General features: G+C 39.7%; 3 protein-coding genes across 3 annotated transcripts in view; 2 read left to right on the top strand and 1 right to left on the bottom strand.

Moving 5' to 3' along the window:
• The first annotated feature begins 2,795 nt into the window (after positions 1–2,795).
• On the top strand, positions 2,796–45,816 carry tmc3 (transmembrane channel like 3). The gene is made up of 22 exons (XM_088413307.1): positions 2,796–2,922; positions 8,409–8,552; positions 15,979–16,054; positions 17,212–17,293; positions 17,797–17,903; positions 24,641–24,739; positions 24,954–25,096; positions 28,557–28,704; positions 28,808–28,851; positions 29,097–29,244; positions 29,725–29,834; positions 30,184–30,262; positions 32,783–33,037; positions 35,079–35,207; positions 35,752–35,819; positions 36,087–36,215; positions 38,581–38,691; positions 39,055–39,180; positions 39,272–39,350; positions 40,868–40,910; positions 41,010–41,277; positions 44,746–45,816. Exons 1-22 carry the CDS (start codon positions 2,903–2,905, stop codon positions 45,695–45,697), a joined length of 3,360 nt encoding a protein of 1,119 aa, XP_088269433.1. The 5' UTR covers positions 2,796–2,902; the 3' UTR covers positions 45,698–45,816.
• An 8,079-nt stretch (positions 45,817–53,895) lies between these two features.
• Positions 53,896–56,929, bottom strand: tlnrd1 (talin rod domain containing 1). The gene has a single exon (XM_088412185.1). The coding sequence runs from the start codon at positions 55,518–55,520 to the stop codon at positions 54,456–54,458; it is 1,065 nt and encodes a 354-aa protein (XP_088268311.1). The 5' UTR covers positions 55,521–56,929; the 3' UTR covers positions 53,896–54,455.
• A 5,624-nt stretch (positions 56,930–62,553) lies between these two features.
• mesd (mesoderm development LRP chaperone) overlaps positions 62,554–63,539 on the top strand; it is a 2,537-nt gene continuing 1,551 nt past the window's right edge. The window contains exon 1 of the mRNA XM_088413335.1: positions 62,554–62,782. Within this exon, the coding sequence (XP_088269461.1) occupies positions 62,627–62,782 (156 nt within the window). The 5' untranslated portion in view covers positions 62,554–62,626. The remainder of the gene's footprint in view (positions 62,783–63,539) is intronic.

Genomic DNA, 63,539 nt, shown 5'->3' with positions numbered 1-63,539 from the left:
ATATTGACCAACAGAAGATCAGTAGTTTGCCTAACACGCTGTAAGGCGTAAAAGTTTTCATTTTCTCGTCATGATTCTCCGTCTTAAAGGAATCAAAGACAACTTCTGCCGCTGTGCCAACTTCCGTATTTCATTTCGTTCATATTCAATCAAGAGTAAAGAAATAAAACGTTGTTCTTTTTATATTAAACTGCGATTTGTAATTTTGACTTCATAAAATTTAGCGGATATTTATTTCAAATGATCTTTTTTTTTTTAAGTTTTGACAGCATCACGTATAATGACAAGTTTTAATGACTGATGAGGGTTTATTGGTGTTTAAAAGCTCTGGAAAATAGCCCAGTAGTGCGTACGTGTGCGCATGGGGGCTATTTATTCGAGAGTCTGACATCACAGAAGGCGTACGTGTGAAAGTCACGGCCCGCCACTGCATTTGAGTCACACTGCACTCAAACCATTTCTTTTTTTTATATTTTTGTACGTAGACACAAAGTTAACTTTTTCTGTAACTCAACTCTTATACTGCACTTGAAACACAAAATAGTAACATACGTAAGCGTAACATTAAAACAAAGTCAACTAGGGCTTTTAACCCTATGCAATAATACACCATCTGCTGCTGATCAAACTGCATTCAGGATTAGAATGCAATTGACAATCACGTCCACTAGATAATGTCGCTGTAATGCTGGATGTCGGCTCTTAATTGTAAACAAGTGTAGAACAATTATAGATGACGGTTTTCATTCAAATTTGTCTACATTTCATATGTCAACTACATGTAAAACAAAGTATTGCTGATTTAGAATTTAATAAAAAACAACGTCTTTAATGAGTGATTAAAAAACTTCAATCTCACATCTCCTGGCAAAGAGCCAGTCAGAGAAATAATGCAAATTTGTTCTGCACCTTTTGTCCATTGAGTAGGCCTATAGACTGCAGTTTGTACTGTAAAAATGCAATGATATAGCAGATAAATATGCAAGTCAGTTGGTTTATTTTCAGCAGGCAAAAAGAGGCGTGGTGGGCTGACGGACATCTGGCGTAATGTCTATCCCGATGATTACTAGGACAAATGCAAATTGCACTTCCTACATTTTTAACCCGCCGTTTTTTGAGCATTCCTGTCATTTGTTGGTACATCGACAAAACAGGCATCCTTCAGCAACAGACTGACGGAGTCCGTCAGTGCTGACGAAGTGCCCAACTCTGCATATCACAAAGTTCATTTCACACTCGTAACACTCCGAGAGTTTTATTTTGCTTCATTGATGCATTTCGAAGAATTCCTTGCTTATTCTGCGCTCTCAGCGCCACCCACCCGAGCAGAGCAGGTAAGCGATACTTGCGAGAAGCATTCTAATGATAGAAAGCCCTTGCACTGCCTTTACACTGCCCCGTACTGCCCGTGCAAGAGCAAATACTCGCCCACCTTATCCGGTGGGCCTGTCACACTTTTACTTTCGTTTTCATTGCGGAGTTAGAGAGGAAAGATTTTGCACCCAGTTTGCCAACTAAATAACATTTCATTTATTAGTTACAAAGCCTTCGTGCAGAAAATGTCCAATGTGTGTTTGGGGGCGCACGTTTATAGTAAATAATTCATCCACAAGCGTAACTGTTGTTATGAGTAGTGGTTTTCTGATGGTACCAATTCGAAATGAGGAATGGGCGTTAGTGTGCGCTCTCTTGATACATCTTTTTCTTTGTTGGCAGCTCCAGTTCATTTCAATGTCAGTACAACACCTGTTTTTGTCTTCTTCATTCATTCCGCCTCTGACTCCCATCACTGATCACTACAACGTTAGCTTTTTGGTTGTTGTTTTATGACGGTAGGCTTTAAAATGTCATTATCTAGGGGGCCTGGCAGCCACACGATGAGAGCCGGGGTTTCAGTGAACAAACAGTTTCACTTCCTGGTTAGAAATGCAACAACTTAAAGTAATTTCAATCCGCCAAAGGTAAGATGCCATCATTTGCATGTATATATTTAGTGCAATAATATTTTTGCAATATGTGACAGGGATTAAATATTTGTTCAGCCCAGGTAAAAATATGTATGTGCATTAAAAAAAAAAAAACATAGAAAGATGGAGAAAAAAAATCTCCAAGGGCATCAAATTACCAATGGGACACGTCCTAAAAAGTACGATTTTTGTCCCGATCATTTACACTTTCAAAATAACAGAAACCAAATTATTGGTGTCTGCAAAAGTTGGGGTACTCTGCAGTTCCTTGCATGGACATTCATTCCGCTTTAGAAAGTTGGGACTTGACACTGTCATTAGTTTGTGACAATCATTATCATCATTCTAGGGCGGCTATGGTGTTATATTTGTGCCACAATTACGAGCGCGCAAAAAAAAGTTTTGAGCGTAGAAATTAAAACTGAGCGAGCGAAAACAGATTTTGAGCGCAAAAAAAAACATATTGAAAAGAACTTTCTCCCTCAAAATTCCCTTTTGCTCACTCGCGATAGCACTCTCTGGCTCAATATCTCGCTCTCGCTCGCGATACTCCTCCCTCTCTCGCTCAACTTCTCGCTCTCGCTCGCGATACTCTTCCCTCCCTCTCTCAACATCGCGTTTGCTCAACATGGAGCTCTCGCTGGCTCAAGGTGTCCTCTGCTCAGTGGCCCAGTGACGAGCACGTCTGCCTCACAGTTCAAAATTCCCGGTTTAAATCCACCTGGCTCCAGCCTTCCTGTGTGGAGTTTGCATTATTAGGATTAGTGTCATTACAGTATTGTGAAATGATCTTCTCGAGTATGTACTGTGAGCTACTTCTATTTGTGGCACGGAGATCCTCATTACTTTTCAAAGTGCATTTCTATTTTTAAAAAACTACCTCCAGTATTTTTACTGCATTTTTGATGTAGTTGGTGTACCTAAAAACAATCGAGATGATGGATGGATACTCCAGGTGAGGACTTTTAAATTAGGTGACTATTCTACCTTTATGCCAACCCAGGTAAAACTGTCTAGAACGGACACTGCTACAGCATAAAGCATTTTAGCAGACCTTCATAACTATTTAGGTATCCTATACTAAAGAAAATGCAATGCACGCAACATTTCATGACCATTGTTTTAGGCAGTACCAAAATATGTTTTATTATCCTCGCCAGGCTGATATTTGTCTTCTTGTCTGAGTGCTTTAGTGACATATTGATTCACTGGAGTGATGCAAAATGAAGTTACATAGGAATAACTATGTTTTAGAAAAATTACCATTATCCATCATTCTTACGTCCTATTCTATGTTTAGCACACTAAAAGCCAGAAACAAATAATGTGGAGCTCAAATTTATTTTTGACTGGAGTGTTCTCTCATAGAGATTTGTGGGGGGAAAAAAGCCGAACAACTAGAACTGTCAGTTTGCAAACTGTAAACAACCCCTTACATTTGACTATTTCTACACAATATGGTTTGATTGTAAGTGTCATAAAATATATACCCACTGTGTGCAAACTGTCCTTTGTGTGAAAACAGCATAGACATATACTGTGCACATGGGAGGGAGCACACATTTGCACATCTCTCAAGTGTTTGAGGCACACTTTTGCCGCAAATCACTTGCATACGCAGTGACTTGTACTTGAACACAGAATTAATTGTTATTTTTAAGGTTGTATTCTCTAATGCGGTTTTTTATTCTGTGGTCTATGCACATGGGCAGTTTTTTAATCCTTAGTTTTACATCATCACTGTCGTCAGCGTCAGAAGTGCTCCACTGAGTACAATCATCCAGTCAACAATTAAATAAAGGACATCTGTTCAGCCTCCACTGTCTCCTTTCAGTGCCATCCTTCTTCCTCCCATTATAAAAATGTTACCGGAAACAAAGGCTCATAAAACATTTAACACCACTTGGGAAACACAATGACAATGTAGACATAAACACTTGAACACTTCATCACGTGCATCTGGAAAACTGTCATCCATTTAGCAACTTTAAAATTAAGAAACAAGTATACACTAGTTTTGACTGATACTGTCTGAATGATTTAACAATTCATTGCATATTCCGCTGCAATCTCAAAGTTACTTCCTCATTTGGCTCTTTGGGTTATTGACTGTTCTAGTTAAGACATAGTACGCCATTGCACATTAAGAGCCAACTATAAAACAATGAGTAGCATAAAATAATATTGGACAGAGAATAACATTGGACAGAGGTCCATAGGTGGGAATACATGTTTTGGCACACCCCTATATATATATATATATATATATATATATATATATATATATATATATATATATATATATATATATATATATATATATATATATATATATATATATATATATATATATATATGTGTGTGTGTGTGTGTGTGTGTGTGTGTGTGTGTGTGTATTGTGGCATCACGGTGCATGTCAGCCCCAGAGTTTGCGTTGCATGTTCTCCCTGTGCCTGAATGGCCATTCCGGCGTCCTGCTACATTTTAAAAACATGCATGGTGCGTACATTGGACACTCTAAATTTTCCATAGGTGTGGTTGGGAGTGTGAATAGTTGTTTGTCTCTGTGTGCCCTGTGATTGGTTTGCAACTGGTTCTATTTGCGAAATTAATTGCGTCCAGAAGTCATTTCATAACGTGAATTTTCATACGTTGAGACACTATTTACATAGCTTAATCTGTTCCAAGCCCCCAAAATCTCCTTAACGCTTTCAAATGACAATATTAATTTTAGCATTTGACAATATGAATTCAGTTCATTTGTCTGCTTTGGGATGCCACTGGTGGTGGGCAAGAGAACTTTGTTAAGGTGGTTTTATTTGCATATTTTTATTTTACATTTCCAGTGAACGAGGCATCATTTACAAGTCCACAGAGAAAAAACAATGTTTATTTTTGGATAATTATGAGCAAGTAAGTTAAGTTTAGTTTAAGGTCATACAACATCCATCTTGAGTTACAGTATGTTGTTCACAGCAGAACAAAGTGATATGTAGGTGTGTTATGTGACTATGCGCAATGTTAGCAGTAGCTAATTTCAATTTTATGTTTGTTAGTTCCATGTAGAGAACTGTCGGTGGAAAGTCTGGATGAAGCGTGTAGATGAAAAGTGCAAGACCACAGTGAACATCAGTGCAAAGAACTTGTGTCCCTTGTGTGTGGACAAGCGGGCGTATTCATAATAGAAATGTATCAAAAACTGTAACAAATACATATTACAATTACCGACTCCAGCGAGGGCTGGTGTCTCGTGTCTCATTACTATACACCGACAATTGACAATACTTTCGTATCATGAATTTTTATTTAGAAAGAGACAATATTTCCCTCCACAAAAATCAGCTTTAATCTGATTTGTTGCTCACGCAACCCAAGGCTGAGATGGGACTGGCCCTTTAAGTCAGAATGTCACTGATTGGACTGATGTTTAAGTGCGTTTACGTTCTTCTGCTAGAGCACTGATGCTTCTGTTTGGGGGTCAGATCAGTAGCTTCACCACAGACGCACACACGCCCTGAGAAGAGACAACATGAGCACAGTTTCAGAATCTTTGGTTAGAAGTAGCAGATCCCTGCATGCAGCAAAAAGACACAAGACTGTCAGGAATAATTCCAGAAGGATTTATTCAGCCTATCAGGATCACGATCAGGGGTGAGTGAACATCTAATACTCCTCCGACCGATGAGAATCCAATTGGATATATTACACAGCTAGTCACAAAGACCTACCAAAAGTCATTCCCCTGTACTATATAAATGTATGTTCTAATTTTTCACCATTAGAAGAGCCTCCTTCTCTGATCCATCAATACAAATAATTGGCAGGACATAACAAATAATGACTAAAAATAGTGGACACTTATATTTGGATTTGGCTCATGTGTACATTACAGTAGCCTATCATCTTGCTGCAACATGTTTGAAGCAAATAATTATTTTAACAGGATACAATTCTGTTTGTAAAATTTGTGGGTCATGATGATCAAATTTTGAAGGATGTTTAAAAAAATTGACGTACATAAATACTTAACTATAAGTAAAACCCACTCGTAATTATTGTGAAATGTCTCGTGGAACTTTGAGCTGTGCATCGAACATGTTTGGTTTGTTTTTGCTTCTCAAGGTTCTTAAAAAAACAGCAACAACACTTGGACATGCTGGATCTGTGACATGCACATATGAAAAGTATATATATATATATATATATATATATATATATATATATATATATATATATATATATATATATATATATATATATATATATATGTATATATATATATATATATATATATATATATATATATATATATATATATATATATATAGAGAGAGAGAGAGAGAGAGAGAGAGAGAGAGAGAGAGAGAGAGTGAGAGAGAGAGGCGGTCACTTATCCCTTCAGTGACTTAGTATGATTGGAATAAAAACATTTCATAAAAGCATGATTTATGACACCATGGCTGGAGAAATCATATACAGAAGCAAACAGGTATTACCGGGTGGTGCATCACCTTAATCGTGTACAACACAGGCTATTTTTTTAGAGCATTTAAACATCAATATGATACTGTCAAAACTTAAAAACAAAAGGCAATTTAAAACTTTTTGTACACCAAGCTTAAACAAGATAGTACGCAAAATAACAAATCACAGTTTAATATAAGGTAAACAAGACGGTCATGAAATCAACTATTTATTCAATATAGAAGTAAACAAATCTTTTTCAATTTTTCTTGAGAATAGGCCTACTGGCGACAGCAACTCAAGTTTCTTTGAGTACTTCCATACAATCACACAGCAACATTATTTACACAGTGCAGAAGAGTGAATGAATGTGTTTTTCATTATTTGTAAAGTTGTCATTTTATTTATTTATCATTAATTAAAGGTGAACGAAACAATATTACAAATACATGTTCAATATGAAAATAAAAATAAATAAAATTCTTGCACACAGCAAAAGGCTGTCTTCCAAACATTTATTTCAACACAAAATCCATTCTTCTTTCTTTCCTCAAGAAGACTTCTTGTCTGTCCCAGAAAAAACAAACGATATCGCCTCACACCGACTTGGGCAGGAGGTGGACTTACATATCATTAAAGTGCAAATACTAACAAGGTAGTTCTATCAAATGAAACAATACAGTAATAAGAATCTTAAAAATAATGCCCATACGTTGTTTCCAAAGAAGTCCTCCTCCTTCCACCCAAGTCCGCGTTGGCGCGATCTCGTTTGCTCCCCCCGGGTGAACACAACAAGCGATCTAATCGGAGACCAAGCAGTCAATCAATGTACTTTTACTAGCTCTGGTGGCCTGGCCTTGTGGCACATCAAGCAATGAGAAATTTGGAGCAAGCAAAAAGTTTTTTCTGTGCTCAAAATCCATTGTTGCTCGCTCAAACTCTTAGTCCGACATAGTCCGACACCACGGCTGGAGAAATCACATGTACGCATTACTGGGTGTTGCATCACCTCAATCATGTACTACACGGGCTATTTTCCGGAGCATTTAAACATCAATAAACCCGCATCAGCAATGAAAACTTATCACTACACGTAATACGTGATATACATTAATTCAATGTGAACAAAATAAAATTCAAAAACACATTGGAAATTAAAAAAAATAAATTAAATGCTTGCAATCACAGTAACGGATGTCCCCAAAACATTTATTTAAATGCATAAAAAGTTGGTTGCCTTTTTCCTCAACACATTGTGGGTTAAAAAAGTGAGTAAGTATTTTTAATTTTTCTGCTAAAGGTCCCCAGCTCTGGCTCTGGTGTTTTTTTCACTGCTAGTGCAGATCGACCAAGCGACACCATGTATCTTGGTTGCTCTGATAGCGCTGCCTCCCATCCAATCCATCCAAACACAGGGCGCGTAAATGTAATGTTCAACGTAAGGCCTTCTAGCTGGCCTTACAGCCACCAATCTAATGGCAACTGCCTATTAATGCCTGCACCATACATGCACACACACACACACACTGCAATTGGCTGGCAACCAGTTCGGGGCCTGCCCCCATTGTAAGGATAAACCGCAAAAAATAAAAAAGGTATTTGGGATAAGCGGCTCTAAAAATAGATGGATATATACAAAATACAATATAAATGACATCTCTTACAGGAATGTAACAGTCAAGCAAATGATCATGCACAACATGAAAAGAACTGTCTATTGTACAAAAAAAGCTAAAGTAATTGCAAGCTACTATCTGTTAACTGTTAAATAATAGAATTATTAAAATATGGCAGTTTATACTGTATCCCACTTATGCCTTTTTGTTGACCTTAATCTGAACACTGAATTGTATTCAAGATTTTCTCAATTATTTACGCTGACTCTCTTAAAGCCTCAAAGTGATGCTTTAATGGATTACGGACAGACTATAAACAAGGATGCTAATGGGCATAATTCCACTCCATCTGACTCCACAGTTCCTCTCATGAAGAAGACAACGATGAACGGGTGGACAGCGATGATCCTGAGGAGATGTTCCAGAACATTCAGTACCAGAAGGAGATCATCGCCAACATTCGGACAAGACCCTGGCCAATGAGACGCAAGCTCAAAGTCTTGAAGTAAATAAAGATTTTACTGTAAGGTTAAGAACGTTTTGTAATGCCATTGATTTGATGCACGGGTAGATTATTTAAATTTAAATTATGATTATGATTATGATTATCGGTCAATCGAGAAAACAAAGAAGACATGTTGATCAAAGTGGATTGTAGGTGATTGTGAATTTGATTTCAAGACATCACAATCGAAACCGTACATTTGTGAATAATTGCATATTTATCATTAAAACAAGATTATGCACTAGTGTGCTATTTTAATATTTTAATAACGTTCTCGATTGTTTGGGAAGACAAAAATATTTCGAGGTCAACTTTATTTCAACGCTCATGCACAATGTGATTCAAAAATACAAACAAAAATTAAAATGTGTACAGGCAGAAGCCGAGCTTATTAAACTAACTGTCGTTATCATTATTGATTGATTTTTCAATATCACCCCATACAGATTCCATTATCAGCAAATACAGTTCAAACACCACCTCTTTTGGAGTATTAAATACTAAGGCACATTTACTTGGATGTGGTCAGGCACTGCTTTAAAAATATTTTATGAAACTGAGGAGAAAAATGATGAGTGAACCAAGTAGACCTTTATTATGGTCTACCTGGTGTGAGTGATTGAATCTGAGAGTTTTTGCTCTTAAAGGCCAAAGGAATGCAATTTGCATGTGATTCCAACCTGCACTTTCTACAACGTACAACGTTGTTGCTGTGATTGCCCTAAAATATTATTGGAGGTACTCCAATTACTCTAGGACTAGTTTCGGTCCTTAAACCTTCTATTTTCCTTGAGCCCTGAAAAGCTGATATCTCACGTTGGTCACAATGATGAGGAGTAGATTACACTGCAGGGGTCCCTTACCTTTGGATCACCACGGACCGGTCAATGCTTGTGATTGTTATTGTGGACCGGTGGGAGGAAGCCACACCGTCCGTCCTCACTACAAAATGTAATATCAAAAACGGCCAGAGGCGGCGCCAAAAAACAAAGAACAAGCCAAACGAAGCAAAAATGAATGAAATGTTAAAGAATCAACTAAATCAGGTCTGACACATCATTATATCGGGTGCGGTCTATGTGGCTCGGTACCACTTGATCCATGGACTGGTACCGGGCTGCTGACTGATGGTTAGGGACCTCTGCTTTACAGAGCACAATAATTTTGGTAAGTTTGTTTGACATTTTGCTGCATCGCTGTTCTCTTCCCACTGGAGCCTACTTTGAAATGAACTCACCAGGGTTTGTTCCTGCTGTCCACCCACATTCCTTGTGCTTGTAGCCTCTTGATGTTCGTCCACATCCTTTTCCCTCAAATCTTCTAAAATGTTTGATGTGTTGAATAGGGCCATGTCAACTCCATCGCTCACAATTTTTGCAGTGCAAATTTTGCATATTGCAATTGTACCGTAGAATTGTAATTTTATGCTTGAATGCTTGCAAATTGTTGATATTTTTTTCATTGAGAAATGATAGTTTGTTTTCTGCAACATGAAAAAGCTGCCCCGGTTTTGGTTAAGAGGGTTCCGCTTAGGGCCAACAAGATACAATGGCCCCCGGGGTTCCAGCGTCCCTGTCTTACATTTTTTTCATGTTGCGATGTGGAATGCTGAGTTTTTTTTATCCCCTCTTTACGGTATTTTCCCCACTTTGCGACAAAAACAACGGTCATGACCCTAGGGGGTTGGTTGAATTTGTGTTGTTTTGTCTCCATCTGCAGGCCTTTTTAGGTAATTGCACTTATTTTCAGTTGCCATCAATGCCTCCATGCAAGGCATCACTACAATACTGGTCTGCTATTGGTATAGCATAAACCTCATATATATATATATATATATATATATATATATATATATATATATATATATATATATATATATATATATATATATATATATATATATATACAGTATATATGTATAGATATATATACACTCACACACACATACAGTGGACCACTGTGTTACAGCGTCCCTGGCTTACTTTTTTTTCGTGTTGCGACGTTGAATTTTTTCGTCGTTGAGTTGAGTTGAGTTGAGTTTTTTTCGTCCCCTCTTAACGGTATTTTTACGGCTTCCCGACATATAAAACTGTCATGACCCTAGGGGGCTGGCTGTATTTGTGTTGTTTTGTTTCCATCTGCAGGTGTTTTTAGGGATTTGTACTTATTTTCTGTTCTGACGCCTAACTGCCTCCATGCAACGCATCACTACAATGCTGGTCTGCTATTGGTGGGCCTCACTCGTTTTGAAATGGCGGAAATGGTAAAGCTTTGTTCTATCGCGAGTGGTTACAAAACCGTATTTGTCGTGCATTTTACTGCTTAATTCAAACTTGAATGGGTTAGCCATGGCTCCCAAGATTGCTAGTGATGTTAAAGACAGAAATAAGAAGATGATTTATATGGAAGCGAAGCTGGAGATAACAAGGGGGACTCAAAACTAAATAAATCCTTTCTATATTTTTTATTTATGATGTTTTCTGATTGTATACATGTATATTATATATACGTAGCACTCACTATACTATTATGGTACCAATTTTTAATATGTCTGTACAATTTTGTTTTTACCTAGGGTTCTAAACGCATTTTCTATTTAACATATGTTTGGATTGCCCACCGTACGGTGAATTCGCCTTATGAGCCCAACCGCGGAACAGACTAATCTCGTAACACGAGGGCCCACTATATTTTGGCTCGACCTGACACACAAGATGCTGTGTTCATGTTCCATATTAAAAATATAAAATATAAAATATAAAAATATAAAATGTCAGTTTGTCAGCTAGTTATTTATTGATAATCACTGACGCCGATACCACTATTTTATCGGGGCCTCTTTTCACACCAGTATTGGTAGTGTTATTATTATTATTATTATTATTATCATTATTATTGTTTCCAAATATAATCATCTTATTGAAGACCCAAACATACACAAAAACTATAGAATTTGGCACACTTATCAGGGCTGGTGAATAAATTCATATTTTGTAGATGCCATGAACGATGAAAACGAAATGGCTGTCACACCACCTATACTCAAAATTACTCATATCGACCTATGAAATCACTAAGATGTAGAAACACTGCAGCCATATGGTAGTACTGTATGTGCGGAATATGAGCTATGAATTTTTGAATGACCATTTTTGGATTCTTTTTGAATATTCACAGGTTTCATATTTTTGCCTCCTTTTGCTGACCTATATGGTTCACCTGATCTACCGAAAATTTAGACTGTACCATCTCAACTCATGGGACAACAACTACAATAAAAATCTTGACGTTTTGAAATACTGTACAATGTGCCAACAAAAAAATAGTAATTTGTGGACACATGAAATGGACCTTGTCTTCATTTCGCAAACCACAACAACTAGCAGATCAATTCCATCATTCTGGTATGAATTAAATCAGGGGTTCTCATAGACCCTGTTTAAAAAGCAAATTTTCCATGGACCCCCTTTGCAAATGTTTGCGTAAAAAAAAAAAAAAAAAAATCATATAAGCCAAACATAAGTGCCCTTTTTATTCACCAACAGATTCAATTTGACAACAGGTATATTTCTTACTTTTCAACTATACGGAAGTTTAGAAAACAAAAATTGCAAATTGCACGCCTCCTCATAACAAACCGAGTCAGTTTCCCTCCAAAAGGTTGCTGCCAGTTATTTAGCTAAAAACAGTAGTAGAAAATAAAATGCAGCTTTAGCTTTACTGTCATCATCACCTTGTTAGCAAGCAATCGTACACACAAAACGCATTTTGACAAATTTAAGAATGCATTGAACTGGTTGAATTGATTGTTTTTTTGTTTTTTTTTTTGTAGAGTAGTTCCCGCGTGGGTTCCCTCCGGGCACTCCGGCTTCCTCCCACACTCCAAAGACATGCATGGCAAGTGAATTGGACATACAAAATTGTCCTTAGGTTAATTTGGGTGCCTGAATGGATCTTTGTCTCCGTGTGCCCTGCAATTGGCTGGCAACCAGTTCAGGGTGTCTCAGGCCTACTGCCTGAAGCCAGCTGGGACAGGCAAGCCTGCGACCCTTGTGAGGGAAAGTGGTAATAAAAAATGAATGGAGGAAGAGGAAGAAATTGACTAAATATACTCAATTTGCATAGATTAAATCAATCATGTAACTGAATTACAAATGATATTTCGTTCGACACAAAACCTTAATTAGATGCAAACAAGTATGCTATGCTAACATTTACCAAAACCGAATACCTAGCACAAACAAAAATGCTAAAGAGTTAAACACATACAAGGCAACGCCATATAATATGCAGAAAATAAAAACTAACATTAGCTAGCATGTTATCTACAGTCACAAGGTGGACCAGCAAAGGACTAATTTGGGGCATATTAGCATAAATGACAACATTCGAACGAAGAAAACACAACTCACTGACACTCGTGAGCCAAATCTCACAAAGATAAGGAACAACGGGTGTGCACCAACAGCAACCGCTCCCAACAGAAGCCACACCGTCCTTCCCCACCACTAAGTGCACAATCAACAGCGGCCAGAGTCGGTGCCAAAAAAAGACTAAGCCAAACAAAGCACAAATCTGTAACTGTTAAAAGATAAACTAAATCAGTTCCAAAACACCCAAATTATTTCACAGACAGTCCACGGACACCACTTCAAGAACCGCTGACTTAAAGCATTGGCTTAGCCTCTAAAATTCTTCTTTTTAATATTATTAGTAGTAGGATTATTTTACAGTATTGTATTGTAATTGAAAATTATGCAATTTAACCTAATTTAAACTGTTATAGTGTGTGTATGATTTTGCCCAACCAAGCAATTATGTCTGTCAGATTGATGAATCCTGAATCATAGTAATTAAAACAAGTATTTTATAGATGCTTTAGACAAACGTGAAAACAGATTAACTGTCAAATTTCACCAAATGTGAGCTGGAAACTAATACACAGTATCTACTAGAGAGAGAGAGAGAGAGAGAGAGAGAGAGAGAGAGCTTAATAAGATAGAACACTTCTCATGTGCTGAGTATGTGCCATTGATAGGAGTTTTTTTTTTTTTATGGGCAGTTTGTTATTACTGCAGAGGTTTATTGCCCTCATCAAGGAGGGGGAAGCAGTTCTGCATTTTTACATCCACTTTAATCTCAGGCTGACTGTGTGGGATCACTTTCACTGCAATAACAGCTCAAATACAGTATTATTCCACAAGTCCCTTTTTAAAACACATTTCCTCCAAAAATGCACTAAACATTGACCTGCAACTCTCACATAATGCCCTGCAGTTCTGTGGTTAAAAAGTCATTTTGTTATCCAGCTCAGCTCTCTGTCATTACTGGATGCAGTAAATTAATATGTGTGTTTGTGTGTGTGCGTGTGCGGGGGTGCATGTGTGTGTGTGTGTGTGTGTGTGTGTGTAGGTGAGCGTGCGTGTGTATGCATGCGCACGTGCATTCATGTAAGTTCGTGCACGTGTGGGCATGTGTATATTTTGTGTTGTTTTCACAAAACCAGCCCCCCCCCCCGCTTCTACCCGAGGACCACGGTCTCAGATTTGGAGGTGCTCATCCCAACCGCTTCACACTCTGCTTAGAACCGCTCCAGTGAGAGTTGGAGGCCTGACGAAGCCAACAGCACCACATCATCCCCAAATAGCAGCGATACGATGCTGTGAACCCAAAACCGAACCCCATCAATGTTTAGGCTGTGCCGTAAAGATAATGAAAAGAATCGGTGACAAAGGGTAGCCTTGGCGGAGTTCAAACCACACCAGTAACGAATTCGACGTACTGCTGGAAATGCGAACCAAACTCTGACATTGGTCATACAGGGACCAAACTGCCCGTATTAAGGCCGTCCGGTACCCAGCATCCTCGAAGCCACGCCCACAGAGTTCCCCGAGTCCACAAAGCACACGTAGGCTGGTTGGGCAAAGGAGTTCTTCAAAGTATTCTACCCACCACCTCACAATGTCCTGAGTTGAGGTCAGCAGAGCTCCATCTCCACCGTACCCAGTGTTAATAGTGCTCTGCTTCCTCCTCCTGAGGCATTGGATGGTGGAACAGAATTTTCTTGAAGCCAACCGGAAGTCGTTTTCCAGTGCCTCACCAAACTCCCTCAACACCCGTGTTTTTGCCTCTGCGATCACCAAAGCCTCACTCTGCTTGGCCAGTCAGCTGCCTCCAGTGTCCAACAGAACTTCTTCTTCAGCTTGACAGCATCCCTTACCACTGGTATCCATCAGCGTATTGTGGGATTGCTATGAAGAAGTTCCCAGCAGAACCTTATGATATGTTTGGGTCTGGCATCCTCCCACACTATGAGAGCCAACACACCACCAGGTGATCGCGTGACAGCTGCGCCCCTCTAAGTCATGTGAATTATTGTAATTATTGCAAATTGAGTTGGCATTCCACTGGGAGTGCTTGGAACAGTACAAAAACATGAAAGAATGAACATTTTTACAAGTTCCATCCTTGAGCTGAAATCTGAAGGGAGTGTTGTTGACCATTTTATATATTTCTGTACATTGTCCTGACCTCGGCCATTGTTCCTCAACTATATTTGGACCCCCCCCCCCTTGCTTCCATGCAAGGCGTCACTACAATGCTGGTCTGCTATTGGTATAGCGTAAACCTCATACCCCCCCCCTCCCCCCCCAGGAAATAGAAAAATCTTTGTGCCTCCCCATCGACAGGCTGACTATAAATAAGATTATTATCTATAGAAAATTGTATAACTATGCCTAAACCTGTAACCTTTTGAACATTAACGAAAGAAAAAAAGCAATCTAAATCAACTTTCAGTAACTCTTAAATGTTTTTACAGCATTTATATGGGTTACAGCTTAGTCTAAAACTGAAAAAATAAACCAAGTGCATCAAAGTGCCTGAAACAAAAAAAAACCCGAGACAAAACAAAACAAAACAAAAAAACTTAAATACTTCTTTATTGCAAATACACTTGACATGACAAAAACTTCATTTGCGCCCCTCCTGGCACTACCCCAGGGGCCCCCCTGACCTAAGCCAATAAATGTTGTAATTGAATGGAAACAACTGTTGTGCTTTTATGCTTTGAAAATCATCTATTGTCACCACCAAATATTCCATTTTCCGGTTAAGTTTAAAAGCTTTCCCTATTTGTTAACGATGATAACATTGAATTTAGAAATTTGACCTGAAAACTGACATCAACTCGATTAGGGATGTGTTTGGTTGTTCGAGGAAAGCAATCACGTCACTGGCCCCAAGTCCCATTTTATGTTCCACTTTTATTTACTTGAAACATTGTTGCATTTTTACATAAATACAGTACATAAAAAAAGACAGCAATTAAAAATACAGAATCTAGTGATTATTTCTACTTTTGTTAGCAAACGTTACATGTTGATTTTTGAAATTGCTTCATGGCCATTATGTTGTTTCTTTCCAGACATGCCAGAGAGATAGTACTGAAGTATGAGGGACGTCTGACAAGAACTAGAGGCTATCAAACTGCAGGAGCTGATGTATGTATGCATGCAATTATGCTGTCACACAAATATCACAACCATTTTGATTAGAGGTGTCTTTGCTGATTTGGGATTATGAAAAAAGACAATTTGTTGTTGGTGATTGTTGATTTATGAATCATAAACTATCTTCGCGCTTAGTTCCAAGCTCCCAAAGGCATGCTTAAATTCCCACTTAGGGAGAACGGATAAAATAATGATATTAATTGTATTAACTCTGAAGTTTCTTCATAATATAGGCCCTATGTATTTACCAAGGCAAAAATGGGGGATTTAAGCAACAATTATACCTTGTATTATTTATGTCACGTACATATTTAATTTCTGATAGTCGCCATCCGCCATCAATTTAATCTGAAAGTGTCTGGGAAGAGAAGTTCAAGTAAAATTATGCCATGCACAGCAGCAGAATGTTTGCTGAGAGAGGCTCTTTTTCGGTAATTTTCGCTCGACTGTAATATACAACCTGATGGTCACAGCAATAGAGAGTAAAAGATTACCTTTGGACAGGTTTCAGAATTTTCTTGATATACTTTATCTGTTTCTGTTTTACTGAGATAAATTCAAGTATCAGGAAGCAATATTGTGCACTGCAGTCATAGTAAATTTACGACCTATTGTTATTGCGCCGTTTAATTACAGTTACGGCTGCGCGGGCTCCATTAGCATAAATTTTCTTAAACCATACAGTCCAATGATGAATAATTAATTTTACTTTGGGCTCCGGTTGATTGAAAACTCAGCATTTCGATGTGACCTTCAATTATAATTTTCTTTTGGTGCAATCAATGTGTGGACTGCAGTCTTGCATAAAGTCACACACAAATGCCTAAAATAAAAAAAAAACACAGCTGGCCAGGAACCAAAAAAAAAAAAAAACCCCATGAAAAAAAAAATCATCTTTGGCATTTTAGCTTAGAACAGCTCACACGCATGTATGTTTATGCAGTGTTCCTTCATGGACCCATCACTACTACTAATATGACTACAAATATCATTACCACCATTAAAACTACTACCACTACCATCACCTCTACTACGATTACCACACCCACTACCACCACCACCACTATAACTGAATATACATATAGATGAATATTTATTTATGATAAGGAAGAGGTTGGTTTCTCGAACCACATTTTTTCATTCTGCAGATGCTGAAGAAAATGTCCCGAGTGCTTTATAACATTGTGGTTGTCTTCATTCCTTGGGAAGTGAGGATTAAGAAAATTGAAAGTAAGTGTCTTTGTTCTGTGTATTGTTAAAAAAAAAAAAATGTCACCTGTCATCAGCCTGTTCCAGCCCCAGTGCCTCCTCCAATCAGCTTCCCCCACCTCTCGTTCGTCTCCAGCTGCTTCGAGTTTGTGTAATTATTGTCCTGCTTATTTAAGCCCCATTTTAGTTACAGTTGGTTATTGGGTCATAGTCTAATGTCTAGGTTTAACGTCGCTGTTTTTGCCGTCCGCAGTAGGTGTTCCAGTTCTGCGAATTCCCTATCTCCCTCTTTTTGTCCTCCCCAAGATTTTGGTTTTGGTTTTTACTTCTGTTGTTACTTTCGATGCTGTGTTTTTTCGTGTTTCGCCCAGCGAGCAATAAAACCTTTTTGTTGTGGTCATCTCATCCTGCCTCCCTGCATTTTGGATCCACCTTCCCACACCTGTTACCATCCCACGTGCAAAATGAAAATTGATCTAAGTTCCATAAAATTGTCATAATAATGTTTTCTTCTCTGTTGTGAGGTCATTTTGGGTCGGGCGTTGCCTCGTACTTTATATTCCTTCGCTGGCTATTTGGGATCAACATTGTCCTCACCATTATGACTGGAGCATTCATAGTGTTACCAGAGGTCAGTATTGTGCGCTATGCATGCATGAATATTTTTCGTAAATAATTTTTTGGTTTCTATGACTGTTTAATATGTTAGATCTGAAGATATTTCAACTGTACTCTGTAGTTTGAATAATATTGTCTCACATTGATATGAATTGATGCACTTTTTTCTGTTTTAAACTAAGCTGTAAGCAGTATAAATGCCGTAAAAAAATAACAGTTGTTGAAAGTTTATTTATATTGCTTTTTTCTTGTGTTTCTGTTTAAAAGGATACATGTTCATACTTCTATGATTTTCATAGATAATCTTATTCATAGTCAGTGCTTGGAGTGGGCGGGGAGGAAAATTTTTCTTTTTCCTTGGGCAGGGGTCAGCAACCCAAAATGTTGAAAGAGCCATACTGGACCAAAAAAAACAAAAAACAAATATGTCTGGAGCAGCAAAAAAATAAAAGCCTTGTAATGAAGGCAACACATGCTGTATGTATCTATAATAGCTGTAATAGCCTACTATCAAAATGATTAACTACGAATACATAATGAGGCTTCATGATTAAATGTTTATTTTTCCTGCAGTGCATCCTGACACACCACATGACTACTCTGTTGTGCGGTGCCGCCTCAAGTTTAACTAAATTACAATATTAATGAATTATGTTTCATTGCTTTGATTAAATTAAATAAAGCAGATTTTAGAAGATTTTATTCATGAGGATTCGAAAAAAAACAAAATGGAACGTGCATAAGGTGGCCCTTAGCTAGGCAATAGAGTCCAATAAAACGTAGCCTGCATCCATAAAAATAACACATCAGCCACATACTGTACCTGCATAAACACGCAGTCTGTTCAATATCGATCACATCACTGGTAATTGAGTATGCTGGCGCTGAATTAATGTCCTTGATTTGTTGATCGGTGTTGCCTGCCATTTTAATCGTTCTTTCCTTCACTGTCTTGGCGGAGCGAGGTGTGTCTTTTTTTTTTTTTGTATTATCCCGGTTTTGTTTATGAAGTCCTTAAACTGGTGTTCTGATATGTTGATGAATGACTCCATGTAGTCACCAACTGTAAACGGTTTGCCACGTTTTATTGTCTCCCGGGTTGCAACGAAACTTGCAGCAGTCGTGGACTTGGAGATGCAATCCACTTCTTAAATATATTTTTGCATTCCTCTCATTTCTGCAGATGTAATGCAATCGCACTTTTTCTCTCATTGCCAACTGGGCACTCGACTATAAATGTAGAACGCCTTCCCTGAAAATGTCGTTCCACATTGCTATTTTTGTTATTTGACAACTTCTCGCTACAGAGCAAACATTCAGGCAATCCTTCTGCACTGGCAACGAATGCAAATGAGAAATGTTAAATCGTCTGTTCTCCAAAGTTATTTTTCTCTTTTCCCCTTTGGGATCCATGGCTCATGGCCGCCGATTTGTTTACGACGGCCACTTGCCTAGCATCCCGCCCTGCTAACAGAAACGCGTGCCTCAGGCTATGACGTAATTCTTCGTTGACAGAAATGTTAAAATGTAATATTTATTTTACACATTTTTACAGCATTGGAACATGTTAAGAATGTTTTTGTCATGTTTGTCCCCCTACAGAAACCACATTAAAACGAAAAAAAAAAAATTCTCCCCCATCTTTTTCCATTTTCAAACATTTTTGAAAAAGCTCCAGGGAGCCACTAGGACACCGCTAAAGAGCAGCATGTGGCTCGAGAGCCATGGTTTGCCGACCCCTGTGCTGAGGGGTGCTTGACAAAATATCATTGAGAAGCACTGCTCTGCAGTAAGATGGGGATAGAGAACAGTGCACATAAAAATAGCTATAATATCTCATACAGTCTATTATAAGAAAAGAGAAAGGAGTGAATAAATACAGTTGACAGCATATCGTAGTAATGGTAAAGCCACATGCTTCCCAGCATGCGTTAAACCCTTGTGTTACGTTCATATTGTTGTTACTCAGCAAGTGTTTGTGGGTCTGATGGACCCGTTGCATTTTGTGGCTTTTAATACCTTAAGTCAAACACTTTTATGTTAAAATACTGAACAGATGTTTACCATATCCCAATTACCAAAAATGAAAATGGGTCCCACAGATCCAAACACAATTCAAGGGTTAAGGGTTGCGTATTGTTGTATTAAGTCAAAAGCTGCAGTTGTGCAAGTATGTGATGTTTTTGAGATGGAAGAGCAATGAAACACAGGATCAAAAGACCATTGCAGCTGAAAGGACCGAGGAGTGCCATACAAGCTTGAAAGTTTGCTTAAGTGAGGAGTCAGCTTATTGAGTGACTGGGTGTAAACTGTGGCTGATAACACCTCCTAGAAAAATGTGCATCCTTTTACTGCTTGAAAGAATAAAGAAAAGGAAGAGCATCTGCAACTATGTCGCCCTGTAAACATTCATCCATTTTATACCCGTCATCCAGGGTCAGGTCGTGGGCAGTAACTTCAGCAAGGAAGCCCAGACTTCCCTCACCCCAGCCACTTTGTCCTGCTCTCCCGGTTGAATGCCCTGGAGTTCTCAGGCCAGCTGAGAGTCATAGTCTCTGTAGCGTGTACTGGGTCATACCTGGTGACTCCTGTCGGTGGAACATGCCCGAAACACCTTACCAGGGAGGCGTCCAGGAGACATCTTAACCAGATGCCTGAGCCACCTTCAACTGGCTTCTCTCGACGTGACTTGAGTTTGAGCCTCTACTGTAGGAGCGAGCTTTTCACCCTATCTCTAAGTGAGAGTCTGGACACCCTGTGGAGGAACCTCAATTTTGCTGCTTGTGTCCGAAATCTCGTTCTTTTGGTCATGGGTGAGGGTAGGGTTACATTGACCCGTAAATCAAGAGCTTTGCCTTCGAGCTCACCTCCTTCTCAACCACGGCAGACCACTAGAGTCTACATCACATCAGTCGCTGCACTGATCCACCCAGGGAGCTCCCACTTCATCCTGCCCTCACTGGCCAACGAGACCACGAGAAACTTAAATGCCTCCACATTGGGCACTCCATCCTTTTCCGACTGAGGCATACTCTACACCACAGGTGTCAAACTCAAGGCCCGCTGGCTAATTCAGGCCCGTCATGTCATTTTATATGGCCTACAAAAACAATTAAACTCAATTCCAAAATTGTAACTTTAACTTCTTGGTTTAACTAAAATGAGAGTTCGCAATATTTTGGAGTTTGTTTTGTTCCAGTAAATTCTACAATAAATCAACAAACTCTTATGCTTTACTTTTAAGTTTCAAAACAACTCAGCCAGCAATTTGTTATGTACACTACTAATGCTATGAGACCATTTAAAAGTGACTTGGGTTCCTCATTATATCGGTCCAGCGAGGGAAGTTGTAGCTACAAAATGGCCCTCAACAAAAATCAGTTTGACACTCCTGGTCTACACATAGCCTTGCCCTATCTGCTATATGTGTCAAGGCTTTTTTTTTCATCAAAACTGAAGGTTTCAAAAAGTCCGACCAAAGTGGAGATTTGCCAAACCCTCTGGCTCTGCGTTTACATCTAGCAAGCATAAATCGGAGATTTAAGTCATCACTCTACTCTGTTTCCTGCCGAAGACGCCGACGACGTTAAGAGACGGAAATTCCTTCTGCTAGCAAAGAATTGAATGAAACCATTGCCACTTGTAGCTCAGCATGCTTGTAAAGAAATAAAACCACACTATGCGGATTTGTGTAGCAATGATTTTTTTTTTTTTTTTTTAATAAACAAAGCCATGTGGAGGGAATTTTTTTACATAAGAGCGGGAGGGTGTATGTGGGTTTAGATACTGTCGTCCTGATTAACATGTAGACAAGGCCCCAAAAATATAGCTTTATTGGTGTATCGTTTCATTGCATATATTTTAACCATGTTTTAAAATGACACCGAAAGCCTAATTGCGCCTAATGCTTCGTCATCATTAGGTAAATGACTAGTTAGTCTAAAGCACTTTGAGTACCCAAGGTAGAAAAGCGCTATATGAGTGAAAGTCCATTTACCTTTTACCAATGTATGCTGGTGTTGTGTTGGCTCCAAATGATGGTGAGTAGGATGCTGGTTTTGGTTGTGATGGTATGAGGAAGATGGAGTTCCGGTCTGGCAGACCGAAATATATCGTAAGCGTGTGCTAGGAATGTCTGTCACAGTCGCTTGTGAGGAGTTTCTCAGACAAAGACAAAGCCGCATTTTAAGATCAAGCCAGAAATTGCAAGCAAATCTAAGCATATCTGATCTTTTAATTTTAAGGCTCAGTTGTGATTGGGCATGTAGCACTGGGGTGCTCTATCACTGATCATGGCCGTACTTCCTCCAGATTTGATTGAAGACGCAGTCTATGATGAGTGAAATGAGCTTTCACGTTACACTGGCAGCACTGAATTGGAGCTCACCATGGATTGACACCAGCGCAGCCCTGCCCAATATTAGTGCCTAGACCGTGTAGTTGCACTCCATTTTTGGTGTATTTCTAAATGGCACATTTCATCAAGGCTCTGATTTTCTGAACAGCCAAATTGAAGCAGTGTGTGCTTGGACTGTTTTTCAACAGTGCTGCCTTTTGAAAGGAAAATTTCTCGCTTGAAATCGCTTGATTTCCCCTTCAACTAAGTGATAAACCATTACGGGTCAATTTTCATTGACTGAAATACAAGTGATATTTTTATCATAAAAAATGATATATAGCTTTTGAAAAGGAGATCTTCCTTTGTTCATCCTCTTAATTTTCTCACAGTTGAATTTAACGAAAGTAGATACATTCATCGATACTGAATATACTGTATATTGTTGTCAAGCTTTATGAATCTGTTTTAAAGCTCAATAGGAATTCATTGTTGGTAGTTTCAAATGTAGTCTATTGGATGAGAAGACTCTTTCGAACAAAAGGCAATGAAAATTTATGATCACTGACAGAGACACAAGCAATTTCTCCACTTGAGTAATCTTATCTGTGATTTCCCAGTGCCACAGATTTGCTGCTCCATTGGCTAGGACAAAATGTCCTCTATGTCCATACCCTTGTATGAGCTCTGCATTGAGTCGTAACATAAAACATCAAACATCATGAAGTGCGATGTCACTTTATCATCGTCGCCCTCTTTTTTTGAAAAAATAAAAAAATGCAGCCAAGGAGAGAAGTTCCAGATATGTCAATTGGTCTCAAACGACTATGATTGTGACAAAATGCTGAGGGTAAATATGATTCTTGAAACACTCTAAATTATGCTGTGTTATTGAAGTTTTAATCCTTGCCATTCCAGAGTACCCAAAATGCAATAAACATCCGTCAATATAGGAACTTACACAGTTTATTTTTCTTCGCAGAGATATTTCAACAGCACCAGATTCATTCCCTTCACAATGAATGCAGATGTTTCAGACTTTTCATGGTCAATGTTGCCCGTGATAGACTGGGGATCACTCTCCTGTAATGTGATTAACCTCCAGTGTTGCCATGTACTCTTAAAGTACCAGGAACACACTGAAAAAAGTTTTAATATTAATTTTCCAATTGTGGCTGACAACTGAACACAAATCCCTTAAAATCCAATATTCATTCGCATTAAAAGATGGGCAGTATGGTGACCTAGTGGTTCATGAGAATGTCTGCCTCACAGTTCCTCACAGTTCGGTTTGAGGTTTGGATTTCGACACAGGCCTCACTGTGTGGCGTTTGCTATCTGTGAGCTTGCGTGTTTTGTTTTTCTGCAAATACAATCCTTCTCCCTCATCCCCAATAATATAGGAAAAAAACAGTACATTTGTGTGATTGTGAGTGGTGTTTTTGGTCATATTATCATATAGCTGGTGATCAATCCAATATGTGCCTTGTATATGCCCCAAAGTAAGCTAAACCCAATAAAGACAAACAGTACATAAAATGCATGAATGCCATCCATCCATTTTCTACCACTTATTCAGGGTCAGGTTTTAGGGGCAGCAGCTTTAGCAGGGACGCTCAGACTGTCCTCTCCTTTTCTACTTCTTTTGTCTGTTCTGGGAGAATACCAAGGTGTAGACACAGACATAGTCTAGGACAGGGGTCACCAACTCTGATCCTCGAGGGCACCTACCCAACATTTTTCTCAGTGTAACCCTCCTACGTTGCACTTGATTCAAAGGATCATGATCATTATTGTGCTCCTGCAGGGCTTCCTGATGAGCTCATCATATGAATCAGGTGCAGCAGAGGAGGGTTACACTGAGAAAATGCTGGATAGGTGCCCCCAAGGACCGGATTTGGTAACCCCTGGTCTAGGACATACCCAGAACGCCCCATCGTGGAGGCATCCAGGAGGCATCTGGACCTGATGTCCAAGCCTCTGCTCTGGTTCCTCTCAACGTGGATGAGAAAGTGGCTCTACACTAAGTACCTCCCAGAATAAGAGCTTCTCACCTAATCTCTAAAGGAGAGCCTGGGTACCCTGCGGAGCAAACTCATTTCGGCTGCTCGTAAATAGGGATCTTGTCATGGGTGGGAACATTGGTTGACCAATAAACTGTGATCTTGGCCTTTCGGCTGAGCTACTAAAGAGCCTGCGGCAGATGCTGCACCGATCTGCTAGTCCATTTAGGGAAAAAAAAAATTATAATGTTATTATAAATCAGAAATTGTACAAAATTGTTGTTGATTTAAGCTTGATTGTGATGCAACTGGGTGCCAAACCTAAAATTGTTGAAACCACAATTCATTCTACATTCATTCTTTGTGTTATCCTGACAATTGATTGAATATGTGTTTATTTCTCTGTTCAAGCTGCTTGCTGGAGCCCCATTTGGAACCACGAGAAGTAAAACTATTCCCAAGGAGCACCTGGCTTCTGCCCAAGACCTGGACACCATCTGGTCCCTTGGGGCAAGCTTCACTCTGCTCTTATATTTAATCAATAGCTCAATAGCACATTACATACAGACAAAATGCAGTTAGTAAACCATTATTTGGCGTGTGATTTACCCACCCTTGTAATTCTATTTCTATATGACAATTTTTACTGTCAAATCTTGTGTGTGTGTGTGCGTGTGCGTGTAAGCATGTGTGCGTGCATGCTTGTGTATTTAATCATCTACAGGGTTATCTACAGTACTCCGTGTTATTTTATGGCTATTACGGACGAGTGAGGAAAATCGGCAGCGCAGGATACAGGTTGCCACTTGCCTACTTCTTGGTTGGGATGGCTGTCTTTGCCTACAGTTTCATCATTCTGTTAAGAAAGTAATGAATATTCAATGTCCTTTAAACAGATGTTCTAATAGCTCTTTGCAATTGGAATCATGAGGAGTCATGATTACAATTGGATCAATTCAAATGGAATGGTTTTTTTGTAATCATGATTTAAAATTGTTCCTCTTTTTGTGAAACTTGTCAGCTATAAAAAAGACAATTTTATGTCCAGTGATGGCTGTAGTGATAGTCAAGCCTTGAAATGACACCAAAACTGCTCTTTGGTCCAAATACAGCAGCTTGAGCCTTAGCTTAAGAAGGTAAACAAACATGTTAAACAAAACTAAACTGGAAATGTCAGCGTATATATAAATAAAGCTGCAGTGTTTAAGTGTTTTGAACAGAACCTTCAAAGTCGAATGCCCCAAATCTTGTAGAGTTTGACTTTTTCTGTCAAAAAATTTTCACCATGGAAGCCGGGACTTCCCAATTTCCAGGAACTTCTTGCAGCTCTTTGGGGGGGCGGTGTGGTACAGAGGCGCGTAGTTTTTTCCGGTACAGAATTACTCGTAATATCTGCTTCTATGCCATTTAAACCATGCAGTAGCGAGCAACTAGCATCAGGGCAAGAGCTAACCAACGGAAAAGAAGGCCAACAGAAATGCGTTACCATTTGGCGGCGCACTAATTTTTCAAGTTTTTGTAACTCAAATTTTCTGTCAATTTGTGGCCACAACAATTCATTATTTGAATTATGGCCGTTCTTCCCTCTCATAGACCAGACAGCAAGATATTTGAACTCCTCCACTAGGGGCATGATATTCTCCCTCTCCTGGAGCGATCACTCAATCCTTTTATGACCGACGACCATGGTCTGAGATTTGGAGGTGATCATTTTTAACCCCACCCAAACTGCTCGGCTGTGAACTGCTGCACCGACAGATGAAGATTGCAGCTTGATGAAGCCTAAAGAACCATACCATATGCAAAAATTACAAATTCAGTACTGTGGGCATCAAACCGGACTGCCTCAAACCCTGGACTGTATCTAGAAATTATGTCCATCAAGTGTATGAATCAAATCTAAGACAAAGAGCAGGTATGTGCCTCACTAGAAAAAAATTCTGGCTTAATGCCAACAATGTGGGCCAAACTCTGACACCGGTTGTTCAGGGACAGAACAGCCCTAATCGTGGTTTCCTCCAGTTCTAAGCACAAAGCACCCCTTTCAGACCTCTTCAAGGAAGACAGGTGAATTCTCTCTCTAAGTCCATGGAACATAACGCAAAAGCAAGGGATGAGGGATATACTTCTGTCCGTCAACCCACAGAAAACAGTTGGACCTGATGGCACCCCAAGGTGTACATCGAAAGACTGTGCCTTTGATACGGCTGGTGTCCTCGTCAGGATTTTTAACATCAATGTTCCAGTTCACTGTTCCATCCTGCTTTAAATCCTCCATCGTATTTCCTCTCTGCAAACAAACAGAAAACCAATTGCCTAAATGACTACAGACCTATAGCATTGACACCTGTGATAATAAAGCACTTTGAGAAGTTCATCAGACAACAAATCATGAACTTCACCCCCCCTTGTTTGATACACACTAGTTTGCCTACAGAGCTAATTGGTCAACAGGGGGCACCATAACCACTACTCTCCATGCTGTCCTGTTCCACCTTGAAACATAGCGGAGCTATGCACTGACGCTCCTTGTAGACTTCAGCTCTGCTTTTAACACCATCCTCCCCCACAGCCGGGTGAGCAAGCTGTTGGACATTGGCACACACCCTGACTCTGGATTAAGGACTCCTGACCAAACATACCCACCTACCAGCCAACCCCAGAAGTGGCTAATTGCAGCGCAGTGTGCTGAACCCCCTGCTCGAAACCCTTTACACCTATGGCTAAGCAAACTACAACATCACCATCATGAAGTTCTTGGACGACACTACAAATGAGCCCCACCATCATTTCAGGGGAGGATGAGTCTGTCTATAGAAAGGAGGTGGAGCGGCTATCGGCATGATGCTTTGTCAACAATCTGCTTCTGAACACCAGTAAGACTAAGGAGCTGGTTTGGACAAAAACAAACAAACATTTAACATAAATGGGGTCTGTGTGGAGAGGCTCTTAGGCTTTTGCTTCCTAGAAATTAACATCAGTGAGGACTTGACAGACTGTACAAAGTAGATAAAGAAGGCCCAGAAGATGTCAGGTTCGAGTCTAGCCAGGGAAGCAGAGGAAGGTAGTGGACCCCAAAAAATGCAGAAAGGCTGGGGGTTGTGGCTCAAAAAAAATGAAGATTTAATAACAAACTGAGAAATGGAACAACTGGAACAAATCAATACAAAGTACAACCAAAACTCGAAACTGAAATTAACTAACGGAAATCAGCAAGGGTAGACAGGGGATACTCGGGGAGGGGTCGTTCCCCACTGTCACCCTGAATTCCTCTGATGCCAGAGTTTTTGCATCAGTGACCACTAAAGCTACATTCTCTTTGAAAATCTTTAAAATGAACTCTACATGTATATATTGTTTGTTGTTTTTCTTCTTCTAAATATTAGGTCTCTCAAGGGTTTAATATTTGCAGTTTACTCAGGTTTTATTCAAAATATTAAGTTTTATTTGACAGTGTTTATAGCTTCATTTATACTGTTCATGTATGACAGCTTCTCTAAACTAAATTTCTACTCACTGCTACTACTACTACGTGTACTGCTACTATTACTACTAATAAAAAATATTGTTTTCAAACTTAATATGATTATTTTCTAATTCACTGTGACTCTTAACAAACTATTACAATTCTCAGTTGCGTTTTCAAGGTTTATGCATATGTGATCAGACTCCCCATAGGATTGAGAAAGAAGATGCTCTTTTACTGTATATTAAAATTTGGCATGCAGGAGGTCTAGTTTCATTTGCTCTTGTCATTTCATATTGTGTGATGTTGTTATTCAATAATAGAAACCTGGTGGAATTTCCACTGGTCAGTGTGAGCTAGCTGAGATGTTGAAATGGTAATCTTATGATCACAGTCACTCATGGTGGCTGGACTGCCAGCTGTGGATAACAACTACAGTTTTCTCAGTTTTGAAATTCAAACAACCTGGAAGTCGACCACTGCCACAGAATAAAGCACCGTATTTTCCGCACTATAAGCCGCACCGACAAGCCTTATTTTTATTAAAAAGCTGATGGTGCGCCTTATAATCCGGTGCGCCTTATAGTGGGGAAAATACAGTAGTTTTGTGGTATGGTAATGCAAAGTGTACTTTTTGTTTATAAATGAATTGCGTTTGACTTTGGAGGTTCTGTCGCATCTCAGAGAAACCCTTTTTATATTTCACACCTGCTACTTAGAGTCCTTTGTCCTTTGTAAGTCAGCCCATCAAATGGACTGCATTCTCTAGCCTAACAATGATGTGAAAAAGAAATTCAGAAAAAAACAGCGTTTTTACATGACCTGTTTGCGATCCTTTCAACTGTCATAATATTTATTTAGAATGGCCAAGAATTCCCGAGTAAGTCTAGCCAGTGCTTCTGATGAAAACTTCACATTCTGCTGGAGGGTATTTTGTGCTTGGGACTACTTGATTGGAAATCCAGAGGCTGCAGAGAGCAAAGGGGCAGCTATCGTCAACAACATCAGGGTGAGACGCAGTCATTGTTCTCAATGTATACAGTAATGGATCATTATAGTATAAAATGTTGTATTTTATACTTTGTCCTTCACAGTCAATGTTTTCTTTATAGGAAGCCATTGTTGAAGAACAGGAAAAGAAGAAAGATACCAGTTTGTAAGCTTCTGCATGTATCGATGAATGTTTGGTCTTTCTTAGTTAATCGATCTCGCATGAGTTTTACACTTGCTGGTTTCAATACACTTTGATGCAACAATGAATATTTAGAACTGCAGTACAGTAATTCTATATACACAATTGTACTACATGAATCTCTATTTAGATTTGTAGCTCTCTCAGAACCAAAATGATGGCTTATGAAATTGTTTCTCAAAACTATTTGTTTCCTTGTGTTTCTCCAGAGCAGTTCTGATCAGTCTGCGTTTGTTAGCCAACATCCTGGTGCTGATGTCGCTAGCTGGCAGCATCTACATCATCTACTTTGTGGTGGACCGTTCTCAGAAATTGGAACAAGAGAAACTGGAGCTGACACTGTGGGAAAAGAATGAGGTACACAAAAGATCATCAGAGCAGGCATCATGGTCATTAGATTCGATTATTCAATTCAGTTTCAAGGATCAGTGAAAGCGGAGACCCGCCAATAGATGAGGGAACTAATCAAGTAGCTGATTATCATTTAATATAATTCTCGCTGACCAGTTGTCACTGTTCTCTAAAAGCACAAATACATGACCATTTATACTTGTTTAAAGCGATGGATATGTTCGTAGAGAAGGCTGTTTCGGAGGACACATTCCAGGCCCACCTGATAGATGGACCATATTTATTTGCATTTTTTTTATCCTACCTCTTCCATATGCATTCCAAACTTTAAAACACTTTTCAGAAAGTTACTTGGTGCATTGATTCTCCACCTTTTTTCAACTGTGTGTCAGAAGGTTGCGGTGCTTATTGTGTGTAGCTTCAGACACACCGGTATATTTTTGGAAAATTATGTCTAACTAACATGCATCCTCTCCCTTTATTGAGGTGAGTGTTGTGGTTTCTCTCATCACCATGATTGCTCCATCTGCCTTTGAACTGGTGGCTCAGTTGGAGATGTATCATCCAAGAACATCGCTGCGTTTCCAGTTGGCCAGGTATTCAAACTGAAGCAAGAATAGCTCTCTCTCTCTCTGTATATATATATATATATATATATATATATATATATATATATATATATATATATATATATATATATATATACAGAGACACACACACACACACACACACAGACATGATCCATCCTAAACATTTGTATTTCTCTCTACGAAGTTCTAGTGTGCTCAGAAGAGAACATCCTGGCTCATGCTTGGGTGGGATGTAATTGAGTTTGTTGTCTTGCAGAGAGAGAAAATGGAGAATGCAACTAAGCAAATGAATAAAACATGGTTTGGGAAGGATGGATGGAGACTGCATGTTAACAATATGAATATGTGTTCACAGGGTGCTTGTTTTATATCTTGGGAATCTCTACAGTCTTATAATCGCCCTCCTCGACAAAGTCAACAGTATGAGCTCTGAAGTAAGTGTCTAAACCAGGGATCACCAACCCTTTTGAAATTAGAGTGACTTCTTTGGTACTTAGTAATACAAGGGCAGCTAGTTTTATTCACACTTCTGAAATGACTCATTTTCTAAAAGTATCTGTCATAATGTTATGGTTAATTAATGTTATACATATCCTTTTATGTGAAGGCACCATTCGTGTTAATGATTTCTCACAATAATTTAAAACATCTATAATAATTCAAGTGTCTAATGTTATTTAAATATCATATATGTATGATTGTTTGTAAAATTCCTTAAAAATCTCAATGCTTTATCACGTATAAACTACTTGGAGAACAGAGCTGCAGGGTACTCATGCGATTATTGAAGGATACTGAGTCCTCTTGGGACCCCTGATATAAACCATATGTTATATTGATATTTTTCCACTACCAGGAACTTATTGAAATTATTAAAATATCAGTGACATTTCTTCAAAACATTTCCACAGGTCTTGATTCGGGCAAAAGCATGAATTGTATTTGCAAAATAATCTGGATTTTAAAAAGCACGATTTTGTAATCACAGGCCGCAGTTTCAATGGTCATTACTTCAGAAGGCATAAAGCAAAGAGAGTGAGAAGGAAATGAGTGACATTTTGCATCATGCCGTTTTCTGTATGTCTTAATTTCAATCAGTGTAACGACCGCATTTGCTAAAGCATTCCAACTGCAATTTCTCAAAGGTTTAAGAAACCAGAATTTGGACATTATGCTGACCATAGCCCAATAGTCAACAACTGTGTTAACATGCAGTAAATAACCCTTTTGAATATGGCAATATTACATTTTTAAATGCCATGCAATCATGCAGAATAATCCGAATTAAGATCATATTCACTTTTTTAAAAATCCAAGTAATACCCATGAATTTCACCTTTTGTAATCTGAATATGTGGTCATGTACTATGTATGCTTTACTGGTTGCCTTAGCGTGCCCAGCAGTCCAGCTTTTACATTGACAATCCTGATTGTAAGATTTTAAGTCAAATAAAAAATCATTTATTTTACAAATCTGTCTGACACAATGTAAAAAATTAATTACCTGTTGAACCTAACAGTGAGATGTTAATGCAGCTTTGACTAGCATGAATTGCACAATTGAGATCACACAACAGTGTCTGAATTCTTTTTATTTCTGGACATTGACTTGGCCGTTCCATAAACTTAATGTTGTTCTTTTTGAGCCATTCTGACGTGGATTTGCTGTGCTGCATGGCCAAAGAGCACTTGATGACACAATCTTTCAGGATTTTCTGGTAAATAGCAGAATTCATCGATCACAGCAAGTTGTTCTGGTCCTGAGGAAGCAAAGCAGCCCCATATCATCACACTGTATCACCATGTTTTACTTTTGGGATCATGTTCTCTATATCAAATGCTGTGCCATTTTTAGGTCAAATGTAATGGGCTGCACACTTTCAAAAAGTTCCACTTTTAACTCAGCAGCCCACAGAAATGTTCTCCAAAAGTCATCCATTTGCCTTTGTGTTCTTTTGTGACAGCAGTGTTTTTTGCTAGCCCCTCATATTTCTTTTCTTACATTTGAGTCTTGAACACAGACTTTAACTGAGGCCCGCAAGGTCTGCTATTTTGTTGGGATATTTTTTAAGTTCTTTTGTGACCTGGTGGATGAGTCATTATCACACTCTTGGAGTGATCTCTATTGGGGAACCACTTGCTGGGATGATTTGCCACTGTTCTCAGTATTCTCGATTTCTGGATAATCGCTCTGACAGCCTTTGTAATGGCTTTGTACATTTTTAAACACTCAATGTTTTTCTAAAATTCACCCAAATTGAAGTTAAAAATAAAGGGGCGGGGGGGCTTATACATGAGCTCGACTACACGGAGAAATACTGTATATGATACGTTCCCATTTCACTTTTAAATAAAATGGCTACACAATGATGTTTTCAGTGAAACAATTACATTGGTTACACTGATATAAGATATTTTTCCTGAACATGCTGAACATACATTTGCCTATCAAATCGTTCACACAATTTGAATCATACCTCGATATCTGCTAAACCTAAATGTAACAATTTCACTAAATTATGTAAATGGTATACATTTGTCATCCAAAAACAAAAGAACCCAAGGTTTATAGTTCATCCATATTTTTCAAGTTTTTAATTCTGAAATATTATTGTCAAATGAAAAACACATTTACTTTCTTGAAGGTTGACAAATAACTATGTTCACTAATTATATTTTTTTTCCAGTTTTGAATCTTTCCTGAAAATTTCCTTTTTACATCATTTAAGATTTTTTATATTCCAATATACCTTTAAATTTCACTATTGGGGCAGTGAACCAAGGAGCACGCTGACAGGTAAGAGTGGTGAACAACTAGTTGATTGGATTGAAAAAGTAAAATTCTTGCATCTCATTCTGTAAGGGTAAGACTAATACGATGATACATTTTCTTAAGCAAATTGTGGAAGATTAAGACATTGAGGTGACAAAGACTGTATATGGATGTTTCACAGATTCCAGTGAGTCCAGCAAACTGGTCTGACACCAACTCCTACCTTGCAACGAGCGCACAGCCTGCTGCCTACAGCCTGTCTACCCTGGCGTCTGAGAACTTACATCACAACAGCACAATAGCGACCATTGCCACAATTCTGGATGCTTCTGGCAGAAACAGAGGGAGCTCCGAGACCTTTTCTAACCAGACAGCTCAATTCGAAAAGAACACTCGCTCTCAGCAGGACCAATGCTGGGAAACCTACGTTGGGCAGGTTACGTTTGTGACATTGTTACAGTCACTACATGACATATCCATAAAGCTAATATACAGCTGTTGTCAGTCTTTATGATTACCCGTTGTCAGGTGGGTTAGGCTTCAGCTTCCTTGCGACCTTGAACAAGATAAGTGGCTTTGAAATCGGTCTGCTTGATAGATACCGCATTAGGAAAGTGTTCACAGCACTTCAGTTTTACAACATTTTGTCAGGCTCGTTCCAAATTCTATGAAATGAATCTCTTCCCTTAAAAGTCTACACACAATATCCCACTATAACAATATGGGTTTTTTTTTTATATTCTTGAATTTATTAAGAATCATAAACATTCATAGCTTTTGCCATGAAGCTCAATATTGAGCTCATGTGCATCTTATATTTTCCTCTGATAATCCTTGAAATGTTTCTGAAGCTTTATTTGAGTCCACTTTCGGTAAACTGGACATGATTTGGAAAGGCACACACCTGTGCATCTCAGAGTACAAACACTAAGCATCAAGTCAAAGGAATTGAAGACTTGAGAGACATTGTCTTGAGGTCTTGAGAGAGATTGTCTTGAGGTACAAATCAGGGGGAATCTGCTGCTTTGAAGGTCTCATTGAGCACAGTAGCTTCCATTATTTGTAAATGAAAAACATTTGGAATCACAATGACTCTTCCTACAGCCGGCTGCCTGTGGATAGGAGAGCCTTCCAGAAGGCTAATCTTTGCAGCAGTCCACCAATCAGGCCTGTATAGTAGAGAAATGAAGCCATTCTTTAGGAAAAGGAACATGGCAACACAGACAGAGATTGAACTTTTTGATGTGAATTCAATGGATCATGTTTGAAGTAAAGCTGGCATTGCTCGCTCATCACCAGGCCAATGCCATCCCTACAGTGAAGCATGGTGGTGGCAGCATAATGCTACAGGGATGCTTTTCAGCTGCAGGAATTGGCAGACTAAACACTATAGAAGAAGGAACATTGTTGACCTTAGACTGCTGCAATGGTTCATTTTCATCAGGACAATTACCTGCTCCACACAGCCAAGATCTCAAAGGATTGGCTTCAGAACCTCTCTGTGACAGTCCTGGAGTAACCTAGCCATAGCCCTGACTTCAAATCGATTGAACATCTCAGAGACCTGAAAATGGCTTGGTGCAGACATTTGCCATCCAACCCGATGGAGCTTGACACTTACTGCAAAGAAGAATGGTAGAACTGCCTGAAAATATGTGTCAAACTTATGGCATCATAATCAAAGAGACTTCAGGCTGTAATTGCTGCTGAAGGAAGATTAATAAAGTACTAAGCAAAGGTTGTAAATATTCATGTAAATATACTTCTTAGTTTTCTATTTTTGATAGACTCTCAAAAAAAACGATACAATTTGAAATGAGGTTGCAAGATGGCAAAAAGTAGAAAAAGTGAAGCACTGTGAATACTTTCCAGGTGCACTACAAATGATCAATTTGAATATTTCTTAGTAATTATAGAATTGCATTTTGAATCTCAGCATTTCTGCATGGAGTTTGCATATGCATTTCGTAGGTTTATGAAAGACGCTACATTAGTGTGAATATGTTAGTTTTTTTTTCAATACTTACAATTTATCATGTGAACAATAGAGGATACAGAAAAGAGCTCAGCTTCCATTGTAGCTTAGGCATCCATTTATCCATCTGAACCTTTGAATGCATTCTTTGCTGCCAATTGTGAAATCTGGATCAAATTACCCGAGCTATGGAGCCTGCATCACAAAATTGCTAGTAGGGATGATGTTTTCTTAAAACTGTAATATGACCCTCGGAACCCCCAACACACCCTCCCCAAAGAAAATGTATTGATCTTTTAAAGAAGTTATGTTAAGTAGTTTAATTTAGATAATGAGTGATGATCCAATGATAAATGAAGCTTTTTAAAGACATTTGCCGCAGTATAAATGGATTAATAATTTGATTTGCGTGACAACATTTGAAAGAAATGGATAATTTAATACTTGTTTGGTGTATAACTACTTTATCCCTTCATGTTTAAACCATGTGCCATATTTCCAGGAAATGCTGAAGCTGTCCATCATCGACATGATCTTTACAGTGGCAAGCATCCTGCTTATTGATTTCATCAGAGGCTTGGTGGTTCGTTACCTCAGTGACTGTTGCTGTTGGGATTTGGAAAGCAAGTTTGTAAGTTGAACACAGTTAATCCTGTTTTCTCTTAATTTTATTGTCTTTATATCAATTAAAACTGGCAGATTTTTTAGCGATACGTAAAGGGCACTTGGGTTAAACTTTGGCACATAATGTAGGTATATTGGTTAAATGACAAATAAAGTCCTGCGTCATCCCACAAAAAAAAAATCTAAAAAATACAATTAATCAGTTCTCTCTACAGATTGGCTTTAAACTAGGAGCAAAATCTAAATTTCACAGTCTTTATTTAAATCTCAGATGATTTAAGTTTACAAAAAAAATGAATTAAATCAAGTAGACAAGCATGAGTCAAAATAACGTGATCGCGCACCACAATGTCTAGCGTTTGTTCTTACGGCACTGGACTGCAGTAAGCAAATATGCACACTAGGAAGATGTGTCTTGGAACTATGTAGACTGCAATCAACAATCACGTCCACTAGGGAGCATAACACACGGTTGTGATTCTGGCATTCTTATGGTAAAGAATTTTTTTGAAACCATACTTTTATTCATTTGTATTCACTTGTATTTTCAGCCTGAATATGGGGAATTCAAAATAGCAGAGAATGTCCTACACTTAATTTATAACCAAGGGATGATCTGGTGAGTGGAAAATTTTATAATATCATTTGATACGGTTGCTTGACTGCAATTGATGTTCTGTTTCAATGTCCAGTGTTGATCAGTATATGTGATACTGTTAAAAAAAAAAAAAAAAAAAAACCCTCTTTGTCTCACTTCCACATCTGTGCCCGGCCCCACCAGGTTTCATCATCCAATTTCAGAACTGTCATCATGCAGCAATGAACTTTATGGATTTCCTTTCCGGATATCACCCAGCAGAGTGTAAATAACCTTTCTTTCTTGCAGGATGGGAGCTTTTTTCTCCCCTTGTCTTCCTGCCTTTAACGTGTTGAAGCTTATTGGACTAATGTATCTCAGGAGCTGGGCAGTCCTCACCTGTAATGTTCCCCATCAGCAGGTCTTCAAAGCATCCAGGTCAGGTGTTTGATTGTACTAGAACAGACACATTTTAGTGTGCCATATATTTTTTTTGTATATACAGCCTTATTTTGGTACTTGGCACTCATGGGCTTGTCATAATAATGGGCATACATTTATTTTCATGCCGGATTAAGTCCTGTCCTTTGTGCTTGAGGATGTGCTGCGCCTCCGAGTTCCTTCAGCCCTCAACTCATCCAACAATTTGGTAACTGCAGTTGGTACGCGGTAAAAAAAGACTTTTTGCCGTTTTCGTGCCAGAGATTTAGACTCGGGGAAAAAAATGGTCGACCCGTCCCCCAAGAGGTGTTGCAAGATTTTGGTGTATTTTGACTGAGGTGCTGGCAATCAAATACGGCACTCCACGTATGTGGGGTGGACGTCATTGGAATTCATTCATGAATATGAAATGGGTGTGGATCAATTCCACTGAATCAGGGATGACCCAGGACACGCTGGTGAGACTGTGTCATGAGAACGCCTGGAGATTCCCCCGGAGGAGCTGGATGAAGTGGCCCGGGAGAGGGAAGTCTGTGCTTCCCTCCTGAAGTTGTTGAGGTGGTTGATCGGAGTTGTTTGTGTATGTATGGGTCAGAATTTCAAAAGCGGATTTCAACCTGGCAACATTCAAATAGCTGTAACTGTCCTTATGTATATTTTTTACACTTTACACAAGAAATAAAGTGCTAGAATTAGAGAGTATATGAAAATTTCAGTTTTTATTTTTGGAGACATAACGTATTTTTTGGACTATAAGCCGCGACTTTTTCATCATGATTTGACCCCTGCGGTTTATAGTCCAGTGTGGTTTATATGCTAGTCTTTCCCACCAGTCAAGTAAATGTGTGTTCAAGGAGTCAGTTTACTATGAAATACATATAAAAAGATTTGAATCAATGGCTGGGCTCCAAAAGAATTTTAAAATACATAATTAAATGTATTTAAAAAAACAAAATGTCAAAATTGAATAAGATCTTGTATAAAAGTTTGTGAACTGTAAATTTGATATACGGTATACAGTATATATGATTATATATGATTTATAAATTTATGATTGTATATATTACTGTATTTATTTGCAGTGCGTGCAATGTTCACAAAAATAATCTATCAACTAAACAACGGGAGACAGAATGCGATCGAAGTTTTGATTACGAGTTTGAAGTGCTATTTAACTCTGTATTCTGTTGGTAATATCCAAGCATACGTTTTCAATAAATATAGTGTTGGGACTTAATATGCAGGCATGTTCAGTCTGTTAAAGAGAGGATGTTGCAGTTGGTAGAATATTTTAAAAAGTACAGTGGGACCCCGTGTTACGACATTAATCCGTTCCGCGGTTGGGTCGTAAGGCGAATTCATCGCATGATGGGCAATCCAAACCTATGTTAAATAGCTAATGCGTTTAGAACTCCAGGTAAAAACATCAAAATTGTACATACATATTAAAAATTGGTACCAAAATAGTATAGTAAGTGCTACGTATAAATGATATACATGTATACAATTAAATAACATCATGAATATAAAATATAGAAAGAATTTATTTACATTTGAGCAGTGCTTGTTATGCCCATATTCCCTAATAAGGGTTATCTCCAGCATCGTTTCCATATAAATCATCTTCTTACTTCTCTCTTTAACATCACCAGCAATCTTGGGACCCATGGCTAACCCTTACAAGTTTGAATTAAACAGTAAAATGCACTATGAATACGGTTTTGTAACCACTCACAATCAGACAAAACTGTATCGTTCCGCCATTTTGAAACAAGTGATGGCAACCAATAGTAGACCACCATCTCCGTGAGGAGACGCCGACCAATAGCTGACCAGCATTGTAGTCACGCGTTGCATGGAAGACGCCAGCAGATAGAGGCAAAACAACACAAATACAGCGAACCCCTGATGACAGTTGTTTTTGTCGTAAATCTGGGAAAAAAGTCATAAAGAGGGGATGAAAAAACTAATGTAAATCAGGGACATTGTAACACGGGGGTCCACTGTATATTTAAAAAAAAATCAGTTTCATATTACCACCATATACCTGCGACTTGTAGTCCAGTGCAGTTTATCTGTAACAAAAGATGTTTTTTTTGCTCAATTTTGCTGCTGTGGCCTATATTCCAGTGTGGCTTATAGTCCGGAAAATATGATATATGTGTGTATGAATGTACAGATGTCTCATCTTATCTGATCTAAGCAACAACGCATGAACAGCGTTTTGAGAACCAGCATATTGAAGGATTTATTTTTTTTAAATCTCATTTCATTTTGTCTGAGGTGTAGTGATTTCCATGGTCCTTTTTGCATCATTTTAATGCTCAAAATGATGATCAATCTTGCACTCTATTCATTGCAGATCAAATAATTTCTACTTGGCGATGTTGCTTTTTATGCTCTTCCTGTGTATGCTGCCCACCATATTTGCCATTGTAAGATACCGACCATCACAACACTGTGGGCCATTCAGGTAAGGAGAACTCTTTTTTTTTTTTTTTTTTTTTTTTTTACATAAATCATTTCTCGAATTTGCATATTTTAGCAACAGTATTGTGACAAAACATTGGTATCAGAGCGAAATGGGAAACCGTCTTTGGCAAGCACTGTCTTAACCCCCCCTTAGTTGAAACACAATATTTTTACTTAGGGGATACAACTACATGAGCATGTGTGTGTGTGAAGAGGCTTTGCAAAAAAACTTAATTGCAACATGTGAAGTCCTGGTTTTCCAGTATGTGCCTGTGTGTGTTCGCTGTTGCAACAGGGATTTAAGGATGAGAACAGTATACTGTTTCACAATGTGATGACTCAAGAATAAAACTATATGTTGCAGTGGTCAAGAGAAAATCTATGACATCATATCTGAAACAGTGGCCAGTGACTTTCCCCTGTGGTTCAGTAAAGTGATGAGTTACATCACCAGCCCTGTTGTAGTGTTACCGGCACTACTGCTTCTTTTGTAAGACCATATGCTCACATGCACACGCACACTCATGCACACACGCAGAAGGAAACAAGTACTATGATACAATCATCTGTTTTTGTTTTAGCATGCTGATATACTACCTCCAGGCCATTGCCAGATCTCTAAAATTCACCAACAACCAATTGATGCTGCAGCTCCAGACGGTGAGTCCCTCACCAATTGACTGATAATATTAAAGTTTTAAACTTGAAAAATCTTTCATTTGGAATAGTGGTACTCCATAGTAGTAGTAGACAAAGTAGTATTAGTTCTACTTGTTGTGATAATTGTAGGAGTACTTGTTGTACCTGTACAGAAGTAGCAGTGGTTGTACTGTAGTAGTAGTGTGCGTAATGTTTTATCCAACAGTGCCTCTTGGAGGAAGCACTATGAGAATCTGGGGTATGCCTAATATTTTGCTCATCATGGCCGCCGGAGGGGGCAGGGCGCCACAGTCAAGAATCCTTCTCTCTGCACTACCACTTTGTCCTCAAAAAATCCCCAGGCATCCCCAGGTCATCCAAGAGACATAGTCTCCAGCGTGTCCTGGGTTGTCCCCTCTCAGTGCGACATGCCTGGAGCACCTAACCAGGGGGGCATCCAGGACACACACACACTAACTGAATCCCCTGGCATGTCAGCTGGCTTGCCTTTCTACAAGTCCTTCCTGGATGACGAAGCTTCTCAACCTTTCTCTAAAAGAGAGCACAGACTCCCTGCTGAGAAAACTCATTGCAGCCGCTTGTATCTGGGGTTTTCTTCTTTCTGTCATGACCCACAGCTTGTGGCCATAGGTAAGGGTGGGAATGTAGATCGACCGGTAAATTCGGAGAGCCGTTTTTTTGGCTGACCTCCTTCTTTACTGAAACGCACGATACATCCGCGATACATCCTCAGCAGACACTGCACCAATCCTCTTGTTGATCACCAGTTCCACCCTGCCCTTAGTCGTGAACAAGACCCTAAGATACTCCAATGCCATCACTTGGGACTGGTCCTAATTCCCGACCCAGAGACGTAACTCAACCTTTTCCGACTGAGGACCATAGATTTTCAGATTCGCAGGTGCTGATCGTCATCCCAGCCGTTGCCCACATGGCTATGAAACACAACAGTTAGAGTTGCTCATTGCCTGACCGAACTGGTTCCCCTCAATGCTTCAGCTGTCCCTGCTGTCCTTTTCCTTAGGTGTGAATGTGATTTTTCTTTTGTCCTTGTGTGCCCTTTGATTGGCTGGGAACAGATTCAGGGTGTACCCGTTTACTGATTAAGGACAGCTGGGATAGGCTCCAGTACATCTGCAACCCTTGTGATAATAAGCGTTCCAGGTAATGGGTAATCGCAGGCTTCAAACAATAATTATCAAGTCAATGGTATTAATGACATGTGAATTACTGTACCTCAGCAGTCACACGATGAAGTTGGTGGAGAATAATAGGTGTGAAGGCCTCAGTCTTCACACCATTAATGACCCAATTATCCACAATAACATCAATGTATTAGTCTATCTGTACTTTAGAAGTAGCCATAACAGCCCAATGTTGCCCATGTGAGTGTTTCAATGCAAACTCAATGAAAACCACTTGAGTTTAAAACCCTGCAGTGAAATGGACAACATACATTTGATGGAAGAAGTTGATGAAAGGAAAAGGTAATAGTATCTTTCTACTACTCTCTTTAGGAGCGCACAGACGATAAAAAGAAAGTGTTCCAGATTGCTGCAGGTGTGTATTGCTCTTTGATGTTTGTTTTATTGAATGTGCATTTATGAATTTGTGGAGCACGTTGTCTCAATGTCACTGTAATATTTGACAATTTTTTAGCAAGACATCAGGCTCCAGGTGAAGAAGTGGGGGAACAAAAGCCAGAAGAACAGGAGAGTGATATTACAAGCCAGGATCCATCCATCCAAACTCCCTCCCCACAACGAAACGGCAGTGTCACAAACCCCCAAACACCTGGGCAGCGTAGTAACAGCATTCGCACTATAACTCAGTCTGCATCTCGGGGAGAGCTGAATAGAGCTGTTGCCGGATCCTCCAGAAGTCCTGCTGCACTCCCCAAACATAGGCTGGAGCCTGTATTTAACAGGTGTCAGAGCGATGTATATTTTTACACAAAGCCACCCAACGTAAACTGTGATATTTTGAATTTTAACTTAAATTGTAACACATTTTGATTGTCTTGTGCAGTTCGGCTTTGCTACAATATTGCGGTTCATCTTCAGCAACCCTCAAGGTCGCCAATTTTTGGGTGGAGCTACTTCTTTTCTGTTGCGCTTATCCAAAACCTTTCACATGCGGTGGATGGTTCTGAAATGTCTTTCCATGATAAGTGTGGATCAGTATATGGTTTTACTAGAATGTATTTACACTCCTCTCTGAGTCATCAGCTTACTGTAGTGGAGGGGTTTGCGTGTCCCGATGATCTTGGAGACGTGGTGGGTATTCTTCCACAGGCTCGCTAGATAGATAGATAAATCTTTATTCTAATTACAGCCGCACAAGTACAAGGCAATGAAACTCAGTTAAATAGGCTGCAATTGTCCAAGAGGCAAACAAAAACAATAACTAACAGTGGAATTCAGAACATCAGGGTCTGTCGGCATTCAGCTGCGATGCGGCACTCTGAAATCTTAGATAGGAAAGGAAACCCCAAGGAATGAGGAGGTAAAAAAAACAACTCACCCTTCAGCCATTCTGCCGTTTCCCTAGCCGGGGCTATAACATAAGTCTGGGAAAAAAGTAGGGATTGTCCTCTCCCCAGGCAAGGCAGATTGTGTAAGTTTATTGTAGCCTGATCTGGCATCTTCCAGTGCTCATATTATCAAATCCAGTGTTGTCCAAACATTTTCCTCTCAGCTGCCGACAGAAAATAGAAAGACGTAAGCGTTTTTTACCTTAAGTAAACGCTGTCAAAATCAATCAAATAAGCGATTGCATATTGTTTTTCCACACTGTCTACCATCAAACTTTTTTTTATGGATATCCTTGTGCCCCATGTCAAAATTTTCATTTGAATAATTATTTATATTTATCATAATTTTAGCATATGGTGAGGACCATTCAAATGTTTTTGAATGGTCCTAATCTAATCTTTGGTCTTTGGATCAATCAGTCAGGTCTGAGATCAGTATCTGGTTGGTGACCTCAAAGCAGTCCGGGTTCCAAGAGTCCCTAGGCAAGAGGTGTGGTGGTGGTGGAGGAGGTTGGGCAAGGGAGGGGAATCATGATGTGGCTGCTTGTGGGCTTGAACTATGTTTCTTACAGCTTACTTGGTTTTTAATGTTCCTGTTATGTTGCAGGTCAAAGTGACCTATTTTAAAATTCAAAAATGAAAAGAAGCATTTAAAAAAATACAGTGTACCCCCAGTGTCGTTCCTGCCTTGCATTTTTTTCACCTTCCGACGTGGACCGTGATGTTTTTTTGTCCCCTCTTTATGTAATTTCTTTTGGCTTATGACAAATCCAACATGGCGGCCAGTGGCGTGCGTGACCGCCATGTTGGATGTGTCCATGCTCATACGTCTATACACGCGTCACCCGCTTACGTCGCTACAATGCTGGTACACTACAATGCTGGAATGCTATTGGTCCGCGTCATGGTCAAAATGGCCACATGCTAAAGACCGGATGTCATCTTGAGTGCTTAAAATAACATATTTATTGTGCATTTTACTGCTTAATTTAAACTTGAAAGGGTTAGCCATGGGTCCCAAGATTGCTTGTGATGTTAAAGAGAGAAGTAAGACGTTCATTTTTACGAGAACGAAGCTTGAGATAATCAAGAAATACGAAGAAGAAGGCTAGGCTAGAATACCCTCACTAGGGAATATGGCCATAACAAGCTCATCACTCACTCAAAGAAAAATACATCCTTTCCATATTTTTTATTTGTGATATTATTCAATTGTATACATGTATATTATATATTGTATACGTATCACTTACTATACTATTTTGATACCAATTTTCAATTTGTATATTCAATTTGAATGTTTTGACCTTTGGTTTTACATGCATTAGCTATTTAGCATAAGTTTGGATTGTCCGCCATACGGCCAATTCACGTTATGATCCCAACCGTAAAACGTATTAATTTTGTAAACCGGGGGCCCACTGTATGTATAAAATGCAATAACTTAAGACATACTGTAATTTCAGCTAGCCGTGCAGTATATTTATTGTGTAAATTATATCCTGTATATATTTTAGAACCGTCCTTCTGTTTTACTTTATTCATTAAATCAAAAGTACAGGGTGTCTCTTTACAATTAAAGCAATATATTTCAAAGGCAGTTTATAAAAAGTGTTCATTTTTGTTTCACTAATTGTTAATAAATGTTTTTTTATTTATGTTAAAATTGTGTTTTAGATAAAACGTTTAAACGATAAAAAGTTTAATATAGAAATATTAAAAATAAAAATAAATCTTGCCCACCGATTCTGTTCATTACTTTTATGGACAGAATCTCTCGGCGCAGCCAAAGCATTGAGGGTGTCTGGTTTGGGAGTCTCAGCATTGCATCTCTGCCATTTGTGGATGTTGTGGTGCTGTTGCCTTCTTCAGGCCGTCACCTCCAACTCTCACTGGAGCGGTCCGAAGCCAAGTGTGAAGCGGCTGGGATAAAGATCGGCACCTCCAAATCTGACGCTATGGCCCTCAGTCGGAAAAGGATGGAATGCCCTCTCCGGATCGGGAATGAGGTCTTGTTCCACATGGAAGAGTTCAAGTATCTTGGGGTCTTGTTCAGGGAGATCGACAGGTGGATCGGTGTAGCATCTGCTGTGATGCTGACTCTGTATCTGAGCTATAAGGTGAAGCTCTCTATTTACCTGTCGATCTAATTTCCTGCCCTCACCTATGGTCCCACGCTGTGGGTCGTGACCAAAAGGTGATCCCGGAAACAAGTGCCCGAAATGAGTTGGGCTCTGCCTTATAGATAGGGTGAAAAGCTTGGTCATGCTGGAGGGACTCAGTGACAAGCCACTGCTCCTCCGCATTGAGAGGAGCCAGTTGAGGTGGTTCGGGCATCTGGTCAGGATGCCTCCCTAGCGAGGTGTTAAGTGCCCCCCCCCACGGAGAGGAGGTCCCGGGGACAACCCAGGACATGCTGGAAAGACTATGTCTCTTGGCTGGCCTGGGAATGCCCAGCGATTGCCCCGAAGGAGCCGGATGAAGTAGCCAGGGAGAAGGTCTGTACTTCCCTGTTGAAGCTGCTGGTCCCGCAACCTGACCCCGAATAAGCGGAAGATAATGGATGGATGGCTGGATGGATGGATGGATGGAGTAATAAATTGTTTGTTGATTGTTAAGACATTTTAAGAGCACCCTGAGTACATAGACAGCAATTGAAAGTGATATGTGAACATTTGTGGAAACATAACAATAAGGTTGTTATGGTGCATGGTGGTTGTGGTGCAGCGCTTTCCACAAATCTTGGACCAGCTTAGTAGTTTCATTTCCACTTACAGTATGACAATGATTTTGTCAAACTTAATCCCCACAATAATCAAATACTATGGTCTGATTCTGATGTATTGTCCTTCCTCATACCAGGCACGCACCATTCCTCGGAGGCCCGAGTGGATCCTGTCGTTCCAAGTCTTACTACCATAAGGCGTGCAATCATCAAGCCAGATATTCTGACAACATTCAATCCGACCCCCTGTACAGGAAGACCTTACATTCGATACATCCTGTTGAACCAGCCGGGATCATTGCCGCTCAAAGCTATGGGGGTCGTCACGATCACGCCACTCGCTACGTGATTGTCAATGAACATGAACCCAGAAAGAAGCTGCTTCGCTCGGCCACACGGATACCGCGCCATTACCTCATGGAGGAGGAGCCAGCAGAGATCCTGGAGCTCTATCCATGCAACATCAAGCGCTACACACCACACCATCAGCCACACCCCCACAGATCTCACCCGTCCCAAAAGAATCTGAACGAAGACGAGAAGGAGAAAGAGGGGAAACGCAGGAGAAGGGCAATGTTAGAGAAGTCTCATCGACCCTGTTCTTTATCTGACCTCCACCAGCCAGCACACTTCTACATTGGAGACAGAGTAGAGAGCCACATAGGTAGAGCGTGGTACAGATCCGACAGAGAAGATGAGGAGGAAGAAGGAGATATCCGATGCAGAGGTTTAAACTCCCACTCCTGGTCCCAGGACAGTATACGAGAAGCAGAACCACTACTGGTCCGAACCAGGCACCAAGTGAATTCTCCAGGAAGACATGGCCAGTCCCCGACTAGAAGCAGGCATGTCAAATCAAAGAGCAGACCGAATTTGGAGCACCCTCTTACTGAGTCTGACTCCGCCTCCCTGGCTTCAAGCAGTGATCAGCAGAACAGCAGTACAGACCAATACATTCAGGTCATCAATAACAAGGAGCGTTATCTCAAGTCGGGTACAAGGCAAGCAAAATTTTCCAAAAAGAGATTCAAGCAAACACTGGATTTAAATTCCCTTGAGTCAAATGACCTGGTTTGTTCTAATGTGTGATATGCAAATGTAATATTAAACTCTCTTATGAATATACGTATCGTAAAAGCCAATAGGAATGTGTTTTTATTTTCAAGTTCCTGTGGTCTTTTTGTAGTATTTATGCATTATTGTAACAATGTGTGATGGCAATAAAACCCAACTGTGTTGTGGTAAATGTGGCTCGATCTGCTCAAACTGAGTGTTGCTATTTGAACCTGTGTTAGAGAATTATATGTTGATCATGAATTAGGCTAATTCACATTGAGGGCAGTTTCTCTGCCAAAATTTGCATATAAGCTCATTTAAATATGCACAAATACCAATGGTGCACTTTAGATTCCAATTTATTACTGAAGGCAAAGGGATTCCAAAGCAAATTCTGGTTCCATTAACCGTGAAAAACGAGGGATCAATGTATACATAAAATTTTAAGGGAGCTGCTGTTTCTTATCGTTATCAATGACTTATGTTATACGTTGATCAAAATACAATTCGTTTCGATGGGGTCAGAATTGTGGCGAAAGTCTTCACAAATGCGTATTTTAATCAAATGTGTAAAAAGCGTCCACATCCGTCCCCAAAGTCACAAATGCATAACAGGAGTCACAAATGTCTATGGGGGACCATTTAAGGCAAAACACAAAAAAATCACACACTTACAAAGGACTCACACATACAGACGGACAATTGCCACATTTGCACCGAAAAATGGAAAACACTGATAATGTGCATGTTAACCCACTAAACACGTCAAAAGCTGCATACACACACTGACCATGGGTGACAAAGCTGACTTCCGGTTATACTAACCATGCATTTATTTTAGACACACAAACACATTTTCAAATTCGAATGTGCATTTACATTTGAGTGATATAAAAGTGTTTTCAAAATGCAAGCGAGTACAGTCACTATTTGTATCAGCTAAAAACAAAAATACATACAAGTTGTTTTGTTAACACTATTTCAAAAACAACAGACACTGGACAGTATGCCTTTTCCATTCCTTTGTTGCGCCACATTTGTTCTATTAGGCCGCAATTATCTGTATTTTGTGGTATACACACTTCCTATTCTTGCCCTGTGGCTACTACACACGTCGCCCAAATACTGCCCTCCTGTTACACACAGGCAATCACAGTGAGATAAAGAAAGAGTAAACACCCATAACCTGTCGTGAATCTTTCGAGTGAACGGATAAAGCAAGCTTTATGAGCGTTATAGCATCCAGGTTATTAGGATCACAGTCAAGGACAAAGAAAATAAATGGCGCAATTTGTGCGCGCGTAGAGAAGAGTCAGAAGTTTTAACTGGTTACATCCTCGTTCATCGGGGATGATGAACACACCATAGTGTTTCGGGGTTGAGATCGGTTCCAATATTGTCGTTGTAACTCAAGTCAGCCACCTTTTCAAGGTCCTTGCAAAATTAAAACGTTAAATTGAATCAGTGCCTCCCCTTTACAAAGTTTTGTGGAAGTGTGTTATATTAGTAGGTTATTCGATATACTGGACGATGAAGAAATACGTCTAAAACTACTGTAATTTCATTTTTTTAATAACACATACCGACTGTTATAATTGGACAGCCATGATCTATGTAACCACTAAAGTCAGGGGTGGACTTTTATCCGCTTTTTATTCAAGTTCACCTAAATCGAAGTAAAAAAGGGGGGTTGACTTATAAGCAAAGCATCCTACGAATTCTGAGACACCCCAAAATTGGGAAGAGAGAGCTTGATTTGAGACACTAATATGCAAGGGAGAAGGCATGCATTGTCTTGATTCCTCAAAGGGTTTATCTCATTCAGGTGTCATCTAAAATGGTGAGGAAACGCCACAAAAATTTGAACGCACAATCCTACTCTTGTCCATTTCAGTCTTTGACGACAATTAGCGCAATATTGTGGACGTTTTTACAGCTCAGATGAGAACAAAGTATTGTCAGGAGACAAAAGCAAAATTATTGTTATGATTATATTTTTTCAGTTAAGGAGGCCAAGCTTAGGAACGTGCACATGGATTTTGGCAACAGTTGATTATAGTTTCAGACATTCAAGGACGCTCGTTTTTTTACTGCAGCTATCATCAGCTTTTGGCCTGTATATTACTTCCCATTAGAAAATAAATAAATAAATAACTCAATGGTCAAGCCCTTGGGAGGGGAAAAAAAAATGATGCTGTCACTGGTGTTGCTTTATTGGTGGCCGTAGTGGGATCAAGTGTGTTTCTCTCTTTTTAGACAGTCAGTTAGTCCGTGTCTTCAGTTTTTGGGGGGGCCATTTCCCTCCTACCTAACCATTCATGGGGCAGGTGATCACTTTTTATGCATGAAATTCATCTAATTTTCATTTGAATTCAATTTAGATTCTAAGCATTACTATGCACATGTAGAAAATAGTTAAAATAATTATAGTTATAAATAATTATAACATTTTGGATTAGCTCATTAATTTAACGTCACAATATTGGATTTTTCCTGTGAAGTTGTGTGGTTTTGTATGCAGTATGTATGATCAGTTATCAGAACAATGAGTTATAATTTTGATGTTGGTTGTATAATGGAATAGTTGATTAGATATACCGCGTTTCCTTATCTACTGGTATTTGTGTTTAAGGCACCACATTAAATAATATTTGACTGTGACCCAGAACAGCAGCAAGTCTCTGCCCATTGAATGAGTTTTTGTTAATGGTCTCTAGTGTCATCTACTGGAGATTATAAGAACTGGAATTGAAACGTTGCTGTTACAAACGTGAGATACGCCATACTGTGTTACTTCTATTTACGAAATAAATTCGCTCCGGAAGTAATTTTGAAACGTGAATCTTTCATAAGTAGAGCCGCTTTTTAAATGTAAATAGCCTAATCCGTTCCAGGCCACCCAAAATGCTCTTAGACCCTTTAAATGAGTATTATTACATTATAAAAAGGCATACAAAATGGTAATTAATACATGTTGGGATTAAATTAGTGCATAGTAATCAAAATATATCATGTAAAGAATAATTTTAAAAAAAGCTCCTAAAACTTTGTAAATTATTCATATTAATTGCAGCAGAGACACAGAGAGCACGAGAGAGCGAGAGAGAGAGAGAGAGAGAGAGAGAGAGAGAGAGAGACATCTTTCATTTTTTGATTTCATTTGTGATATTTTATATTACTTTTTTTTAATTTTTCATTTCCAGTGATCCAGAAATCATTTGCAAGTCCACATGAGCAATTATATGTATTTTTTGGATTATTTTGAGTATGTTGGTTTACTTTTTGGGGTCATGCAAAGTGCTTCCTTTGTGATGTCATTGCTTAAGTGCAAACAACGTGCTAACAACGGTAACATCCGATGCGACAGCACAAAGTGCTGTCATACATTTGTGTCTATATGTGACTATGTACAATGTTAGCCGTAGTTAAGGTCAATTTTATGATTGTTAGTTCTACGGTGTAAATTATTGGTGGGAAGTGTAGATGAAAAGAGTAAAAATGAAAAGTAGAAGACCACAGTAAACGGCAATGCAAAAAACTATTGTCTCATTTGTGGACAAGCTGGCATATTAATGAATTATAAACATGCATCACAAAGTGTAGCAAATACGGAAGGCGTCACAGGTTGTGATAACTTATTACATTAGTCTTGGTAGAGCAAGCGCTGGTGTCTTGTGTCTCATAGGCCAACAATGTTGACTTTCATATCTTGAATTTCCTCTCGTTACAAGAGACAATATTTTTCTGCCGAGGCGTTTCGTTGCTGAATTTTTTTGTCACAAGAGGCGTTTAAAAGAAGAGGTACCACTTTATACAGTATTTAGTGGTTTTATTTTCCATCTTTTTAATTTTCCTGATTATAGCGTTCAGAACGGTTCGGTCCTAACCTATTGAAGAAAGTCTTCACAATACTGTACTGCTCTAACGCCTAAGTGTACAGAGGGGACTTACGGCCTAAATGTTCTATTCATAAGTAAATAAAGTGGGCCCCCGCTTTACGAACTCCCTCTTTTACGAACTTTTCATCTTACGAGCGTGGACCGCGGCGTTTTCTGTCCCCCTCTTACGCACAAACCTTCGTCTTACGAACAATCCAACACGCCGGTAAATGTGTCCGTACTATTTATTTCGCTTTGCTGCATCAACGAAATCAAATGTTCACGCATGTCACGGTGACGCCGATATGCTGTTGCTCTTACGATGTCACAGTCACGGTCTCAGTCACGGAGATGCCGATATGCTATTGGTCAATTAAGGTTACAGTCACGGTGTCAGTCACGGAGATGCCAATATGCTATTGGTCGATTAAGTTCACAGTCACGGTCTCAGGCGCGGAGATGCGGATAGGCTATTGGCCTGCGTCACGTCAATCACAGAAATGCCGATATGCTATTGGCCGAATGCCTTCATCTAGCTTGATGGCACAGCTGGTCAGTGTGTTGTGAAGACTTTGCAAACTTTATCTGTTAGACATGGCTTCTAAAATTGCAAGTGGCGGTAAAGGAAGACGTAAGAGGATGATGACAATAGAAACCAAGCAGGAGATAATAAAAAAATACAAAGGAGGCGCACGCATAGTTAACCTTGCTAGTGAGTATGGCCGTAACCGCTCGGCAATCTTCTAAGGGCAAGACTTTCTTTGCCAGGGGACGGACCTCGGTCGACAAAAAATGGAGAGGCTTCTTCTATTATGGATTAAAGAGAAGGAAATTGCCGGCGATATGCTCTCGTTTAAGAAAATAAATAAATAAATTCTGCGGGTTCGTCTCTGCTCCCCTCCACCCACCACCAGCTCAAGTCACGTCGCCCCAAAGGTAAATGTCATTTTTCCTTTGTATATTTATGTTATTTAATTTAACTGTACAGTAGATTATGTTACTAATGTTTAATATGTGTATAAAGTTGTGATGTTTTTACCTAAGGTTTTTGCACGCGTTGCACGCATTCAAAAATTAACATAGGTTTGGATTGCCCGTCATACGAGCAATTCGAGTTACGAGCATAGCCGCTGAACGGATTAAGTTTGTAACACGGGGGCCCACTGTACATGCAAGAAATTGTAAATATGGGGCATGGGGGGCAAGCATGCTCCTTTTTTGCCTGCGCTTTTCTCCTGAATGCTCTTTTTTTTAAGCAGATTTTTTTTTGTGTTATCCTTTTTGCTTGCGTGTTCTTTTTTCTTGCATGCTCTTTATTTTTGTAAAATCGTAGGTCTAGTTATCCTTCATATATATTACATGTGGGTTGGCACTTCTCCAGAGGCGGCCATGTTTGTTATAGCTATGAACAATTGTAAATGCAGCACCTGCAGCACCTCCTTCTGTCCGTCATGAAAAACGGTCTATATCTTACACACTGACATTTTGAAAAACGTTTACCACCAATTTACAACAACACATTTTCTCAAATCGTAAAGGTCAATTTTTAACAGAATCCCCTATGAGCAAGAACGTTGGCAAACAAAGACTTCAAAAAGACTTTGGATCCGCTGAAAATAGAAAACAGCAAATATATCAAAGTAATCTGTCACAGTCAATATTAAGGCTTCAATCTATTAAAAAAAACAACAACAACAACAACATTCAATTAATGGTTTTACCTAACCTTAGAAATTTTATTGAGCAACAGCAAGCCGATTATTGTTGCTTCTTCTAATTTAAAATAGTTATGTTAGATTCATTACATAATATAGGTCATTCTTTTAGTTTAAGGTCACTTTATTTACACAGTGCATTTTACATTATTTTTTATTTATGGTGAAAAAAAAACAAAAACCTTCAAAATTGCTTTGAAAAATGTTTTATAAGCGCCCAGTTACATAAGCATGCAGGACTGTCAAGATCATTTTTAATCCAAGGGAAACTTGTTCTTGACCTAACTGTTCGTTCAATAACTATTTCAATGTCTTTGGGAAGTGCAACTGAAAGAGGAAAACAAAAAGCAGCTTATTTTGGGATAAGACCCGAAAGAACACTGTAATTGGATACGCACAGCTAATCTGATGCAAATCCTATGCAAGTCATAAATTCGAGAACCTAACATTAACGATAATGCTCAGTTTTAATTGGCAGTTGTATCAGTTCCACAATGCGTATTACTTATTGTAGTTCCCATTTGCCACAGTAGGTATTCACCCTATCTAAAGACATGCAATTGAATAAGGTGATTATTTCATTACAATGGTCAAGATCTTGAGGCCAGATGGTCACTCAGTAACATGGTTTATTGTGAATTTAGTTGCAACAGTAGAATGGCCGCTGTGTCATTCAATCAGCCAAAAATATATATTATTTAAACAGGATCCGTTGCTCTTATTGAGTTACCACAACACAATGCGTAAACAGAGAGGACATCAGTTTGATGTCATTCTGATTTTAGTATACAAGGATTTTATGTATTGTCCCGACCTGAATTGTCCTTTTAATTAATTACAGGGCTACGGTGTTGCAGGTAATGAAAACAATGATTGTGTGTATGTTTGCGCACGCGTGTGTGCATGTCCTTGTGACTCAGCATCCTTGTCATTACACACAGGAGGAACACAGATGAGAGCCCCCACGAGAAACGGATAGGCAAGTGTTTCCCTCCTGGAGCAGGAAATGGGTGAAGCCTTGCCTGAAATTGTAATGTGAAGGAAGCCACTCCTGATAGCACAGGCTATAGGTTTCCTGTTGAGGGCCAACGGTTTTGTCTTTTCTCTGTGCCGGCAGGAAGGCTGAAGAATGCTGGGACATGAGCAGCCCGGTGTCAGACTACGGCTTAGGATCATGTCATAAACTGCACGGGCAGTTAATCGAGGTTTAAGCGGCAGACTGCACGTTTATAAGAAAACAATTATTGACCCAGGGTACCCAGGAAACGTAGTGAATGGTTATCTTAAAGGCAAGGGTGTCAACATTTTTTTATCACAGGCCGCATTGTAGTTACGTTTTCTGTCGGGAGACCGGCGGGATTGTGAAATTAAATAAATTTTAGGTGTTTGTCACACTTCTAAATCAGAAGCCGGTAAATACTGTTCGAAAGAGGGATTGGGAACAAAAAAAGAAATGCTTGCAAAATTAAATTCCAAAATTAAAAGCTGAAGAATGCTGTCGAATTTGGTGTTTTAACCAGAAATATCAAGTGGAATCAGCATTTCGCGGGCCATATATAATGATGCGGCCCCCGGGCTTATGTTTGACACTTGTGCTTTAAGGCATTCACAAAAAAAAAAAAATAAGTAAACACCTTTTTGCATTTGCAGTTCTAGCCCATTTTTGGGGGTGCACCAGTAAATTGAATCGCAGTACCCCCTAAATGCATTGATATTTGTTTTTCATGTGTTCTTCGCAAACAATAGAATGCCTTTATTGTCATTGTATAGCAAGTATTCAACAAAATTGGGAGTGCTGTTCCTTTTACTGAATATGAAAGAAAGAATAAATATGGAATAAAAATCAGTTTCACAAAGTGCAATTGTCAGTTCCATTCTTATTCATTTGTTATTTGGGGCGTGACTAGCTCTGGGAAAACAAGCTAGAAAAATATTAGCATTAATATACAGTATTTGATGAAAAATATTTTAACAGAAAAATGGTTTGTTCCATTTCACTTTTCCTTGAAGTTTTCACAGATGAATATAGGGCGTCCCGATGATACTGACAGTAAAGCAAGTTTCGGCATCTAAAAATACAGCTAGTTAGCATTTACCTGCTCATAGGCCCCGAGGCTAACAATCAAATGATAGACTGGACCTGAGTGTGTGGCAGTGTGGCCTGCGAATTCGGATGATTCCGGATCAGATTTTGGCAGTAGGGCAGGTTTGTCGTATATGAATTAGGTGGCAAGTTTATACTCTCAGGAGGCAGCCATTTTGCTACCTGATGATGACTGAAAAGGACATCACTATTTTACATCACTATGCATTCAAATGCAAAGCCACGAGTGCTAACAAATGTGCCATAATTTTCAGTAGACAGCGAGCGAAAAAGTGGCTGGCCACTAACATGAATAATAAGGCTGGATTTTGCTCCTTAATTGATATTGGATGTAAACAATAATAATCACACTACTGTGTTAAGATTGGTGGGGTTGAATAGAATATATTTCGTAAAATACACTTTTTGGCTTTACTTCTGCTTTAAATCTCTGCGTAATTGTTGTGCCCACTGAAATTCGGATGACTAAAAAATAAATAAACAAACTGCAACTTGATCTAATAAGCCTTGTACACAAATGAGCCAAACAACACCTTATCAGAAAAATTTTTACTTGTTGAAATAAATACTCCATTACATGCATGGTCAAACACATTAAAGTACTATGTGTTGTCTAATAATGTGTAAAAACCTTTGGCACACACACAGCAGCTTTTACCAAGTAGAAATTCACACACGTCGAAAAAAAAAAAAAAAACGAAAAGCAAAATCGAGACACTGGTCACACCTACTAAGTTAAGAGTGGGTCAGTAAATCATAGGTTCACATAGTATAGCAACGCTACAGCCATCCTACATCAAAGCCGGCATTTTTCACCAGATCTGCAAACTGAGGTAAACCTTCAGGTTAGGAGGGCGGAGTCAATTTGTGAAGATTGAGAGTCCGCTTTGAGCTGATGGCGATGGCGGGAAAGCGGCCCGATGACTTCGGTTTGAGTCACAACCAGCATGACAAAACCCGTCAATGTTTCAGCACACTTCATGACATCCAAGTTACTGTTTTGTTGTATTTATCTTAACCTGATGAGCAGGGATGATATAGGTCTCTTTGGTATGTTGAAACAGGACAGAGTCGGACCAGAAATCATACCGGCTCTAAGTCACAGATTGAGAGTTGACCGGCGGCAGAGTCCTCGGAGACGAGCGCTCTCTGAGCGCCTGCGTGAGCAAGGTGCAGCCGTCCGACACGGCACACGCCGAGTTCCGCAGGCGTTCCCGATAGTCGGCCATTTTGGAGCTGCTCTCGGGGTGCTGGGCGACATCCCGGAGTCCCTGGGTGAGGAGGACACAGGCTGAAACCACACTCATGGCGCCCCCTAAAACTGCAGTCTGTACGCCCTTCCCTTCGGTAGATATAGTCGCAGCTCTCCCGAGGAACTGGGGCTCCGTGGCAAACCCAACCAGCGCGTTGACCGCTTGGACCAGAGCGACACTGAAGAGGACGCAACGATTCCTCGTGAGCTCGCTGGGCTGCGTTTTGACTTCTTTGACGCAAGCCAGGAAGGCGGTGCCGCTAGTGCTCATGCTCTTGACGCTCAGTTTGAACTGCTCTTTCCCAAAGCGTTCCCTGGACCTTTCGCTGGCCAGCGACGAGATGTCCGTCAGGGTCTTGAGGTTGGTGGAGATGTTCTGGGAGAGCTCGAGCAGGAGCTGCGGCGTGAGATCCGGCAGGGGTGTGACTCGGACCACGTTGCAGCTTTGTTCCACCTCGTGCCGACAACGGGTTACTTTGTAACGGTCCACGAGGCCAGGGGAGCAAGGCTGCGAGCCGGTGGTCTCTATCGCTGCCAGGTAAGCGGCGTGGGCGGAGCATTCGGTCAAAGACACCACCAAATCAGCCATCTCTAACAGGCGGTCGCCCACCTCCGTGAATCGTCCCATATTGAGCTGGCTTTGTATGTCATGGGTGAGAATGGAGAGCTCTTTGGTCCGCGCGATGACCGTGTCACGACACTGGTCAAAGGTGTCGGCTACCGCCACGCCCTCAGAAGTCATGACTGGCCTGGTCTCGCTGGACAGCAGGAGGAGGTCAGCCACCAGCTGCATCTTGCCTTTACATGTGTCACAGATGGACGAGAGACGCTTTCTCTGCTGGAGACCGCCACCGGGTGTGCTGGTGGATCCCTCACTAGCCGATTTGCCGGAGCCACCACTAGCCATAATAAGGAGGGGCGTGAAGAAAGGGGGGTGGTCAAATAGCACTTATCGGACAGGCTTATTTAAAAGTTTCTGCTGTTGTTGCCGCAGAAAACTACATCGTCCTGATTAGAAAGAACAACAAAAAAATAATCATATCAAGCTGATGCTGGCTGCGGTTTAAAATCTCAAAAAACAACTGGCCAAAAGTCTTCCTTTAAATTCCTTCATAATATGGCAACTCAACTATACATATGATGATGCGCTAGATTTCAAACGTTATCGTAAACACTGGTGAATGCAAAAAAAAAAAAAATACTGCATTATTGAAATGACATTCCTCTTGTCTCTCAGTTATTTATCCCACTCATTTACAAATACAAGAGTACAAGCGTTTCTGCTGACGCATTCACGTAAATGCCCTGAATTAAAGATGCAGGTATCACAATAGTGTCAAGCTATTGTAGAACAGAAACAAAATCACAAGTTCAAACAAAATCACAAACTGCAGTGCCAACTAAATGCCTCCCGCAAGGCAAAGTGCTGACTGAAAAGTGTCCAATATGCAACTTACATGGGCTTTTACACCGGTTTTATATGCGACAATTCCAAACACGCCTAAGTGACGTTTCTTCCTCTTGAATTCAATAGGATATCATGTTATGTCCACTCGACAGGATATCATCTTGTGTCCACTCGAATAAGGGCGCATGGAGAAGGGCACCTTGGCCGACTGCTTTCTAGTAGCTTTGACCGGTCTGGCGAATTCGGGCTGGTTACAGACCGGGCACCACCAGCGAGAAGAGGTGGCTTTCCCTCCGGCGCCATCGTGACACGAATCCCGCTTGCGGGTCCTGTTGGTTAAAGTCCATCCGCGCGATCCAGTTTCAACCTCGTCTTCTTCAAACACAAGCCCGGGTTACACGCCAGCGGCCGCTTGGACTCCATATGCATCGCCCTTGTGTCCACCTCCGTCCTCGGCGTCTTAACACGGGACCGGACCGCGTGAAAGCCCGCGCGGACTCTGCGCCAGCTCGCGTTTCATTTCCATACCGCTCGGTGGTCGTAATCCGCATGCGAGAAGAGGCGGCGGTGTCCTCCAAAACTAAAAGTGGTTTTGAAGAAGTGGCCGTTATTCCCTGAGATTCAAAGAGGAGTTGCGCGCTCCCGCTGCACTTCTATGAGGAAGCGGGGAGGGTGTGGTCGAACTGAATGGCCGCTGGAGTGAGCCAACTTGGAGCAACACGCCGACACAAGGAGACCTTCGCGTACGAGGAAGCGCTCTCCATTTTGGGGAACTCTACATATCCAGATAGACGAACTTCAAAGGGCAGATCGGAAGGGAGCGCTCGGCGAAAATTTTGCGACGGCTTTGCGTTTGCTGTGAAACTACTCGTAGTTCTGCCATGAGACATCCGCGAGTCAAGTGCACCGCTGACTTAGCGAACTAACACACACCGGATGTTTAAAAAATAAAGGTGATGTAGATAAACTGTCGAAATCGAATGATGATATTTTGGACATATATGACTTCTGTACGAAAAACACAAATGACGATTCACCACCAAAGGCTGTGTAGTTAAAAACTTAATTTTCACCAAACAAATGCAGAAATGTAAACGCTGATTTTGTTTTGCGACGGCTTTGCGTTTGCTGTGAAATTACTTGTAGTTCTGTCGTGGGACGTCCCCGGGTCAAGTGTACCGTCAACCTAGCCAACTAACACACACAGGATGTTTAAAAATAAAGGCATTTTGAAGTTACACTAAATGTAACGATGAAGTCCGCCTTCCACATTTGTAACATAGGCACAAATGATATTCCACTACTAAAAGCCATTTAGTTAAGAACTTCATGTACACTCAACTAATGCACAGCTGCGAAGCTGATTTTGTTTTGGTCCTTTATTACATTTAAACATGATTAACAAAAAACACAATTGTCTAAACTAGTGTAGCATCATGAACATGTATGTATACAACTAAGCATTAACAGTATGATTAGTAGGCGATGTTGTTTGTTGGCTGTATCCAACATCAGGCAAGTGTATCTTGTTTATCTCTGCAGGAGAGTAAACCACATGTAAATCTTGACTGTCATGGCAGTTAGCCTATATGACTTTGCTGCAGCAAATTTGTGGCCAGGCTTATGTTGGCGAAAATGAACATTGATATTTTCCAATTCTACACAAAATTCCCTTCAAAATGATATATACAATGCAGCGGCAGCTCAAAATTTTATGAAGTCATAGCATTTTGTTGAAAGCTAAAATCCATAGGTTTGAGGGAAAAAAAACCATTTAAAGTTTTGGCATATTCATCTTCCAGATGTTTGTAAACAAAACATAAAGCAACTTTTAAGCGACCACAAGAGAGTAAATTTAATCTGAGATTTGAATACATCAGAACCTGAAGACGTTTAACATCTCAACAGATGAAACGCCAACTATGTTTTTTGCAACACACTAGATGCTAATGCTAACATGAATGCTAGTGTGGTCTTCCACATTCTGTCACGTGAGCAATCAGAAAATATGGCAACTCACACAATTTATCTTGGTCACAAGTTCATATATTCGAACATTAGCTACTTTTCTTAGGCATCTGTTCTTACGTCACATAGCTTTACTCGTGTTCAGAATAATTTTCTTCATGGCCCCAAACCAGGCTTCATCTTGTCTATTTTATTTTTCTTCTCAATAAAAAAGCACAACAGTTATTAAGATGACTTAATGTATTTTTAAATGTAGAAAAGGGGAAACATGAACGTGAAGTTTTTTTTTTGTTTTTTTTTAAAGTAAGGTAAACACTAGGCTAGAATCTTTTACATGTCATACAGTCAGGTTTAGGAAAAGCAGCTGCTCCTGACAAATGTGAATAGCAACTAGCATAGTTCCCCAAATATAACACATCTGTGTATAAAACGCACGCTTAATTTTGGGGTCAAATTCTGGTATTACCTATGTTACTGTCTTAAGATGCACCAACACGTTGGCAACGATGTATAAACTAAAGCAAAAAAAAATAAATCTCATCTTTCTAAACTTCTTACTTTCTTGTGTTCATATCCGTAAGTTATCTATTTGATGAGGACTCAAATGATGTAGAATAAAATGATAAATTCTAACTTTAAGTTACCGTTTTTACGACGCACCCGTATTTTGGCCTTCATTTTTAGCGACAAAAGTGCATCTTATATTTGTGGAATTACGGTAGTTTACTTCCTTACGACCCTTCAAGCTCCCTTGAGCCAAGCACTGACCCAAACACCAATTGCTTAAAGGACCTAAATCATAATGTTTTTCCACTTTCCACAGTTAAATATGTGCATATAAATTACTTTTGGTGCATTTCCGATTGCATTTCTTATTAACTCTTTTAGTGTTAAGCTTTATCAGAAAAAGAAACCTCTAGAGGCCCAGCATATTTAGCATTTTCAGTCATCTTCAGGGCTGATAATATTGTGTGCTATATCTATGTAAATATGGATGGTCCCAAAAACAAGTGTTTTACTGACATTAAAACACAAAACCCGTCAATAGATCGCACACAAGTTCCGCCTACCGAATTGGTCCTTGTGGGAACCCAGTATTCATAACAAATGTTCATCTTCAAGAGGAGCAGTAATGTTTACGCAGCCCTATTCACACTGGCTTCCCTGTCTGGTTCACTGTGTGGTGTGCAATACCAATAAAGTGCGGGATGAATTTCCCCACAAGAAACTATGAATAAAATACAATTCAGTTCTGTTTGCATTTTGACATTTTTTTCACAGTACTACGTGAACCTTAGCCCTCTGGCTCCAAGTCATTAAACATGAGCCACAGCTGCCTCCCTGTCAGTTCAGTCAGTTTCTTTCACACACAAAAAAAAATTCCAAATAATGAAATAATAAACTAAAACAAATATTAACAAATCTCTGAAGCAAATTTTTATTTTGTGCTGCTTCTCTACTACTTGCATCTACACAATGCCCAGTGTATACCCAGTGTATATATACTGTATATATATATATATATATATATATATATATATATATATATATATATATATATATATATATAAAAATACATTGGGCCCCCGGTTTACAAGATGAATCCGTTTTCTTTAGGATTTGTTTACCTTCAAATTGACGTAACAGCTTGTTACGGCCATATTCCCTAGTGAGGGTAGCCTAGCCTAGCTTAGCCTTCTTCGTATTTCTTGATTATCTATAGATTCATTTCCATACAAACCATCTTCTTACTTCTCTCTTTAACATCACGAGCAATCTTGGGACCCATGGCTGACCAATTCAAGTTTGAATGAAGCACTAAAATACACTATAAATATGTTTTAGTAAGCACTCACAGGCGAACAGAGCTTTAACATTCCGCCATTTTGGAAACCATGACACCAACCCACAGCATCGTAGTGCTTCTGTGACGTCGACCAATAGCAGACCAGTATCTAATGCTGCGTGCACACCGAACACGAAAATTTGCATTGCTACGCCCATTCACGGGGCTTTCACACAGTCACGGCTGCAAACTGACCGCTATGTTTAAGGAAGCGTTTTTGTCGTAACGCGAAAAAAATGGCATAGAGAGGGGACCAAAAAACGGCGTGGTCGACATCGTAAGGTGAAAAGAACGCAAGACAGGGACGTCGTAAACCGGGGGTCCAACTGGAAAAAATAAATATGTTAACTCCTGTAATACCAACCCTTCCAGTTAAAGCATATTTGGCATTTCTCCATGGCAGTGAAGAACGGAGCATAGTCACATTATTGGGGCATTTACAGTGGTCCGTATTGTTTTTGTACAAATTATTGCTATTATTTTTATTTTATTTTATATACTGTACAGTGAACCCTCCCCACATCGTAGTTTTTTTTTTTCCATTATGCAGATTCAGCACATCACGGATTGTTTTTCCATTACGCAGATTCACGACCAAGGATTTTTTTTCATTACATATTGGACTTTTGCAATTGCTCCCAAGCGTTCTGCTCCCGTGAAGTCTTGTACTGAGCCTAAACGCCAACAAAAAAATGATGACAATTGCTGAGAAGATGATACTTCTCGATAAGAGAAGTTACGCAGTCGTGGCCCGCCATTTGGGAGTGAACCAATCCACCGTTTGCAACATTAAGGAAGCGGCGAACATTAGAAGACGGCTACCATCACCTTTGGCAATTCAGCGAAACCAGTTTTTATGACTCGTAATAAAACGATCGACCGTATGGAAGCTGCCTTAGCAATCGAGATTGCCGACTGCTGGAAGAAGAACGTAGTAAACCCCTTTCTTTTGAAGTCTCGCGCAGCTGCAGCCATATTAGTAGCGGCCTGGACGTTGAATTAAAATCTAATCTGTACATGATCAAACAATGTTGAGTTTACACTTGAAATCCCATTTTTTGATAAAAGAAATCTAGATAAGAGATTTACAACGGTCTTGTGGACCGTCTGCGCTTTACTGTCGAGTGTCTTTTCTGCCTCTGCCTGTTGACAACAACAGTGCCGGGGTGTGCTTCATGAGTTACATGGCGCGCACCTGTGGAGTTTTAATCTACTGCCGCCCCAACTCCCGCCCGCAGCAAAAGGCACACACACACACACACACACACACACACACACACACACACACACACACACACACACACACACACACACACACACACACATATTTTCAGGGCAGAGAGACACACAGTAAGGAGCAGACGTTCGCCAGACCGTAGGAAAAGTCTTACCTAAATATCTTTTATAATAAAATGGTATTTCAAGTGTAAACTCGCCATTGTAATCATCTTTAATCATGTACAGATTAGATTTTAATTCAACACCCGGGCCACTGCTAGTAAGACCGCAGCTGCGCGAGACTTTAAAGAAAAAGGGAAACAGTTCTGTTCTAAATTCCTATTTGCCGCTGCGTTGATGTGCATGAGGGTGGATTGCATCTGTGCGTGTGTAATAATGGGTAGGTCCCTTGTGCGCTGTTGTTGGGGCGGGCATCTTACGGGACAGCTAAGCGGGGTCCTACGAAGTTGAGAGGGGGGCTTGTTTAAATTGTATTGGTGAGCAATGATGTCGCGAGTTCTCTCGAAGTATTTGCTGTTGAAGAAAAAGTGGGCGTTAATAGAAATACGGTTTGGTTTATTGTTTTGGAGTTCCCACGTTCAGTTGTAAGCAAAATAAAAACCAAGTAATTGAGCCATATGAATCTGACTGCTTTTTGATCTGAGCTGCTTCTTTGTGAGGCGCTCCAGCGCAGGCTTCACAGTCTCTCTCTCGCTCTCTCTCTCTCTCTCTCTCTCTCTCTCTCTCTCTCTCTCTCTCTCTCTCTCTCTCTCTCTCTCTCTCTCTCTCTCTCTCTCTCTCTCTCTCACCAACAAGTTCACTACTGTACAGTGTATACGATTTAAGTAAATATGAGTACTGCAGTAATATTTGTCTTAAACAATATGTATAGCATGAAGACTTTTCACATTTAAAACAATTCAAAAACATTCATTTGTTTATTTATTTTTTAATATGAAAAGTGGGTGCGCTACTTCATGGATTTTCATTCATAAATGTGCAAAATATTTTGAACATTATCCAGCCTGTTTTTTTTTAAATTTATTTTGTATTTGGCATAAACAATTAAAACAAAAGCCTCCATAGCACTACGAGTTGAAAAATGATTACCAGATTGTTTGACCTAGACCTTGGAAAATTGCTAGGCATGTGTAGCACCCAAGACGTACTAAGTCCATTTCAGACATATGTTATAATGTACAGCATATGAGCAACGAATATCTGAATGTCCATTTAGCCTCATTTTTGGACTTTTACAGGGCTCATACTTGTTTGTAATTATTCTGACAAACCATAATAGTGTCTTCACTTGAATGGATGTCATTAATTATCAATAATAAAGTATACAGGCAGTTTGAGAAAAAAATATATCATTAGTGTGTACCAGTATCCAAAGATTGATGACTCATGCAATACAGATTGCTTTCGGATGGTGAAAATATTTTTGTACTTTATTTTGAAAATCCCTCCACCCATTGTTTTTGTTTCCAGTCCGCTTTTGCAGCTGAGACGTGCCCGATCAGCCTGTTGCCCAGCCAAAGCGCTAGCCAATCAGATCTGACCATCTGTAAACATGGCGTCAGACTTTCGGTGGAAATGTGCAGTCCTTCTCTTTTTTACTTGTTTGTTTTATTCTTTGGTGATTGGTAGCAAAGATAAGGCCAAGAAAAAGAAAGACATAAGAGACTACAATGATGCAGATATGGCTCGCCTTCTTGAACAGTGGGAGGTACCGTATCATGCTACTTTTCATTGAGTGATGTTAGCTTAACCGTTAGCCAGCGCGCACCGATGTATTCAAATGGACACTTCTCCAGTATTTTGACCCGATAAGGCCGTCCTCGAATCAGCTCATTTGAACCCCCACACACTGAAGAGTCTTCTATTCTGCTCCAGGGTCGATTGTCACAAGGTTGCCCTTTATGTTCAAGTCTAGGTGAAATGTTTTTGGGTTTTTTTTTTGCGCCTGTGTTTCCCCTTCGTGAATAAGTTTGATTTTCGACGTCTCATAATTGCTCTTTTAAGCCGTCTAGAATACGTATTCCGCAGTCATCCAAAATAAATGACTGTACACTGTATTGTTCTGATTGCTGTAGCAGATGCCTACTACAGCTCCAAATGTCTTCAGATCTGTCTCTTTGGAGAAGACATTTTAGGGACAAAATCGTCAGAAATTGACTTAAATACTGACCAAAAACACTTTTGACCATTCTGGTTACTGTAGTAGAAGTCAGTCATTGGACAGTACTTGTTACGGCTCAAACCGTACTCAGAAATGTCCTTTTGGAGATGAGAAATACAAGCAGGGACTCAAATAGACCTACATTGACAAAAAAATCTCACCAAATATCACTGTCTGAAAACCCTTTTCTCACTTAACACTTACTGTAGTCGGCAATGCTTGGTCATAACTCGCTACAGTTCAAATTGTCTTTGTGGATGCCACTTTGGAGAAGACATGTAAGGCATAAGACCGTAACAGAATC

The sequence above is a fragment of the Hippichthys cyanospilos genome, chromosome 4 (assembly GCF_059441005.1).
Source record: "Hippichthys cyanospilos isolate Australia breed blue-spotted pipefish chromosome 4, RoL_Hcya_1.0, whole genome shotgun sequence".
In the NCBI taxonomy this organism is placed as follows: domain Eukaryota; kingdom Metazoa; phylum Chordata; class Actinopteri; order Syngnathiformes; family Syngnathidae; genus Hippichthys; species Hippichthys cyanospilos.
This window is presented reverse-complemented; position numbering and strand designations above follow the sequence as displayed.

Excerpts from the sequence above, each read along its gene's own strand:
- tmc3 (XM_088413307.1), top strand. The coding sequence starts at position 2,903 with ATGATGGATGGATACTCCAG. Across the intron at positions 16,055-17,211 it reads ATCAAACTGCAGGAGCTGAT|ATGCTGAAGAAAATGTCCCG; the intron begins GTATGTATGCAT and ends TTCATTCTGCAG. Across the intron at positions 35,820-36,086 it reads TATAACCAAGGGATGATCTG|GATGGGAGCTTTTTTCTCCC; the intron begins GTGAGTGGAAAA and ends TCTTTCTTGCAG.
- tlnrd1 (XM_088412185.1), bottom strand. The coding sequence starts at position 55,520 with ATGGCTAGTGGTGGCTCCGGCAAATCGGCTAGTGAGGGATCCACCAGC.